General features: G+C 36.2%; 5 protein-coding genes and 1 long non-coding RNA gene across 7 annotated transcripts; 4 read left to right on the top strand and 2 right to left on the bottom strand.

Moving 5' to 3' along the window:
* The first annotated feature begins 9,788 nt into the window (after positions 1 to 9,788).
* On the top strand, positions 9,789 to 18,308 carry LOC137737649 (putative ion channel POLLUX-like 2). Its single transcript, XM_068477191.1, has 24 exons — positions 9,789 to 10,167; positions 11,297 to 11,373; positions 11,469 to 11,587; positions 11,902 to 12,188; positions 12,304 to 12,375; positions 13,134 to 13,209; positions 13,321 to 13,419; positions 13,499 to 13,653; positions 13,748 to 13,852; positions 14,022 to 14,108; positions 14,256 to 14,340; positions 14,427 to 14,574; positions 14,975 to 15,051; positions 15,144 to 15,224; positions 15,612 to 15,803; positions 15,896 to 16,009; positions 16,582 to 16,674; positions 16,795 to 16,918; positions 17,010 to 17,086; positions 17,236 to 17,283; positions 17,370 to 17,439; positions 17,535 to 17,608; positions 17,752 to 17,862; positions 17,938 to 18,308. The coding sequence occupies exons 1-24, from the start codon at positions 10,076 to 10,078 to the stop codon at positions 18,052 to 18,054; spliced, it is 2,580 nt and encodes an 859-aa protein (XP_068333292.1). The 5' UTR covers positions 9,789 to 10,075; the 3' UTR covers positions 18,055 to 18,308.
* Positions 18,309 to 20,283: 1,975 nt separating this feature from the next.
* On the top strand, positions 20,284 to 24,732 carry LOC137737158 (rRNA-processing protein EFG1-like). Of its 2 annotated transcripts, none has more exons than XM_068476549.1 (8): positions 20,284 to 20,547; positions 20,892 to 21,021; positions 21,151 to 21,278; positions 21,563 to 21,701; positions 22,217 to 22,331; positions 22,805 to 22,868; positions 22,971 to 23,300; positions 24,441 to 24,732. In XM_068476549.1, exons 1-8 carry the CDS (start codon positions 20,410 to 20,412, stop codon positions 24,444 to 24,446), a joined length of 1,050 nt encoding a protein of 349 aa, XP_068332650.1. In that variant the 5' UTR covers positions 20,284 to 20,409; the 3' UTR covers positions 24,447 to 24,732. The 2 variants fall into 2 exon arrangements, with proteins under 2 accessions (XP_068332650.1, XP_068332649.1); XM_068476548.1 differs by having other exon boundaries at positions 20,287 to 20,547; positions 22,965 to 23,300.
* Positions 24,733 to 28,324: 3,592 nt separating this feature from the next.
* LOC137736520 (uncharacterized) lies at positions 28,325 to 29,960 on the bottom strand. Its single transcript, XR_011068757.1, has 3 exons — positions 29,037 to 29,960; positions 28,788 to 28,846; positions 28,325 to 28,507 (listed from the first exon to the last, which is right to left on the bottom strand). It is a non-coding gene; the product is annotated as an uncharacterized lncRNA (long non-coding RNA).
* Positions 29,961 to 31,329: 1,369 nt separating this feature from the next.
* LOC137736130 (uncharacterized) lies at positions 31,330 to 32,309 on the top strand. The gene is made up of 2 exons (XM_068475457.1): positions 31,330 to 31,865; positions 31,937 to 32,309. Exons 1-2 carry the CDS (start codon positions 31,330 to 31,332, stop codon positions 32,307 to 32,309), a joined length of 909 nt encoding a protein of 302 aa, XP_068331558.1.
* A 6,674-nt stretch (positions 32,310 to 38,983) lies between these two features.
* LOC137737990 (auxin-induced protein 22D-like) lies at positions 38,984 to 40,589 on the bottom strand. Its single transcript, XM_068477583.1, has 3 exons — positions 40,175 to 40,589; positions 39,745 to 40,053; positions 38,984 to 39,636 (listed from the first exon to the last, which is right to left on the bottom strand). The coding sequence occupies exons 1-3, from the start codon at positions 40,360 to 40,362 to the stop codon at positions 39,561 to 39,563; spliced, it is 573 nt and encodes a 190-aa protein (XP_068333684.1). The 5' UTR covers positions 40,363 to 40,589; the 3' UTR covers positions 38,984 to 39,560.
* A 6,161-nt stretch (positions 40,590 to 46,750) lies between these two features.
* Positions 46,751 to 51,216, top strand: LOC137736129 (uncharacterized). Its single transcript, XM_068475455.1, has 3 exons — positions 46,751 to 46,796; positions 46,912 to 46,988; positions 50,884 to 51,216. The coding sequence occupies exons 1-3, from the start codon at positions 46,751 to 46,753 to the stop codon at positions 51,214 to 51,216; spliced, it is 456 nt and encodes a 151-aa protein (XP_068331556.1).
* The last annotated feature ends 18,699 nt before the right edge of the window (positions 51,217 to 69,915 follow it).

Genomic DNA, 69,915 nt, shown 5'->3' with positions numbered 1-69,915 from the left:
TTTACTTTTCTATAAATACCTTCTCATTATCATCTACCTTACACAACAATTTCATATTTTCTCAACTACTTTCAATCACATTCCTTTCTTTGTCTCAAAGTTTGAATCCATTTTTTTTCAACAAAATGACCACTGGTGCAGGTACGAATTGGTCGCTTATTGAAAATGTTGCGTTGTGTAATAGCTGGGTTGAAGTTACTCATAGTTCGCTTACGGGTAATGAGATGCAGTTGCGAGAAATGTGGAGTCTTATTCATACCAATTTTCTTGAGAAAATTGGTGGGAAAAGAACCAAAGAATCGATGTCCAGTCGTTGGAAATTACTTAGCCAATCGTTTAGTATGTGGAGAGACGCTTTGGCACAAGCTAGTAGTAATATTCGAAGTGGGGAAAATTACTCGGATCAGGTAACAATATATTATTTATTTGATACCCAAATTTACATTATAATTATTTGTTTGTATTATTTATTTGTTATCTACATAATTTATTATTTATTGTTTGTATTATTTATTTGTTACGTACAAAATTTATTATTTATTGTTACTTATTTGTTACATTATAATTATGTTGTTTGTTACATTATAATTATGTTGTTTGTATTATTTATTTGTTTGTTACATTATAATTATGTTGTTTGTTACATTATAATTATGTTATTGTTACTTATTTGTTACATTTATTTGTTACATTATAATTATGTTGTTTGTATTATATATTTGTTACTTATTTTCATTATAATTATTTATTTGTATTATTTATTTGTTACTTATTTTTATTGTGTAGGAACTTCAAGCACAAGCTTGGTACGCTGCCAAAACCAAAAGCAAAAATAAATCATTCAACCGGTGGGAATGTTGAAATATTGTCAAAGATTGTCCTAAATTTAGAGTTGTGTCAGTCGGTCCAGAAGTGCACATGAACAACACCCCTCTACACTCTACACCCGATCATGTTCATGAAGATGATGCAGAAGAAGTGCCCGAAACGCCCCTCCCTGAACAAGCGTCGGGTTCGACCCGTTTTCCAATTAGGCCTCAAGGTAAGAAGGCTTCAAAGAGAAAAGGGGGTGCTTCCAAGAATGATTATGCAAAGTTCATGGAAGAACTTACTCGCCAAGGTGAATTGACTTTGGCGAGGGAAATGGCGAAAGATGAGACTGATAAGGCTAGAGAGGCATCAAAAGCAGTAGCTGTTGAGAGAGAATTTTATGCTAATGAGATAGAAAGAGAGCTACTTAGGCAAGAAAGGGAACATGTTAGAGAAGAAAGACGGGCTCAACAAGATCGTGAGATTATGAACATGTCTTTAGAAGGGAAGTCTCCAAATTCTAAATTTTTTTGGAAGTCAGAGAAAGCGGACGTTGTGCGAAGGAGGCGTGCAAGAGAAGCAATAGCAAGCCAAGGTGGTTCTAGCACCGCAAGAGAAGATCATCCTAGCACCACAAATTGGTTAAGTGATGATGAATAGAGTACTTTTTGTAATCGGAGCCCATAATTTTCCAATCACTTTGGGTTGTAATTTATTATTTATTGTTTGTATTATTTATGTTGTTTCCAATTTCTTGAATATTTATTCAAATTAATTTGGTAAGTTATTTATACTAAGAATTACCCTCTGCCTCCTTGCTTTCCTCACGACATGAAAATTATTAACAAACCCTCTACCTCCTTGTATAAAATAATTAAAAGTCCATGACCATGACCATCGTTCTAATTAAAAGTCCTTGTATAACGCTCCACATAAAAATAAACATAAAAAAATTACATATACTAAGAATTACATAAACATAAACATAAAAAAATTACATATACTAAGAATTACATAAAAATAAACATAAAAAAATTACATAAACATAAACATAAACATACTAAGAATTACATAAACATAAACATAAAAAAATTACATAAACATAAACATAAACATACTAAGAATTACATATACTAAGAATTACATAAACATAAACATAAAAAAATTACATAAACATACCAAATAATAAAACACACCAAATAAAATAACATAAACATACCAAATTCAAAAAAACACACTAAATGAACTTAATTATCTTCAGCTTGTTTCAATGCCCACTGGTGCTCTATCAAGTCAATTTGTCGGGCATTGTGCATGTCTGGCATTTGAAATGCAGTATATCGTTGAATGAGCCTTTCATTGTAACGTCCATCCCTTTGTAATGGCTCATGTTGCACGGGCTCATCGGTGGCGTCATGAGCACAATATATACGTGTTCTTGAATGGTTCATCGGGTCTGGCTCATATTCATCAACAGCTTCATAATCGTACTCATCTTCCACAATCATGTTGTGAAGAATGATGCACGTCATCATGATGGATCGAAGCGACTCTACATCAAACAATCTGGCAGCACCCCTGACGATCGCCCAGCGAGCTTGGAGGATACCGAAACAACGCTCCACATCCTTCATGCACCCCTCTTGACAGCTTGCAAAGTGTTTTTCCTTTGCACTCCGCGGACGTGGCACTGTTTTGACAAATGTTGACCAGCGCGGGTAGATGCCGTCAGCTAGGTAGTATGGCCCGTCGTACATACGTCCGTTGACCTCATACGTAACTTTTGGTGCCTTTCCTTGCAGGACATCGTTGAACACTGGGGATTGGGCAAGAATGTTGATGTCATTTTGAGCTCCCGGGACCCCGAAAAAGGCATGCCAAATCCATGTATCAAAAGATGTCACCGCCTCCAGAATGATACTTTTTGCTCCTTTTCTGTCCCCGTAAGCGCCTTGCCATGCACTTGGACAGTTTTTCCACGTCCAGTGCATACAATCAATGCTTCCAATCATCCCAGGAAAGCCACGCATCTCCGCCTTCTTCAACAGCCGCTCCAAGTCTATGTGTGTAGGTTTGCGGAGGTACTCAGCGGTGTAGATAGATTCGATTGCTCCGCAAAACCTCATCAGGGACTCAAGAATGGTTGATTGCCCCATCCTCGTTATCTCATCCACTTGGTCTGCAGATGCTCCATATGCAAGCATCCGTAAGGCAGCAGTAATTTTTTGCTCAAGCAGTAGACCCATAGCACCAAAAGCATCTTTCTTTTGCACAAAATAAGAATCATGGTTGCAAACAGCAATCATGATTTTGTTGAACAAATGTCGTTCCATTCTAAAACGACGTTTAAAGTACGTATCAGGGAATGCACTATTAGGAACAAAATAATCATCCAAGAGTTTCATACCTCGTCATTGCCTGCTTCTATCAAGGTTTCCGGAACGGCTGGGCCTGCAGATCTGAGCTGCAGCTTGGATGACTAGACGGGAATGTGAGGCCCTACCCTTTCTTACTTCGTCATCTCTCATTTGACGCTCCTCATCCTCTTCCCTCTCATTTCTTACCCCCTGGTGATTGAACATTGCTTCTGATTCGTTAAACAATTCTTCCTCTTCCTGATTGAATTCCCACATCATCCTTGAGGAAGAAGAAGAAGACATTGAAAGAAAGAAACAGAAACTATGAATAATGATACAGATTTTTGTGAATAAGGAAGCAGAAACTATGAATAATGATAGAGATCTTGAGAATTTTGGTGTGAGATTTGTGAGGATGGATGGTGGATTATATAGAGGATTCAGAAAGGATTAGGTTGTGCATAATGCCACGTGGCATGCCGTCATTCGTTACAAATCTGATGGAAATCTATCCTCAAAGATTGTGAATAGATTATGACACGTGGCATGCCGTCATTAGTTAAAAATCTGATGGAAATCTATCCTCAAAGATTGTGAACAGATTATGACACGTGGCGCGACGTGATTGGTTAATAATCTTATCAGAAATCCATCACCAATAATTGTATTATTTTGTATTATTTTGTATTATTTAATAATACTTCGGATAATGACACGTGGCGCAACGAGAACGATTAAAAATCTTATCCGATATTACAATTAAAATTATTTTGTATTATTTTATAAATAAAAAAAATACTAATATTTTATTGCCTATTGTCAGGGCTATTGAAGTGTAACGGTGGAGATGCAAATTCTATTGCCAGGGCTACTTACTGTTCATTAAGGGCAGTTACTGTTTATTAGGTGGATTGAATAGTGTATTGCCAGGGGGGAGGGCTCCAACGCTGGAGTTGCTCTAAGTATTCAAGAAAAAACGCACGGATGGTAGAAGATGCAGACTTGTTTGAGCCAAAGGTTGAAACATTGCAAAGATAAAGGATTCAGACTAGGACAGCTCTTGAGAAGCCTCATTATAAAACTCATCTGTTGCAATCTTCAATTAATTACTGCTAATATATGATATGATTTAGGTAATCTGGCAATGCGACTTGTCTGCTTACTAAGGTTTTTAAGTTTTTATAATAGAATATCTTGTTTGGCAGGAAGCTTTAGATATTAATTGTGTTTAAAGCATTCTTAGGAAGAAAATAATGCTGGGAAAAATGTCTGCCGTCAGTGGTGTCGCATTTGTGGCCCAATTAAATGGATATTCAAATGTAGAGCCTTTGAATGTAGCCATAGATGATGTATTTCTAAAATTTAGACCAAAGTTTTTGGCAAATGGTAATGAGCTTTCTAGATAGATAGATATAATGTATTATCATGCATATCCCAAAAGGATAAAGAATGAAGTAAAAAATTGCGTTATTGGGTGTCAAAGAAGTCAAATAAAAGTAGAAGCGTGTGTTAAATTAGTTGGCTTGCACTATCTTATTAAATTTGAATTCTCTTCTTGTAAATTAGAGAGTAATTTAAAATATCGTCACAGTAAATCAAAAGCCAAATGAAGTATTAGGTGAAAGATAACAAAGTGAACCATGTGCAGAAACTTCCAAATGTGCAGCCTTACAATTTGGTTTTTAGTCATTCTATTTAGTTCAGTTGTTTGTTGGAGAGTATTGCAGGGTCCATCCAGTTGTTGGAATCATTTTTCATGTTATTTTAATAGGTTTGGTGAGGTTAAACACAACATTTAGTTTCTTCTCTCTTTCTTTTTTTATCCAGAATTTAACGTAGATTAGAGCAGTTTAGAATATATATCATTCATCGAGTAGTTTAGAATATTTATCGGGTTGTCCTTAAAAAGAAAAGAACATTCAAGATTTTATGGTGGATATTGTCTATGCCTTGAGTAAGAGTGATGATTTGTTTTTTGACGTCTCCGATAATGGATCATCGGCTCCCCCAGTCAGAGCAAGATGAATCGCGAGGAACTCTTTTGGCTTTCATCTCATGAAGGGAAGGCAAGGGTTAGAGTCGAATTATTGCCGTGTCTAAGTATTTATTATGTACCTGTCAATAAATATCATGTATCTGGCATTTTCGGGCACGTGTTCCTACTCGTAATTTTTGTATCATCGTGAGTAAAATCTGTTAATTACTGCTCAAGTGGTTGGAAAAAAAATCATTTGGAATAAAAACTCAAATTCAAGAGGTATGCAACCAACTAGCTATTAATTTAGCGGTATTCTCTTTCAGGCTATTGAACTAGGTGCCAAGTTCGAAGCACGTATTTCTGGGATGTAGAAAAGAAATTTAGAAAAAAAAAAAACACTCAAAATCAAGAGATAGCCACATCAAGTTGGCAAGATCTTGCAAACTTTGCATTCAAAAGCTGAAACCCAGTTTCGCAATTCCATTCCAATGAAAAGCTGTAAAGATTTCAACCATAAACTAGAAAAAATTTAGGACGAGTGGGCAAAAAAGTGGTTGTAAGATGGGGAAGTTGAGCCGGGCAGTCCGCTTGGTAAAGGCATCATCATCTGTAGGATCTGGGCAGCCGCTGGCTGTTGAAACCCATTTAAACCGTCTGTTGACTTCTTTGTTGGTTTGCTACCCGCTTTTAGAGAGGCGTCCTAATAACTCGTGCAACATATGACGTGCTTGGTATGATCACACGCTCCATAAATTGTGGTTTGTGTACAAAATTTAAACACCTTTACACAACCTAACTCAAGCTTCATCGGTATCTATCACTTAAATGCTCTACTTAGTTACAGGTCTATGCTACTGAGCTTGGCAAAATTAATATTTAGTAGAACTTCTTATAAACATCCGTTCCGTGCTAGGCAAGTGCTTTCCGATGTGAAACTCCGTCCACTTAATTTGTAAATTATGAATCATGGTTGTGGCAGACTCGCATAGCACGAGACAACTTTGAACGATGTCACGAATCACACCCTAGTACAATAGCATTTGCAGGTATCTACTTGCCGCACTTCTATTGTTTCTTGTTGCTTTTGTTTTTCATGGTCATTTTTGCTTTCATTAGTTATTAGCCTCTCTTTCGCATGCACTTAGCACTCTGTGAATAAAATCTTTCTATATAAAACATCTATTTTTCAAAACATGTCGATATAAGAAAATTCACTATAAAAATTAGTTAGAGCCAGTAGCGTAGGGTTTTATTTCTCCAATTTGGGTCTCTATGGATTTTACTACAGTCTAGTGGTATTCCTCTTTACTTGTAAGTGAAAGGTCTTAAATTCGATTATAGTAAAAAACGAATTTGAACTAAATTATTACTAACCTATTGTGAGGTTAAGTCAATCCCGCTCCCCTTAGTGTAATAAGATAGTTTGTTCAAAAAAACTTTTTTTTTTATAAGTTAATAAATATTTATTTATCGATACGTTAATAACTTCCTCAAAATTACTCATTTATATAGGATTTTTACTATACTCACAATTTTAAGCATACAAATTATCAAACATTTATTTGTTTTATTTTACAGCTGATTATTCTTTAAATACAACATAGTCAATTTGTGGTTTGCTACCCAAACATAGGGAGTGGGGTGCTCTACTCTTGAGAACCATAGAGTGTGGTTACTATGATACTCCAAATTAATGGTTGTGGCCCTTACCCACCTTGATGGATTCCACTTAGTGAATGTACCGCTTAGTTATAACTCTGTGCTATTGGACTCAGCAATATGAATGATTATTGTAACTACTTATAAGCAGTCGAGTCAAGCAAATATTTTTCAAAGTGGGAGTTTATCCGCTTAATTTGTCGAGCAAATGTATCTTTTTCTTCAGACCATATATACGTATGGGATCGGGATAAAAGGGTGCTATGTGCTTAGATAAAACAGAGAATTGACTATTCATGAATCATGCTTCCAACATATTATTGGCCTTTAGGATGAAGATTATTTAAAAATAAATCAGAAAAATTTGTCAAAAGAGCCTTTTAGTTTATAAATTTATACAAGTAGATAAGAGTTTGAACTAGTATATCAATTTGTGCAAATTCTTGGATTGTTATTGACAAAGAGATCTTTCAAAAAGGGCAACCATGGTGACATCGTCTATGCCTTGTGTGAGAGTGATGGCGATTTGTTTTTCAACATCTACGACGATGGATCATCGGCTCTCTCAGTAAGAGCAAGATGAATCACGATGAATTAAGGTTGTTTTTTTTTTCTTTTAGGCTTTTATCTCGATTGGTTAGGAAAGATAAAAATTAGAGTCGAACTAACTATTCTTTTGTAGTATTTTCTTTTGCACTGTTTGTAGACGTGCCAAGTTTGAATCTCCTTCTCCAACAATACATGCACTAAAGAAATTATTAGGGTAAATTATAATTTTATGTAAAGTCAATATATCTATATGTATTAGGAAATCATATGAAAGTGATGTTATTATTTTAGTTTGGATTTAAGAAATTCAATGAATTATCCCTAAAACATTTCAATCTTATAAATTAGTTATTATTTTAGTTTAATTTCGTACAACCGTTAATCACTTCGTTAAATTAACTGTTAAAAGATGATGTAGCAAACGTGGAAACCACACATTGTGATTTAAAGTCCAATTTGTGCCACAAGAGAGAGAGAGAAAGAGCCGAAGAAGGAGATCGAACAAAGTTTCACACTTTGAGAGGTCTGGGATCAGACCAGTGAATTGGTTTTTATGAAGCCAAACCTGGGACAACTGGGTCATGTTTACTAGTACTGATGTGCATGCCTGAGTACTTTGTTTCAAGCTTCTCAACCACGCAACTTTGGCTGACATATTTCACGCCAGTACAATTAGATTTAGCATCCCCACCTGGCCCACTTTCATTGCTTCTTGTGTTGTCTTTGTTCTCCATCGTCATTTTGTCTTCACTAAGTGATCACTAGTCTCTTACTACGCGTCACACATAGAATTAGTTTTTAAATAGGAGTCTAGACACTCCAAAGGGTTGATTTAGTGAAAAGTGAGCAAAGAATTGGAGCTTTTCAATCCGAATTTGAACTACCACATATGCATTCTTTGGGCCCATTGGCTCTGCTTTGATGTGTCGTTTAATTCAAGTGCCAAAAGTATGCCCACCGTCTCATGCGGTATTCGGGCTACATGGAAAGAGAAATTAGTATGTCACCAACTCTTTGACAACAGGAAAAATCATAATTCAACTCTTTGACAACATGACAAACCAAAAGCTCTACCTCTCCTCTATCTATCCAAGGGATGGAAGGGGCTTTTGGGATGAAAAAAAAAAAAACAATTGCAAGTTTCTGTTTTTGTTTTTGTTTTTTTTGTTTTTTGTTTTTGTTTTTTAACAAATATATATATATATATATATATTTATGTATACCTTTGCTTTGCATTGAAAAAAAAAAAAACCGATAAAAAAAAAATGATATGATTCAACCTCAAACCCATTTGAATGTGGTAGATAATAGCATGGCTCGAGAATTGATGTGTATTCAAACCATACGAGCTAGTAATTGACTATATACTCATATTGGTGACATTATTGTGAGATACCTTCAACATTATAAAAATAATAGTAGCATAGATGTAGGACATGTCAATCCCCTCCATAAATTTTCATGTTTCATCGGTAAAAATTGTTCATATAAAGTCGATTTATATTACAAAAAGTTATACTTGGATCCTTTTCCGTCCAAGTAGGCATTCTAACTTTCTTGCCAACCATGTGGTTGGAGTTGAGTTGAATTACATCCACTACTGTTAAATTAGTTTTAGGATCCTTCGTGGTATCATAGCCTATTTGCGTTTTGTTTGTATCATACTTTATCAGTTCCAAAATTATCAAGTACCAATCAATTTTATACCTTCAGAGCCCTATTGAAGGATTTGTGTTGAGGCACTAGCCGCACTACTGCCGAAGTACAAGAGTTTCTCTCAAACCAGAAGACCAATCATAAAGCGACACATGTTAATATCACAATAAAGCTCATAGAGTCCCACATCGATCTCGGACAAAAGCGTGTGACTCTCCTCAACTATAAAAGGAGACCATTCTCCCACAACTAATGAATAATGACATTATTCCACTTAACCCATTATTAAAACTTACTAATGATGATTATGTTCGAATCTTTGCGTTATGTAAACTCTATATTATTAAAGAGAACTCTATTATCCTCGTGGACGTAACCTAACTTAGGGTGAACCATATATATCTTGTATTTGTTTTCTTGTCTTTATCTTTTTACATATTACCTACACTTTACCGAAGCAACCTTGTGAATGTTACAATTTGACACTTTACGTTGTTCCAAAATCTATTATATTTTGTGCATCAACACGTGTTGATCTCCAATTAAAAAAATACGTTTTTAGAATGTCGATAACACGTGAAATAGACAAAATGCAAGGAGAAGCCAATCATACCCTAATAAGTTCGGATATTATTTTATTCATGTGAGACGCTGATGTATTGTTTGATTTCTGTTGATGAGATCGGAATACGAAAATTAAGAACCACTGTTGGCAATCCTAATAAAACAGAAATTCCATGAAATATTAGACTTTTGGTGTTCTTGTTGATGAACAATGAACAATCGACGACAAAGGGTTGGACAGCGACTATCCACTGTAGTTGCAAGCGTGCAAAGGAAAGGAAATGACTTTTCGGGGAGGGACAAGGTTGTCCACGTCGGATTTCCCGAAAAATCCCAAATTTTCATGATTTCCCCACTTTTCTCTGTTTCTTTTTTCTTCCAAAATTCCACTTGTTTTGTTTAAAGTTTCTGTTGTTTCTCTCATGGGCCCCTGTTTCCTTCTTTCTTTCTTCTGAAACCTCGAAACTCCAGAAAAAAACATCCCTGGCTGACTGTAACAAACATGGTTCCATTGAGTAGTCAGCTGCACAGATTGCAGCTCGGCGTTTTGCCTCCTCGGGTTCCGATCTCCCACCGTTTTTCTTCCCCAAAAAGGTATTCAGAATTTCATTTCATCTTTTCAATTACCAAAAGTGATTGATTTTTTTGGTTGTTTGTATGGCATTGGCATTGGCATTCATATGGGTTTTCTTCGCATTCAAGATCAAAGGGTTTATTTTATTGATTGGTTTATGGACTAATAATGCTATATTGTGCCCTCTGCCCACACTAATCTGGCTTAATTGTAGAAATCGTCCTCAACTATAGTTCGAGTTGCATTTTCGTCTCTGAATTCGAATGTTAGATTCTTTAGCCTCCAAATTTGGTCCAAGGTTTACACTCTTGGTCATGAAAGCAAACTAATTTGGGGCATTTGGTTGGTGGTAATTTTTGAAGCTTTGTTTTTGGGTTAATCTTCGTGTGTTTCTTAGATATTTGTGAACTGGCTAGGGCTTGAAATTGTGAACTGTTGATTGTAATGTGAACCGAGAGATTTCAGGTTTTTAACTACTTGGGTAGTGCCAATTCTTTGTTGGAAGTGTGAACTTGTTGGTAGACAAAGGGGCCGTGTATGGAGAGGAAGTACGGTGCTAGGGGACAGGGAGTGATCAAGATGAGTACTTTTCATGAGGAATTTTTCAGGGTTTGATTCGCCTTTCCTCTTCAGACCGGCATACTGAATTTCTGAGATTCTATATACTTTGGCTCAAATTTTACTGTTATGCGTATCTTCAATGAAATGGTCTACTTAAAGTAGTAATAATGGCTTTCGCATGAGTTGCTTGTTTAAAAGTATGCGTTCTTCCTGTAGAGTAGGAATTTACTAATGAAAATTAGTTGATGTCTGATGCCGTATACATAAGTTCTCCTGGCTGAGCTCCGTTTCATAATCCTTATAAACTGTTAGGCAGGTACGGGACCAAGATGCAGGATTATCAACATTTAAGTTTTGAATGCAGCATATAGTATTATGTATAAAAAGCTTCCGACTTCTATCTGAAGCATATTGTGATAATACCATATTTTGTAACTGAGGGAAATTGTAATTTGGAGTACATTTGCTGATGTCTGTATTTGGGCAATGTACTGTATGATACATACATGGGGCAAGTGTTGAAGTACAGTTATCCTGAATTTTAGTGTAGACGAGCCATATGATGCTAACGTTGATGATACTTACCAGGAAATTAATGCCATGCCAATTTTGGTGGATCAAATCTTCGTCTTTACATGCAAGTAGTTTCATAGTACACAACAGAGGTGAGAATATTGTATGTATGCTTTATCCTGTGTGAAAGCAAGGTATTAATAACTAACATTCTTTCATGTTTTACTTACGTTTATTCTTTTTACAGCGAAATGTGAGGCCAGTTCTCAAAGGGCAGAAAATAAGCTACATTCCACTGTGTATATAAATGTTGCAGATGATTTGAATGACCAACTCTTTAATACAGACCCAATTAATATTTCTCAGGTGAGCATTAGATGGAAATTTATTTATTTATCTGTTTAATTTCTAACAAGAGCATTAGATGGATGAATCTGCATAAGAGATTGTAATTTTTTTTTTTTTTTAAAATCTGAAAAAGAACATATCTTGAATTAGAATTGATTAAATCGGATAACAGCTTAAACCCCTTTCGATGTTCCTCTATTTAGTGGTTTCACCTGTTTACTCTCTGTTATCAAGTATTTGTATCCATGATAACTTCAGATCTTGCATTTGACTCATGTCATGGCACTTCTAGTATTTAGTAAATTTCTTGACAGAATTTTCTGTATATGCAGGTTCTCGTAGCTAAAGTCACGATGGGATTGCTGTCGTTATATTTCTCATTTAGGCTAGGACAGTCAAATGTTTTTCATACTTTCATTAAAATCGTCCAAGGAAAACTTCCCTTTATCATTCAAACTTTTGGGGCTGCCGCCTTGCCCTTTGCCTCTGTTTCTAATTCATTGAATAAACCTGTACCTCTTCGGTTGGATGTGTCTTTTCCTTCATTTCGAGACATTAAATGGAGCTTTGCACGGTTACTGTATCTATTTAACATCCAACTTGAAAAGAATGTTGCCACGTAAGTGAAGATATCAGATGGAGCTTTGCATGGTTTCTATATCTATCATTTCATGCTTGTAATTTGTTTGGTCTATGTTCTCATTTAGCTAAGTTCTTTTGTAAATGTTTTCTAGGTTCTTTCTGGTGCTCCTGGTAGCATGCTTCTCATTTGTTGTCATTGGTGGTTTCCTATTCTACAAGTATAGGTAACCTATAATCCTTTCTAAGAGCAGTTCGAATTACTTTCTCTGGCATATTCTGCTTCATGTTGCTTTATCGTATTTCATTAAATAGCAATTTTTTTTCCTCATGTCTAGACTATCAGATTGATACAATTGTTGGCCCATTTATAACAGCTGAAGTTTTCTAATATGGTATCACCATATCAGAGCTTTGGTGGTAGCAGCCTAGCAGGGGGTACTGGATGCGGAACCCTCAATCCATTCCCCACTTCTTTGGTGCAGGGTGGGGTTTCAGCTGTATTTTTCTTTTTGTTTGATTTTAACATACAAAGAAAGAACGCGTTCGTGTGAGGGACAGTGTTAGATTGATATACATTGTTGACCAATTCCCTAACAGCTTAAGCATTTGGGGTCCATCTGAAACAATATGGTTTCATCATTTTCTTGCCTTCTTCTTCAGAAGGGTCTCAGCATCTTAGACCAACGATTATTTTGTATTCTAACACCTCCCCGTCAAATGCGGGCCTCTCTTCACTATTAAAGCCCAACATGTGGAATTCAACTTATATTGGTTACGCTTGCAGGATTTGACCAGGAATTCCTGCTTTGATACCATGATAAAGTTTGTTGTTACCACACTATTCCGAAAAATTTAAGTGTTACAATGTGGGCTGACAAATATTTGATATTCTAACGGTTAAGCAGTCTTTTAATAGTATTTGTATCAAATGAATAAATTCCTCATGTTTGTTTACAATCCGGATGCATTTCAAATTACACAGGGGTAGTAATGAGTCTTTGGAGGACTGCTTCTGGGAGGCTTGGGCATGTCTGTGCTCATCATCGACACATTTAAAAGTGTGATTTCGCTTCCTAATTTTATCATTTTGTTCATTCTAAAAGTTTTCACTAATTCTGTATTTTCTTGGATGATTGTAAATAACATGCATTGTAAAATATACACTGCAGCAAAGAACACGCATTGAACGTGTTATTGGTTTTGTTCTTGCAATATGGGGCATATTATTTTACTCTCGCTTGTTGAGCACAATGACTGAACAGTTCAGGGTAAGTTATTGGATTGTGGAACATTATCTTACATCTAACTTATATGTAAATGACATCCTTATGGCCATCATTTGCTCAGAACAATATGTACAGACTAAAAGAAGGCGCACAAATGCAAGTTCTGGAGACTGATCATATCATTATTTGTGGAGTGAACAGTCATCTTTCCTTCATACTAAAGCAACTAAACAAGTATCACGAACTTGCTGTCCGCTTAGGTACTGCTACAGCTAGGTAATCTATTTTTTGTACTTGAATGGAGTTTTTAATATCAGGATTGTGTGGTAAAATTACTGGATTGTGTTGTTGTCTTGCTTATATGTCACAGGAGGCAGAGAATTCTTCTTATGTCCGATCTCCCAAGAAAGCAGATGGACAAGCTCGCGGACAATTTAGCGAAAGATCTTATACACATTGATATCCTTACAAAGAGGTAGGACTATAAGAAATCATCTAACTCATCTGCGTCTGAGTTTATAAGGCCTCAGTGCAATAAAATAAAAAATTATCAGTAAGAAATGATGTCATGTGTAATTGGATTTGATAATAAAATTGAGACTTTGTGTGCTTCTGAGTCTTATTTTGAGGCTCTACTCTTACAGTTGCAGCCTTAGTTTAACAAAATCATTTGAAAGAGCCGCTGCCAACAAGGCACGTGCAATAATTATACTGCCAACAAAGGGAGACCGGTGAGAACTTGATCTACTTTTGCTTCTATATGAGAAATTATGTTAGAGTATACAAGGTTTTCGACAAAGTTTCTTTGGAATTTCCTAGTCTATTAGAAATTTCTTATCTCTCAAATGTGTTTTGACTTCACATCCTCATCTGTTTAGGTACGAAGTTGACACTGATGCTTTTTTGTCTGTTCTGGCTCTTCAACCTATTCCCAACATGGAATCTGTCCCCACAGTTGTTGAGGTATATCACTAATCTAGTCTTCGTACTGAACTTTGTTACGAAGTTTGCTAAAATCATGTTAAATTTTCCGTGCCCAATGAATGCAGGTTTCAAGTTCCAATACATGTGAACTCTTAAAGTCGATCTCAGGGTTAAAAGTAGAGCCTGTGGAAAATGGTGCATCAAAATTATTTGTACAATGTTCTCGTCAAAAGGGACTCATAAAGATCTACAGGCACTTGCTTAATTATCGAAGTATGCTACAAGCGTCAGTTTGAACTAAAACTGGTTTTCTCGTGATGATGCTTATGAAATTCTTTTTTTTGAACCCTCAATATTAATACTATATGTATTACCAAAAGGATATGTGATTTAAATCCAACAATTGCAAAGTTAAAGATGAAATGTTATTGCTGTATTGATAATTTCCCCCATTTTATCAGATGTGTAATAAATCAATACTTTGAGCCCATCTTATAAATCAATTTGAAATCTTTCGGTGGTAACTAGCACTTAGACCTGTCAACCCAAGTCATGCGTTGTTTCTTACTGCGGTGGTTATTTTTACATCATATTGGTTATTAGGCAAATGGAACCATCTCTCTGATCATTTCTGAGATGGCACACTAATTGATGTTATTTCTACTCAGTGCAGAAAATGTATTTAATCTTTGCAGTTTCCCAAGTCTAGCAGGGCTCAAGTATAGGAGATTACGACATGGGTTTCAAGAGGTAACACCATCTGTCAAATGTAATTCTGCTAGTGAAGAACTTATAGCGGTTGGCTGATTGAGAATTTTTCTCTGACTCGATATCCCTTTCAGGCAGTTGTTTGTGGGCTTTATAGGAACGGGAAGATAGACTTCCACCCTAATGACAGTGAAATCTTGCAGGAAACTGACAAAGTATGAGAAGTTCTGACTTTTTTAATTTGAACTAAAACAAGCACCAATAACTTTGATATTTCTTTTGACTTGTGAAAAATGGAATCATGAACATAATGTTTGTTAAAATTTTGTTTTGTAAATATCTCTAGACACTGATGGTTGGTTGGATTGTTTACTTTCGCGGTTCCTGTTTTTATTTATCGTGAACAGACAATTAGACAAAAATGTAGTAAAATTTGATAATTGCAAAATAGAAGAAAGAAACAAAGATGATCATGGGAACCTGAGCGGATTCACTCTGTGACTGCTTCATTTGTTTTAGTACTTGCTTTTTGTTGTTTTGCTGACTGAATGGGTCATGTTTTTATTTATGAGTTCCTATCGTTGTGCACTTTCCTCATGTAGGTATTATTCATTGCACCTGTTAATGGGAGTAAGACACCAGATGTTACTTATTCGAATGTTGTCAAAGAAATAGGCGCTGATCAAAGTTTGGATGATCTAGAAACAAACGGGGGTACTCACCCGCATGCCTTGCAACTGGTGAAAACACGACTTGAGAACATTGTCAGGCGTCCCAAGAAACCAGGCTCTAAGGTGCAACTTGACTAAGACATAATTGCTTGAAGGTCACCAGGGCTTGATAGATTTGGTCTCCAATCTGAATAATTTTTTTCTTATTAATGCAGGCCTCAGACTATAATCTGGGACCAAAAGAATTTATCCTTCTGCTTGGATGGCGCCCCGACATCATAGAGATGATTGAAGAATATGACAATTATCTTGGACCTGGCAGTGTCGTGGTATGTTCTAATTCGCTTGGAACTCTTGTTGTGGATCCTATATTCAGCAATTTCCCTAAAATGTAAAACAATAGTAAAAGTACATTGTTACTTACGCAATTGCATGTGTGATGGAATCTTGAAGAGGTAGTTATATTAAGTGGCTGCAAGACTCCAAAGTAACGGAAGGCAGTGAAATATCTAATAAATCAATTGCCCTGATCTGTAAAACATTAGTAAAGGATGTAAATTGTTACTTGTGCAAGTACATGTGTGATGGAATATGGAGAGGTGGTTATATTAAGTGGTTGCAAGGTACTTCAAAGTAATGTGCAGGCGGCGAAATTGCAAATAAATCAATTGGGATGTTATTGCAGGAAATTAACGGATTATAGGAATTTTTCTTCACCTTGAGGAAGCATGATAGAGACTGAGAAAAATAGATTTTTTTGTCTGCACAACCGGGAATCATTGTTTTATATGTGCAGGAAATTTGACACTTGATTAAACATAATTTTCATTTGATCACCTAGACTAAGTTTCTAGACATACATGCATTGGTGACTCACAATTCATCATCTTTATGCATGCAGGAAATTTTGTCAGATGTACCGTTAGTGGACAGAAAGAGGACAAGACAAGTTTCTGATCAAGGAAAACTCAAACATGTCAAGGTTTCTCATCGGGTACTGCCTCTTTCTTTCAACCTAGAGTACCTTCTGGTGTTTCTTTTCTTTCTCTATAATATTTTTGCAGGGAAGTTTCCTTTTCCGCTTATAAACTTCCATTTTTTCCATGAGCTGCAGATTGGAAATCCAATGAACTTTGAAACCTTACAAGATACCATAGTGCATATCCAAAATTCATTGAAGAACGAAGATGTTCCCTTGTCGGTCGTTGTAATATCTGATAGGGAATGGCTTCTTGGAGGTGAACATACATGAATTCCTCCCTTTTTCTTGGTTTTATGTTGTTTTCAATTAGCTTTTGGTCAATTTGCGTTGAAGTACCCTCTCTTCAGATCCAACCAGGGCAGACAAGCAATCTGCGTATTCTCTTCTTCTTGCTGAAAATATTTGCAACAAACTTGGTGTAAAGGTAGGTCAAGTTCAAATAAATAACAGCATCAATCATCATTTCCAATTTTGTAAAAATTCAAACTCAGAGTTTAATTAATTGAATAGTTTTCACAATAACTTAGTCATAATCGTCACCTAGAGCAAAAGTAACAAGGTGGTGCTTTGCAGGTACAGAATCTAGTTGCAGAGATCGTGGACTCGAAATTGGGCAAACAAGTAAACTCCGACAGACTTTTGTCACTGTTTATTATTTCTGTTGATATTCAATGGTATTGATTGTTATACACCCACAATCACTGCAGATCACCAGAATTAAGCCGTCCCTGACTTACATTGCCGCAGAGGAAGTAATGAGCCTCGTAACAGCTCAAGGTCTTGAATCCTTGTACTAGATTTAGCTCTCACAACATATTATATGGTTATTCCAAAATATTATAACGGGTAAATGATTTCTTTGTGCTTAACAGTTGCTGAGAACAGTGAACTAAACGAAGTGTGGAAAGACATTCTAAATGCACAGGGTGATGAAATATATGTAAAGGTAAGTGCCTCGAATCCTCAATTTTAATATGTTATGATGTTGATCTCGATTGGATATTGTCCTTTTTGTATTTTCGGCTAGAGGATTTGGATTGGATATCCATTAAACTGTATATCTAAACTTTGCCTGCTTTGTTACAACAGGATATCAGCCTCTACATTAAAGAAGGAGAGAACCCTTCATTCTTTGAGCTTTCTGAAAGAGCACAACTGCGGAAAGAAGTGGCGATAGGTTATGTGAAAAACAACAAGAAGGTAAAAAGGTCTTGATTTGGATTCGGCTCTTAAATTGCTTCAGACTTCTCATTCGTCTCTTATGCCATGTTGCAGGTTATTAATCCAGTTCCCAAGTCCGAACCCCTCTCCCTTGAGTTGACAGATTCGTTGATAGTTATATCCGAACTTGAAGGAGAACAACCTATCATTCTGGAGAACCAATCAAGTTGAAACAACCGCCCAAATTTTGCTCGTGAAAGTTTGAATCCCATGCTAAATGGAAGTACTCATGTTTTGACAGTGAAAGTGTTCTCCGAGCTTGACCATAGAACCGGCATTAAACTAGCAAATTGGTGAAGAGACTGTTTTAGCTTCTTTCTTTTGCAGTATTAGCCTCTCTTCTGTTGTTAAGACCGTAACATTGATACAGACACCACACTAATTCATGGAAATTTGTCCAATAAAGAAAATATGGATTAACAGTAATAAGCATTGTTAGCCATATTAATTATACCTTGATAGTAATATGTCTCTTTCCAACGCTGGAAGACGTCCTAAGTTTGTGGGTTGAGTATGCCGTAAGGTACGCATTTTAGTAAGAAGTTAATTATAGCTGGCCACTTGTATAATGCTCTTTTAGCAACAAATCAAAGTCTGAATAGAGTCTCGTTCTTTTGGTCACTTGATGACAAAGGATTGATGGTTACTGCCCTTTAAATTTGATACCAAGGATTGAGATTAAAACAATAAAAACACGTTCATTTAATCTCAACGTTTGGTATCAAAGCCAAATGTGAGTGATCATGAATTCCTTGGTTATCAGATGAGTAAGAGAACATTTTTGTGGTGACCAAGAGAACATTCTGAGTCCGAGTAACAAAGGGTGATCCAAATCTGAATGCTTGATCCATGCACCACTATATTCTCAAATCTCAAATAAGACCATATGTAATGTAACATGTGTTAAGAACGATACGGGTTTCTTGAGAATACAATTAAGCTATTTGCTTATAATACTCGATCAAATTCCACATAAAACAATAAAATACGATTAAAGAACGTCGTTACTAATGAAAATTTTAAGCATTCCAAGGTTTCACAATGATATGATGCTTATTGTAGGGATTCAATTCGTATATCGTAATACGCTTGAAATAATTTCACTATGAAATTGTTTGGCAGCTCATATAAATATGATTAATAATACATACTCGGTTAATTGGTACATTTATATTAAAAAAGTACTTGGATAATTTAGGGTAGTGCTATTCATGGGTATGTATTTTTACCCTCTACACACCTGCTTTTATTTTTATTTTTAACAAACAATAGTATCTACACTAATGATAAAAGGAGTGAGCTAAACCTTACAATAGGCTTGTCATAATCATATGGTTCAACTTCGCATTTGGCAAGAATTGAACCTAAGACCTCTCACTTACAAGTAAAAAGAAATACCACTAGACCGTAGTACTAAGTGGCCGCACACACTCTTGTTAATCATTGATCTTCATCAATTAATTCGATCCGACGGTTGAAAATTGAGAGAGTATGTGAGAAGTAAAAATAGGGGTGTGGATAGCACTACCCAAAATTTCATTTAAAGAATTATAAATATTAATGAGTGGTTTCATTAATTTTAACAAATGTATTTCTTTTATATAAATTGGTTTCGAATTCGCCATTTATAAGATTCGAATATAAGATATCTCACTCACAAGTAAAGAAAAATACTATTAAATCATAGTACTAAACGACAAGTTTAACAAATATCTTAGTATTGTAGCCAAATTCTAAATAAATGAAACTAACTATAATATTTATATGTTTTTAATACAATGAACGTTTAACCGTCAGAATAATGATGATATTAAACACATAAGCATTGCAGTTAAATATAAAGTGTGTACTTAAAAATAATAAAATATCAAGAAAGTTTAAGCATGATTACTGAATGTTATGTTTAGGTGGGTGTATATTTTGAGGGATTTTTAATTTTTTTAATGAATCTAGGGGTATTCAATCAAGATTTTAAGTGATTCTTTGAAATTCAAGGTGTATTCAATTAGAATTTTAAGATAATTTATTAAAATCTTTAGAAATCCGGGTGTATTTAATTAGGATTTTAAAGTAGTTTGTAACATTTCAGGTGTATTCAATTAGAAATTAATTTTAAAGAATTTGAGAAAGTTGAGGAATTAGAGGGAATTGAAGAGATTTCATAGTGTATTTTAAGTATTCACAAATCTCACATGTCCCTATAAGATTTAGAAGAAATTAAATCAAAATTTTATATGAAATTTTTACAAATAAATTAAATTACATAAAAATCCTTAAATTTATAAATCTATTAAAATCTTTCCAATTCTAGATTGAATACATCCCTTAGCTCCGCATGAGACGGCGGATTAAGTCCGAAATGGAATTTAGGTCAAACGCGAGGAAAATTTTATTTCGGCTCAACTTTTTATTTTTTATTTTTTTAAAGAAGGGAAAAAAGAGAAAACTCAACAAAACAAATTGCTCTTGGAAAGCGCTCGCTGTCATCTGTCCGTGCCCTCGGCGATTATTTGGAGAGGTAAAGCCATGGCTCACGGTGGCTACAGCAAGCGGCGGGTGAACCCCGCCGGACGTCGGTCCAAGTCGGCCTTGGGGCCAGAGAAGAAGCCCAAGTCGGTCACCCTCAAAAACCAGATACGCTCCATCGAGCGCATGCTCCGTAAGGTACTCCCTCACTCTTTCTTCTCAATCTCCAGCTCTTTATCTGTTTTTCCATTTCGACCTTGCTTCGGTTGTGGTCGATTTTGGGGTTAGGGTTTGTGCGGTTTGGGGGTTTCAATCACCTAGTTCTTCGCTAGCCCTGCTGTGTGTATATATAGACAAAAGTGTGTACAGTACACTGAATTTCTGAGGAATTTGAAGGAATTGGAAAATGTCTGACCTAATACCGCTTGAATTAGTATTCATGTTCCAAGATTAGAAATTTGTAGTTGGCAACTTTGTGGTTTTATCTTTTGATGAAGTGATAATCATCGTGAAATGCCTAACACGATGATTGTTTTCCTAAGAATTTACCAGCTGAAGTTAGGGAGGCTCAGGAAAAGAAGTTGGAAGGGTTCAAGAAACAGCAGGAGATTCATTCCCGTCTCGCTGTGGAACGCAAAATATTTATGCGTGACAGGAAGATAAAGTTTTTTGGTATGAATGAACGGATTCCATTTGTTATCCTAGTTATTTTGTAGGTGAATTCTTGCATGATGTACGGCTTAATTGCATTGGTGGTGCATGTTTTGCTTGAGTCGTGAAAGTAACGTGCACCTTTTTCAGAGAGAAGAAAGATAGAGAGAAGATTAAGACGTCTGGAGAAACTTCAACGTGCTTCTTCTGGTCAGGCACAAGATGCAGAGATTTTGTTGCAACTTTCCAAATTGAAAGAAGATCTTGAATATGTTAGGGTAAGCTATATAGTGGCCCTTGGTTTATCTGCTTTTATGTTGATGTCGGTGCATTGATATGATAGTTGTAATTGGAAGTTTGGTATTTTTTCTTCTTTCATGAGAATATCTTAAGCTTATATTGACTTGAAATGTGAACTTCTACTTGACCTTGTGCTTTACTGGAGAAGAGCCATTTTCTTTTGTTACTTTGCTTGTTACAGACTTTGAATTGTTTTTTGAAATAACACTGTAGTTGTTTCCAATAATGTCAAACTAAAGGGCTGATATTTGTTGACCCTCAGTTCTTTCCCAAGACCGAAAAATATGTCTCGTTGTTTACTGGAGGTGAAGATACAGATGTGATTGATAAGAGAAATAAGTTGCGTAAGCAGATTAAGGCCAATATAGTTGCTGCAGCAGCTAGCGGAAAGGATTTGGAAGGTATTTCTTTTATGCCTCACTTCCATGAGAAATTTTCTCGTAGAGTTATTCTTCATAAGATCAGGTCAGACAACCTCTATATAAGCAATAACTACCTAATGTTATGCATCAATATATTTTTTAGTATTCTGAAGTTGTTTGAGGGTGAATTCCTAACTTGGTGCAGACTTATCTGAATATTTATAAAGGGTAAATACCACTTGAAAGAAAATATCAGATGAAAATACCTAGCAAAACATCTAGTCTTTAAATGAAGTTAATAGTAGAAGTAAGAATGGCTGGAAGATAACATATCAAACACAAACATCTACCAACTTATGCTTTCCGCATTTCTGCCATGCTATTATTTTCTTTCAAAAATCTAGGAGATGTTTTATGTTTTCTCTGCGGGATGCTTATTTTACCTCTCTTTTCTTCTTTTAATTGTCAATTATGAACATAATCTGAGGGTTGCAAATTATTGAACTATTTTGTTACACTGACGAGAATGTTTTTTGTTCTTGGAATTCCTACAGAAACAGGGAGTGAGGACGACGGGCTTCTGGATATGAGCGAAGATGATTTCTTCCTAAATGGGAGTTCTAGTGATGAAGCAGATGCAGACGATGAATGGACAGATAAGAGTGCAAAGTATTTTTCCATCTTATTCTGTTTGTAGTTTTTAACAATAAAATTGTTTCTTGCACAAATAATAAAAATTATGAGTGAGATACTATTATTTATTCTTGAGAACCTTTTTGTTTTAAGGTAGGGTTATATGTTTGTTTTTGTTTGAATGGACTGCGTTAATATTCCCTCTTTGATTGGTTAGTTGAACTAACAGTTTAAGTTCTCATTTATCAAAACAAAACAGTGTGAGTTCTCATTTATCCCAAAAAAAAAAAAAAAAAAGTGTAAGTACTCAGTGGAATAGAAAGCTTATTTATGAATTAGGGGACTGTTGTGGACTTCGATCATTATCACTTTTTTGAAACATGAGCCCACTGCTTGTAATTTGATTTAGTAGATAATCTGTTCCTTCATTTTTATGTGTTTTACCTGTTTATTAGAAATATGGTCTGCTTTGATGGAAGTTGCCTCTAAATTTGTCATCTGTTTTGCAGGGAACAGGCTTCCAGTGCTTCTGGAAAAGCAACTTCTGGCATGTCCAGTGATGAGAGAAATCAGGTTTCCCATCTTTTCACTATTGTACTGCTGTAATTAACTATGTGTACTTATTGAGTGTTTATATTTCTGCCTCCTCACCTGAACTTTCTTAAATAGCGACAGATTTCTGCTAGAGCTTTGATGCCTCCACCCCGGCCATCCAGCAATTCTCGCTCAAGTTCAGTTCGTGCACAGTCAAGGTTTGGTCCTTCATCGAGCAAAAATTCCTCAAAAAAGCCTGCTGAAATGACCACATCAAGCAATACATCAAATAGCAGAAGTGGAACTTCCTTCAATACATCAAATAGCAATACATCAAGTAGCAGAAGTGAAACTTCCTTCAAAGATAGGGGATCCTCTAATTCAACTGCTGGTCAAAGTAGCAATTTGAGCTCCAACTCTGATGCTCATAAACCCCGTAGAAAGAGGAGGCCAAAGAAGAAAAAGCAGCAGGTTCGCGTTACTTGTTAATGTTGGATGGTTTATATTTTTGCATTTCTGTTCATGAGGTTTGTAGTTTCTTTTCGGTTGAAAATTTGTTACAATGCTTTTAAAAGTCTGTCTATGGCAATCTCCAAAGATGATGAAAAAAGTAAGGAAATTTGCGACTCATCTGGATGGTCTTGATTGAACCTAATGCTACTTGGTTTTAGTATCTGTTTTTGTGTCTTATATAAGAATATCACTCCTTTTTATACCTCAGCTACTGAGCTCTTGTACCCGCACTTTATGCCACACTGGGGTATAAGTATTGGCCCTCTTGGGTCAGTCATGCATATATGGAACTTACTACCCTTGCCATGTTTCCATGGATGCTAAATATGGCCATCATTGCACAATTACCTTGAGATTGATTGTTCTTGAATACAATGTGTCAAAATTGGCTGATAGGATAGTAATTGGCCACATCCTTGTTCCTGTGATTTATGAAGTTCATATACCGTATTGGTAATCAGCCACATTCATTATTCTTGTGATTTATGAAGTTTATATGCCATATTGGTGTATATGTGTTGTGAAGGGTGACAAAGCATTTTCCTATTTTCATGATTAGTTTATGAGCTTTACAACTCATAAATAGTTGATTTAGGCTGAAAGTGGGAGCACAGACAAGACTAAGGCCCAAAGGGTGTGAATTGAGTCAATTGATGCACGTCCGTGCTTAGATAGGCATAATGACAGTGGCTAGGCATTTTTTTGGCTAACTCGAAGAAGTTGGATGTATATCTCTGCCCGATTGATTTTAGCTAATTATTCAAGCCGGAAAACTGAAGTGCAATTCAATGATGGACAATCCTTGTTTGTTTAATCATCATTTATCATTAAGTAACCATTAATTTAAATACCCATACTATGCTAAGTGGATTTCTTCATTGAGTAGAATCCTTATGTCCTACAAGGCTGCTATGGGATGTGTTCAATATAGTGCTATGCTTGCTTCTATTTATTTCAGAGCCGACTTCGTACTTGCTCTTCGTAGTGTTCAAAAGTCTGGTTCATACTAGTATTCTTTGTACAGTTGATGCCATTTATTTACGATGTATTGTAGTTGGTAAACATCTTTTTCATAACCAACTACTTGTATATTTTCAGGGATGAGGGGAAGTTGCTTGGTGTGGATGCGGACCTTTGCTTTTAAGGATTTGATGGCTTTGAGTTATACGAAATTCTTACAGCTCAGTCTCGACAATGAAGTGTGTATTTTCTTTTTGTATCGGTCTTTGGTTGGAAACCGGTGCTTACTGCTCAATGTAACGATCAGTCATAACTCCATGCCTACTCACTCCGAGTTGGGCTCGATTTATCTTGAGAATGTTTCTGTTGCAACTGTACAAACTTCCGATCTAGTGAGAATCACAAAATCCTTGGATGGATATACTTTGTACTGGATTTGCTTGCGGAAGATATGAAGCTTCAATAATTTTATGGAGGGTGTTGGCAGTTGGATTTGGATGTAATTGTGCATCAGTTGATTTCGTCTACAATTGGGTGGGTTGATTTATCGGGTTGGGTTTCGTTAGGAATACCCAAAAAGTCGCTTGTAAAAGAAGAAGTAACATAAAAAGTATAAGCAAAAATTAGACTACAAGAACCAGTACTCATAGTGCTTCCAGTTGCCAAATTCTTCGAGAAATGCGTCTTTGTCTTGACCATGACGTTCGTAAAATTCTTGATAGCTGTTGACACATGGAAAAGCCAAGGTCAAATATTATTAATGCTATATATAAACATATGTGTGTGTAAATCCATGACTTGGGATATAAAATTAAAGAGAGAGAACATAAATTTAAGGAAGATGCTATTAACACTACACAACTTGTTATCGTCGAGCTACATGTGAAGCCCATGCAGGGATTATTGCACGCGATTACAATGGTACATTTTTAGGTGGTGCTTCTTTACAATCACATCAATCCTCGTTCAATGTCACCGAAGCAAGGGCTGTTCTTGGGGGTTTAAAATTTGCCAAAGCCAAATGTTTCAACCATATCATCATTGAGAACGATTCTTCCAAGGTCATCGAGTGCTTGAGGAAACCAAACCTTCGCAACCAGTGGTGTCTATATCAAATTATTGAATTCGTATGGCAGCGGCTTCCTTTGCTTTTGTTGAGTGGAACTGGGTTCCAAGAACGACCAACCAAGCAGCTCATGTGGTTGCATCTTTAACTGATTTGAGGGTGAGCAATCTCTCATGGGCAACTTTGCCCCCTCCCTCACTGGTTATGGTGCTATCTCGGGATGGGCTTGCATGTCCTTCGCCATCTTTTGATTGAGGTCTGATAGTGGTATCACTATTAGCCTTTCCCTTTTTTGTTTCACCTGAGTGATGTTCAGTAGTGTTTGTCCAATTGTCTAGGCCGTATTTCGCTACTGCCTAGTTTGAATCAACTACACTCTCTTTTTTATTTTGAGTTTTGCCTTTGGGCTATCATAGCCTTTATTTGTACTTGCTGCCCCTTTTCAGGTCTTTAAGGAAGCTTTCATTTGACAAAAACAAAAACAAAAAAAATACACAACTTGTTAATATGCACTTCAAATTTATAAGACCACAAGGAAAGAAAAAATTTGAGTGAGTTGTCGTACACAATTGCATTTTTAAAGTGCCAATAATTAGCACTTACACACACACACACAAACAGTTTGTAAGGACCAATACATATTTCAAGCGAAGAAAATCACTTTTAATTTATTAGATAATAATCCCCAATTGGACAAGGCAAACTAAATATTAACTAGATGTAGTACAATAAGATCTTCATAAAGAAAATCATATGATGAATTAACCTTATCGTAAATTGTTGGGATCAATATTGTTGCAAATTCATATGTGGTTTTAAGTTCGAATCTGTTCACTTTATTGATAAAACAAAATTCACAATTAAGATAGGGAAAACAAAATTCACTCTATTGATAAAAAAGAATGCGACAATTGTAGTAACCAACTTAAAGAATTTGAAGATGTAGCATAATAAGATGAAACCTGACAGAAAAATCATGAAACAAACTAGTCATAAGGTAACTACCTACCTCCATGTTAGCCTAATCTCTTCCACCTTTTCGTCGATCGCTCTAGTTACTGACTTTAATTCTATACGTATAGCAACATAGGAGCCGATATGCTTCCTAAAAAAATGGAAACCCCTCCCTTACGCAATCATTGAAATGTTATCTTCTCCTTTCTTTAAAGTTCTTTCTTTTTCGAGAAAATCCCCATTGGAGTTGATTGAGCAACACGAAAATACTATATTAGTTAGGTTTTAGGGCCATCGCCTAGTGTCTGTGATATATCGGTAGGGTTCGGTTTGCCTGTTATTGGTTTATATCATGAGATACTTACACACATGAAGTGATTTGCAAGAGTGAGGATCCTCATTGGGTCTTTTTTGTGAGGATCCTAAAAATCCACGAATCATATCTATTTATCGTACATTGTGCGGTCATAAATTATTGTAAAATTTTTATTTAAAATTGAATATAAACAGTACCAAACGAAAACTGACCGCACAATATACGATAAACAAATATAATTAAAGGATTTCCAGAACTTCCTAAAGAAGATTCGGCAAGAATCCTCTCTTGATTTGCAAGAGTTAAAATACTACATGTTTATCCAAATGTGTTACACTTTTCCGTTTAAAAGTTGTACTTTGAATATGTGTGGCAGGTGATAAAGATGCAGTGAGATGCGTGTTTGATGTGAAACCTGTTGGAAACTTCAAATGGGATGCTAGCTAGTTGCGGTAATTCTAGTTTTTGGTGTTGGGAGAACTGTTGCAGAGAATATATAATTTATAGGAGAAATTAGATTCTCATTTTTTATTGTGTTGATTAAATTTTTATTTTTTTAAATTTTTTTATCAAGATCTTTAGATTTTAATGAAAATTATTATTTCAGATATAAATTGTTTACATATCAACATATTTAAATTTTATTTTTAAAATATATTAATTTAGTGTTAGAAACGTTACATTTGATATATTTATATTTATGGTTCAACTTTGTATCATATATATATATTTTAGTTTGTACCATTTTTAATTTGCAATCCTTTTTAAAATTGTACCGATTTTTTTTTTAGTTTTAATTTGTATCCATATATTAATATCATTTTGTGCCCATAATTTTAAATTTTTATTTATATTCATAATTTATTTATAATGTACCACTTTGTACATGTAAAATGTACCCTTTTTTTTTTATTGTAAAATATACCCATATTTTAATGTAAAATTTATTTACTTTTTATTTATAATGTATACATGTTTTATGATAAAATGTACCCTTTTTTTTTTATTTTTTTGAACACTATGGGTACATTATTTATTATTGCAAAGTTATATTGTTACCTGTTTTTATCTATTTATTCAATCAAAATTTTTGAGTATTTTCTTTTTATTGTAATCATTTTTAATTTATATTCCACATAATATGAGATTTTAAATCCCATAACATGTCAAGTAATTAATATCAAACATATGAAAATACATATTGATAGCAATAATGAGGTGTACCAAGTCAATGGACTTTGATAAAAAATTGAATACCATTAAGTTTTAGGTCAAAGAATGTTAAAAACACTGTCATATAGTGTTAATATTTCACTCAAATTATATTGTTTTGAATTGGATTTGTATGGCATGTATTGGAGAAGACATAATAGTATAACTCCATCACGTTTCCAGGTAAAACAAAAATACCCGATCTCCTTGATCAGCAAATAGTAAAGATAACAAGCAGTGACGCCAAGCGATGTTTCGGGTTTCAAAACTGTCTTAAACGTGTAAAAAGTAGGGCATATATACGTGAGAAAATATGTGCCAAAGATTAGGGTTATATACATATATTACATGAGGAAATTGAGGATGCTGATATGGCACAGTTAAAGAGTACTATTTGCATTCTTATATGACATGACAAAAATTGACAAAAATTGGGATGGTAATACGCCATAGCCAGAGAGTACATGACAAAAATTGAGGATGTTAGTATCTCATCCTCATGGATTGTTCTTCAAAAGCTATGGTCCTATCCCAGGGAGACTTTAACGTTTAAAACTGTACAAAGCTCAAAAAGTAAGATTTGTTCCACTAAAGACACCCATATGCGTAACTCCTTACATTAATGGTGTCTCCTCTGTCTTGTACGACAACAATGAACTGAATAAAAAAAAAAAAAAACAAAAAAATTAAAAACAGAACTCGATCACTTAAGAATTGAATGAATCTAAATTGCATATCAACATTCATCACTTAAAGCAGCATAGTTATTTAAAACAAACACTCTGGCTTATCACTTGCAGCCATGTTTCCAATTGCTCCATTTCTTGTGATTTATTAAGTTTTCTTCTCTAATCAAGGGAAATTACAAAATCATATTGAAAACCCCTATCGAAGCACATTAATAATCTAACTAATGAATGTGATTCGAGAAACAAACCTTATTCAAGTGCAACCGATCAGATCTCGCCCTTGCATTGCTAGTTCCAACACAGCACTCTATACATAAAATCCCCAAAAAAAAAAAAAAAAAAAAAAAAAAATCAATAGGTAACCTACTTAATAGATTAATGTAGGCATATGTGAATTTGAATGGCTTAAAACTCAATAGGTAACCTACTTAACAAACGAATTTGAATGGCTTAAAACTAAAAAATTGCGAAATTTTATAGAAAAGTTTCAGTCAGACCTTATTTCAAAAACATTGCTCTGTTCTTCCTCAGGTTGCGGAACAACTCCTCCACCAAAACTAATTTACAGCATTTGTTTCAAGCCTAATCATTATGAGTCAATTTGGAGATTTGATAAAAGATCTCAGAAATTAAATGAATAATTCAAATAAAAAAAATCTTAACAAAAGAACCCATAACTTTAAAAGAAAAATTATCCTAAACCCTGCAAATTTAAACGAAGAATTCTAAAAAAAGGGTAAATCGATCTGATAAAAAGAGGTAAATCGATAGTTGCCTACACATTTTTCTAGACAAACATGAAGAACAAACTGAAGGTGAAAGATCCTCACTAACAGAATGTCTAAAATTTCTAAGAATAGCAGAGAATACTTCCTCAGATGGGTGCCGAAGTCCCTTGTGCCAAACTGAAACTGTCACCGCTTTTCCAAGTAATGCAATTGCCTTATTTGAACCAGCAACAAACCTTCTTGAAAACACATTCACAGATATCTCATATAGTTCCTTGTGCATGTTGTCCAAATTTAGCTGCAGAGACCTGTGTTGGAGCTTGAGCTGAATAAGCAGTGAGAGAAGGAGGTGAAAGTGCACCTTGATAAGAATAGTTATTCCTATGTCTGCATTCCAAAGCACTGTGACCCTTTTGTCCCATTGTAGAACCATAACCATTCCTATTGTAGAACTGGGAAGAATTATACCCATTTATGTTCTGAAACCTATTATTCGCTTGATACCCTTAATTATCACCAGATCTTGATCTTGCATTTGAGCTTTCTCCTTGTGAATACCCTGAATTCTGATTGCCACCTTTTGAATGGTCTTCTTGAACTTACATTGCAACCATGCCACTTGCCAAAGTAGTGATTCTTGCTTCTATAGCAGATTCAACACCAATCAACTATGCTCTAAAATCTTTCAAAGGAATAGAAGTCTCTCTTGCTAAAACAATAGTTTTAATCATATCAAACTCATTATAATTCGATTTTGACTTTCTCCCCTGCAGACAAAAGGTAATCCAGATAGGGCAGTTATAACCAAATCATTATAATTAACTTTCTCCCCTGCAGACAAAAGTTAATCACGAATAGCATTTAACTTGAGCAAATCCTTGTCAATACAGTCACTTCCCTTTTGAATTGTATGAAATTCGATTTTGAGTTGATTGATTCTAGCCCTTGACACAGAAGCATATCTGTCTTGTAAATTTGTCCAAGCCTTATTTGATGTCTTACACCCTATTACATATTCCATAACATCATCTGATAGAGTAGCAATCAACAAACTCAATAGTGCTATATCCTTCTGAACCAAAGATTTATAAGCCTCTGTTATTTCTTTAGTCACTCCAGTCTCAGTATCAATCACAAACTTTGGTGGGCAAAGAGATTCACCACTAAAGAACTCCAAGAAATCATACCCTCTTAAAACTAACTAAAACTGATAATTACACTTAACAAAATTGTCATCTTGCAACTTCACAGTTAACATCCCAAGCAAACTTTAAATGCGTACTGATTTATCAGACATCTTGATCACTTAATTCTTTTCACAACAAACACCAATCTTCAACAATTGATCACAATTTACACCAATCTGTCAAGAAATTTAGAATTTGCAAATCACAGCATAACAACATTCAACTTCAATTACTAATCCTTTTAACTCCAACAATTATCAACTTCTCAAGACAACAAGCTCATACATTTGGCATCAGCCTTCTTGATTCACAGAAACACATACAGTTCTTCTACCATCAACAACTCTTGGCATCGGCCTTAATCATGTACAGAAAGAAACCTAGATACGAAAAAACCAAAAGAAACACCCCAATTCTTATATCTACACGGATGCATAAACACAAACACTTGATGTGCAGAAAGTAAAGGAAGAAAATAAACGACCTGATACAAGATCCAACGAGCCAAGAATCGTAGAAAACTGATCAGCAAGCCTCTAAGAACTGCAATGAAATCTCCAGTTCTTTAATCTTCAGCGGAAGAGATAACACTGAGGATCGTCCGGGGGATTGATACCATCTTAACAGATTGCGACAATCAGGGATGAGGCTTTGGCTCTATAGGAAAGTGTCTTTGTATTAAATTAGTTTCTTGTTTCATAAGTCAACTTGTAATTACCTAGTTTAGCGCTTAGCTTGTGTATATAGGTTGAGCTGTATTCTTTTTCTCTATCATTCAATACAAAAACAATTATTTAAAACCATATTGGTTTTCTACATGGTACCAGAGAAATAATCTTGGGACCGAAGAAAATATTAAACCCTAGCCGCCCACCATGGCAGAGCACAATGATAAACTGAACCCATCTGGTTCAACGGAGGCAACCACTTATGATGTCAACCATGCTTATTACCTACATCATTCTGATCAGCCGGGAATGATGCTTGTTTCTCAGCCGCTCACTCTAGACAACTACAACACCTGGAGCAGGGCGATGATTGGAGCATTGAAAGCCAAAAACAAGTTGAGTTTCGTTGATGGAACTTTCAAGAAACCAGAAAAGAAGGTCGCTGCAGCAAACTTGCATCAATGGGATCGATGCAACAGTTTAGTTAAAACATGGTTAGTAAACTCCATATCACCGGAAATTCAATCAAGTATTATTTACTGTGATCTTGCGTATCAAGTTTGGGAGGACTTCAAAGAACGTTTCTCTCAAACGAACAATATGCAACTGTATCACATTGAGAGCGCGATTCATGATTGCACCCAAGGAACAATAACTGTGAGTTCTTATTTCACCAAACTCAAAGCATTATGGGACGAAAGAGATGCTGTGATCAGCCTACCAGATTGCGACTATAACACCTTGTAACATGTGTTGGCCTTTCAGCAAAATCAAAAGGCCATTAGTTTCTCATGGGACTTAATGAAACCTTCAGGTCAGTGAAGGATCAAATCCTCTTAATGGATCCACTTCCACCCGTCAATAAGGTATACTCTCTTGTGCTACAACATGAGAAGCAACATGATGCTATTGCAGGAAAATCATCAGTACAGGAGGCTGCTGTGTTTGCGGCCAAGGGACCCGACTTCAACAAGAAATATGCTGATGTGAAGTGTACTCGCTGCAACAAAAACAATCACACCACTGAAGCTTGCCGTGCCCATTTGAAATGTGAATATTGTGGCTGGAAAGGCCATACGATAGATTATTGTCGAAAACTGAAAAGGGCGGATCCGGAGCAACAAAGAAGCCATCCTAAGCAGGAGAAATCCAGGGGTAACAATGTTTCAAGTAATCTTGACAGATAGGAATTGTCAACTTCCTTCCCATTCACACCAGATCAGTGCAAGCAAATAATGACCATGCTCAATAACAACAAAGCCAAGGCGCACAATGTTGGTAAAAATTCTTCTCTAAATGATCTCTCAGGTAAAGCTTTTTCCTTCACTTCTCATGGTCAGAAATCATCATGAATCTTGGATAGCGGTGCCACAGATCACATAATTACCTCACATACTTTGTTAACCTCTTCTGTGCCTGTTAGGAATAAGACCGTGAAACAGCCCGATGGTACCTATGCCGCAGTAACACACATAGGGACCATGCAATTTTCCACAGATTTTGTCTTACATGATGTTCTTTGTGTCCCCACTTTCCAGCTCAATCTAATCTCCATTAGTCAGCTTGCCTATCAGTCCTTGTGTATCACGATTTTTCTAAGCCATTTTTGTGTGATTCAGGACCTTCGTTCGGGGAAGATGATTGGGACGGGGAGTGAACGAGAAGGCCTATATTTTTTGGACAGCACCAACAGAAGACCTACCATATCCACCACTCATGTTGTTCAGAAAATATCACCACACCTTTGGTATCAACGCCTAGGCCACCTCTCTGATCAAGCCCTTCGACATACTTCACTCTTTACTCTTACCCTTGGTTCTTGTATTTCCAATAATTGTCTTGTGTGCCCTCTAGCCAAACAAACGAGATCTCCATTTCCAATAAGTGAAATTTCAACTATCATGCCTTTTGAACTTTTACATATTGATATTTTGGGGGGGGGGGGGGGGGGGGTTTCGCATTACTTCACTCACTGGAGCACAATATTTTCTCACAATTGTTGATGATTACACTCGTTGTACTTGGATTTACTTAATGAAGCACAAATCTGACACACGACACCATTTGATCAATTTCATCAACCTTGTTGAAAATCAGTTTTCTCACAGAGTGAAGACAATTTGGAGTGACAATGGGCCAGAATTTAAACTTGTTGATTTCTACTCCACAAAAGGCATTTTCCATGAAACAACATGTGTGGCCACCCCCCAACAAAATGGGGTGGCTGAATGCAAACACCGTCACCTCCTCAACATTGCTAGGGCACTCCTCATTCAAGCTAACTTGCCTACCAATTTTTGGGGAGAAGCCATCCTCACCGCAGCCTACCTCATCAATTGTACACCCACTCAAGTCTTGCATGGTAAAACGCCTTACGATCTTTTGTTTCACAAACCACCTAAATATTCACATTTGAAGGTTTTTGGCTGCCTTTGCTTTGCATCTACACACGCACATCATCCATCCAAATTTGATGCTCGGTCCACCCCATGCATATTTATTGGTTATCCATATGGCAAGAAAGGGTATAAGGTTTATGACCTCCACACACGCAAAATATTCATCTCCCGTGATGTGCTCTTTCGTGAACATACATTCCCTTTTAACACACCTTCCACATCACACTCTGACATAAACCATCATCCACTATACCCTCCTCTACCTAACCTAGCTGATTACTCTTACGATCCATCACCTGTTCCACTCACAACTACCAACATTGACTCTTCACCTAACCATCCTACCTCTTCTCCTCTTCACGGAAACAATGTCATCGAAGCTGTGCCTTCATCTGCCTCACCTCCCATCAACACCTCAACCACCTTAACCCTTCCCACCCATGACGACACCTCGTCTCAGCCTGCCCAAACATCCAGTCGCTCTTCCACCCGAGCCACTCGACCACCTCCCTACCTACAACAATTTCATGTTGGTGTTAAGTTACCTTCTCGCACCAACCAATCATCGACTTCTCACGTTGAATCACACAAAGGTAGTACTTCTCACTCTCTCTCTCACTTCTTATCTTATGCTAATTTATCCCACACTCACCATGCCTTTACCACCTCACTTTCCCTTGTCAAAGAACCTCAAAGTTATTTGCAGGCTATTCAAGATCCTAAATGGTGCCAGGCCGTGAGAGATGAGGTTTCTGCTCTTGAGGCCAACCACACTTGGCCTCTCCAACCTCTTCCTCCTGGGAAGAAACCCATTGGTTGCAAATGGGTTTATAAAATTAAGCTTAATCCAGATGGTTCTGTGGAACGCTACAAGGCCTGCTTGGTCGCAAAAGGGTATACACAAATTGAAGGTCTTGATTACAAGGAGACTTTTGCTCCCGTCGCTAAGATGGTCACCGTTCGTTTACTCCTTGGTGTTGCCGCTGCTCAAGGTTGGCATTTGTATCAACTCGATGTCAATAATGCCTTCCTCCATGGAGACTTACTTGAAGATGTTTACATGCGACTCCCCCAGGATACGGACGAAAGGGGGAGACACTCGTATGCAAGCTTCAGAAGTCATTTTATGGACTTAAACAGGCTTCAAGGCAGTGGTTCCTGAAGATTTCTTCTGCGCTCAAGGCTGCAGGTTATCGACAGTCCAACGCGGACTACTCTCTATTCGTCCGATCCAAAGGCGCAAGTCTTACTGCTATTCTTATGTATGTGGATGATGTGATATTGGCCGGTAATGATCTCTTATTCATTGAGAAGACAAAAGATTTTTTGGCCAGCAAGTTCAAACTCAAAGATCTAGGAAAGTTAAAATATTTTCTGGGCATTGAAGTTGCAAGGTCATCTTAAGGTATATCTTTGTCACAACGAAAATATGCCTTGGAAATATTGGAGGATACTGGTTTTCTTGGAGCTAAACCGGCTCGATTCCCTATGGATCAGAACCTGGGACTCACACAGACAGATGGTGACCTGTTGAAAGATCCATCCACATATCGTAGACTCGTTGGTCGTCTAATTTATTTGACAATCACTCGGCCGGACTTGGTTTATTCTATCCATATTTTAAGTCAATTTATGGACAAGCCTAGGCTGCCGCATTTAGATGCAGCACATCAAGTTTTGAGGTACATAAAGGGGACGCCAGGACAAGGGATCATGCTCTACTCCACCAGATCCCTTCAACTGAAAGCATATTGCGACGCTGATTGGGCAAAATGTAAAGATACAAGAAGGCCAGTCTCGGGTTATTGTATCATGCTTGGAGAATCACTTATATATTGGAAAACAAAGAAGCAAACCACAGTGGCAAGATCTACAGCGGAGGCAGAATATAGAGCCATGGCATCCACATGTTGTGAGATAACTTGGCTAAGATATGTGCTTAATGATCTACATGTTCATCATCTGAAACCTGTTACTTTGTTCTGTGATAATCAAGCTGCCCTCCATATTGCATCCAACCCCGTATTCCATGAGCGGACGAAACATATCGAAATCGATTATCATTTGGTTCGAGAAAAGATACAAGAAGGTCTTGTCAAAACTGCCCATGTCCGAACTCTACAACAACTGGCAGATTTGTTTACCAAAGCACTAAGTACCTCTCAATTTGAAAATCTTCTTAGCAAGTTGAGTATAATTAACATATACTCCAACTTGAGGGGGAGTGTTGAAGATTGCAACAATCAGGGATGAGGCTTCGGCTCTATAGGAAAGTATCTTTGTATTAAATTAGTTTCTTGTTTCATAAGTCAACTTGTAATTACCTAGTTTAGCACTTAGCTTGTGTATATAGGTTGAGCTGTATTCCTTTTCTCTCTCATTCAATACAAAAACAATTATTTAAAACCATATTGGTTTTCTACATAATTGATATGCCAAAAAACTAAGAAAGATGAACAACAAGAAGAATTCAGAGAAATTTAGAAAGAAACAATGAAGGCTTTGTATTGATCGATGTAAGTTGTACACAATGAGCTACTCGCAGCCTTTTTATACACAACTAATTCCTCTAACTAACTTTCTTACACCGTAAGCTTGCTCATTACTACTCTAACTAATTATTAACTGTTTTCTTGATGACATGGCATATGATGTGGCATTTCCCCAGTCAACATGAGTCAATAGGAAATCAATTTCCCAGTGTAATTTTCGTTATCTTACTGCACTCGCAGAATATGAGTGATCTTTGTAGGCTTGTAATATTTATCAGACTTATATCTAATTTTTTTTTTAAGAGAATACGACTTATATCAAATTTAGTTGGATTCATATTGCACACTAACAGTAAGATCGATAAATTGAAGTTACGAATGACATATTTTAATGAAAAAATCACATGAAATATGCAGCGATTAGAATAAAAAGAGAAGCAGGTTAAATTTTTTGAAATATATTATAATATCTAAAATATAATTAAATTGTAATGCTTCTATAAAGGTGACTTTGTTATTAAATTGCATCTAGTAAAAACAAATATTAGTTAATACAATGCTTACAAAGTTTAAAAAAAATTATCTTTTCCTGTTAAGATTTCTAGACAAAAAGAAACAAATTTTAATGAATTTACTCAATCACCGACTTTGCTGACATGTTTTTGGTTAGATTTGAAGACAGCCATATCTCAAAAAGCTGGGCGAAAAGTAATCCATTTTCCACACTTGCAACATCATGAGACATGTACACTTTGGGAGGCTCTATTCCCAATATCTTAGGCCATCTTCAACAGAAAGGTCTAGAGGGCCAGAGGATAAAAAATAACCCGAAAACTGTCTTCAACCGAGGACTAGGTTAGAGGGCTCATGGAATCTGAGAGGGCCCCATGAAATCTGAAAGGGCCAAATGGCTGGAGGGCTGGCTGCAGTTAGCCGGAGGTTGGCCAGAAAAAATATTAATCCTGTTGGTTATAACCGACAGGAATGCTTAAGCTAAAATTCAAATGCAACGTCGTTGCATTTGAATTTTTTTTAATTTTACAGTTTTATTATTATTTTTTATTTACAAAATTTTTCCTATAGCTTCTATTTTTCATATTTTTTTAAATTCTATTTTTTTTCCTATAACTTTTATTTTACAAAATTTGTTTCATATATATTTTTTTTAATTCCATTTTTTCCTATAACTTCTATGTCATAAAATTTGTTTGATTTATTTTAAATTCTATTTTTTTCCTATAACTTCTATTTCACAAAATTTGTTTCATATATATATTTTTAAAATTATATTTTTTTTCCTATAACTTCCTAAGCCATTATACAACATAAATTTTTTTTTTTCCTATTTCACATTATATTTTTTTTCCTATAATTTCATCAGATTGGCATGCGCCATCGATCTGTTTCATGGTCTGTAAGAGCGACCAGCAATAGAGTCATCCCATTGAGGTTGTTCCTTAGTTGGCTAACACACCATGGCCGCAACCATGGCTGCTGCTCTATTTTATTTGTTGCGCCTTACTTGAACTTCTTCATTAGACTCCTCATCTTCTCGTCTCATTTGCACCCATTTTGCTTCCAATTTGGAATTGGACGAGGACCCCTAGTTGGAAGTTGGAATCCGAAGAGGATCCAAAGTTGAAATTCATTGCAAACTTGAATTGAAAAAATTGAATTGAAAGAGATTGAATTGAAATAGATTGAATTCAAAGTTGTGTGAATTATAGCCCAATATCCACCCTATTTATAACAAAAAAGAATTCAAATCTAACGGCTAGCTGATGTCAGCTACCAATGGTTAGCTGACGTCACTTAGCCATTGGATTTGAATTTACGTTGTAATTTTTAAATAATAAAGTATGTTTGGCCCTATGACCCTGTGACCCTCAGTTGGAGACGGTTTTTTGTGACAGGGCTAAAATGAGCCCTATGGCCCTCGGTTGGAGATGGAGGCAAATATGGCCCTGTATTGTTCATTAAAATATTAATATCTTGGAGGGTCAGATGGCTAAAATGAGCCATCTGGCCAGCCCTCGGTTGGAGATGGCCTTAGAACTTGTTTGAATGTGCTTTTAAAATGACTAAAAGTGCTTTTAGTGAAAATATTTTTAGAAACAATCATTAGTAAAAATGCTAATAAATTCTGAAAAATCACTTAAAGTGCTTCCTGAAAGAAGCACATAACTAATACTTCTTGTAGAAAGCACTTAAAAGTGCTTTTGGAATCCAGAAATATTTTCTCTAAAAGCTCTTTCAATTAATTTAAAAGCACACCCAAATGAGTCATTAGTAACTTTGCCTTATGCTAGGTTGAAAGAATAAATTAATGTTCTTATTTCCATTCATAAAAGTGATATTAAGGAAAGAGAATCAAGCTTGAAATCTTAGGTATAGGTGACTCTTAACCAATTAATCCGTAAGCCCAAGAAAAAAATTAAATCTGAATTTCAGCATCTTTTGTTGACCAAACAAAGAAGGCAATTTTTGTGGTTATTCAAACTGTTCTTTTTGAGCTTGTTGCTTTTGCATCTTTGTTATCCTATATGTTAAGCAAGAGAGAGATCCATTGAAGATAGAGATTGCAGAAAGAGAGAGAATATCGAAGAGAGACGAGGGAAAACAGAAGATTCAATATTATTTCTTAATGAAGAACTCATTACAAAGAAGACTACTTATGCTAGTACAACACTAGCTTAATTACTGCCTAAACAAACTTCTTATTCTAATTACAGGTGTCATAAATTCTTAGCAGATTGAAATGTGTGGTGGCTTGTGATAAAAATATGATCACTAGATAGGATAAGATAAGATGCATCAATAACCCTTGAAAGATTTTTGCAGCACCCTATCCTGAACATCCAAATCTGTTACTCGTAAGGTGAAATGTTTGTACGTAGTTGTCAATTTGATCATGTTTAAGGAGTGGAATGAAATTATGAAATCGAACAGAAAAAAATATTGAACATCGAATTAAATCTCAGAAAAAAATATTGAACATCGAATTAAATCTTTCTCAACTTGTATTACAACAGAAAGGGGTACAAAATCTGCATGCAGTCTGAAATTTCTACACACATATGTACTCAAAATACATAAGCTTTATACCACATATATATTGATCCATATCAAATATCAATAGTACAAGCTCATAGCCAAAACATTAAACGTCCCTCTTCCTTTCTATACAATCTCTTTAGAACCAAACTCTCTTTATGCAGTTTTGGTCTGACTGAATCATAAGAAACAATACGATACAGCATCAATCACGGATGCGCAAACCGCAAACAAATCTTGGTGCCAAACTTAAGGAATGAATCTGTAATTACTTCACCAGCTAGATTATCTTCTGCTTCTGTCTACAATCCCAATCAACTCCAGAGAAGATATGTCGGTCATTAAGGAGACTAAGATCTGAATATCTTCGTCGATAACCCAAGCTGTGATATAAAATTTTCTCTCCATGCATATCATGAGATCGAGAGAGAGAGAGAGAGAGAGAGGATATATCTTTCCTTCTCCCTTGCTCTTTTGGGTTGACATGTCTTTTTCATACATCACACCCCAAGCCTCTGGCCTCTGATCCTTTCATGATTCTCAACTTCTTGCAGGATGACATGAACATACTGTAATAACAACAGAAGACTTATGTGAGAGAGAGAGAGAGAGAGAGAGAGAAAGAGAGAGAGAGAGAGAGAGAGAGAGAGAGAGAGAGAGAGAGAGAGAGAACTTACTCCCATGGAACATCTCCAACCAGCATCCAATCACCATCTTTGTCCTTATAAGTAGGTGCATATTCTGATCCTTTGTAGCCTTCCCTCTCTGAGTATTGACCTATAGTAAACTTAAACATGACTTCCAAGGCCTTGAGGAGTTCTGGGTAGCATTTGTAAACCTTAAGATCAATCTTTCTGAGGTAAGGTGCTCCATCCATGCTCACCTTCACATAAATCCCAGTAGCAGTCTCACCCTCTGCATTTTTATTTGCTTGGAGGCTGTTCTTCCTATAAGATCTGATCGGTGGCCACCCCACTATTTGTGCCCTGTCATACCAACACATCAAAACTTTCTGAGTACAACAAACAACTCAAATCTATAGCTCATTCAACATATTTCTTACGAGATAAATTCAGCTAAACATGATTAATTAATAAAATGACTTACTTTGCAGGAGGGGTTTCCTTTTGAGCGTTTTTAGTATCAGTGCTTCCTTCTTCATTTTTTGGGTCAACTGGCAGTCCTCTCTTCTTGTTTTGATTAGGAAGCTCAATAATTTCATCTCTCCCTGGCAACCCAAGTGTCAGCTCTGTTGCCTTGAGGTTGAGATCTTTCTCATGTGCCTTGCTTTCCATTTTTAACCAAGAATCTTCGACACGAATACTATACCGAATTATTGAACCTCAAGAAACAACACCCAATAATCTGCTCTAGCAAAAACCCAAAAGAACCAAGTTCTTCTTTCTCTTTCTTTTTTTCTTCCCTTTTTTTGTTGTGGAGAAGTTAGAAATGTGTTTGCTTTGTGGGGAGGTGGGAATGCAAGTGCGTGTTGTATTTTATAGATATGATTAAAGGAAGGAGTGGGAGTTGTGGTAATGCCTTAAATTTGTTTAATTTTTTATATACTTTCTCTTTAATTTACATGAATTATGGACAAAGGAAAGCTAAGCTGTCGGTAGCGGTAGCAGCACCTTTGAGGCATTTTGCCTCTGCGTTTGGGGGACAAGAGTTGGACAAACTCAGCCAACCCCTGTGCAAAACTGTGGACTCACAAGGACGGTCAAGATGCGTTTTGGGGGACTGTGGAAATGTAATCTGCACCTTTAATTGTAAGGGGAGAGTTGAGGAGCATTCCCGTGTGAAATGGGATCACATGGATGTTTGGTATGAGCATTTGCATCACCATGTGAGATTAAACTTCGGCACTTTTATTTTTCTAATAAAATTTAAGCTTATGTATTTATATACAAACGATACTCTACATTTAACCGATATAATTTATTGCGAAAAATTCAAACTACAATGCAGAGAAAAAACACATCGTTCTAATAAATTCGTCTACATGCGAATTTATTCACCTTACCCCTCCTAATATGAAGAAGATGAAAACCTAATTTTGTGTAAACTTTATTATTCTCAATATTTATTGCTGGAAAAGATTATTCTGCATGGTTTAAGTCCCTTTGTCTTCATTTGTTTTTTCTTCCCTACAGTTTCATTGTATTCAATATCTAGTTTGTTTAGAGAAATAATATTTCTTTTTCTTGACCAGGCAAAGCTTGCTGTTTAACTCCAAATTCCAAAACAGGAACCCGACTGACCAAGTGACGTGCAATTTAATCTTGATGTGTATATTATTGTTTGACTAAAAATTGCTGATAATACCACTTGCAATGTTTTAAAAGGCGAAAGCGTGGACGAGGTGTTTGATGGATAGTCCTGCCTAGGCGAAAATCTTAAGGTGTGAGGTGAAGCCTCACGAGACTTAATTTTTTAATACATATGTTCTACATATAAAAATATAACAGTCACAAACAAGTTTAACTCACATAACCAAGTTTAATCAAGCAATCAAATTAATCAATTTCAAACATCTACTTAAGCAAGTGCCTATTTATACGAGAGTTTTGGATAATATTTGGGTGGGATAGGTAGTCTTAAAAAAGGAGAAATAAGGAAAAGAATATAACGAAATTTAAAAAAAAAATAATAATATAACATTAAGAAAATAATAATCCAAATAAAAATATGTTTTCTTTTCTACAGCCAATCATGAGAATATTCAGGAAAATAATAAAAAAAAAACCAAAACAATGCTTATCTAATATATATCTAGTATATGAGAAAATAAATATTAGAAATAAAAAAAAATGAAGAGAAAATAGAGAGTGCGGTAATAAATGCCTTTAAAGTGGGATTAGTTTTAAAAAAATGAAGATAATGGGGGTAATAAATGTGGTAAAGTATGGTCAGTTTAAGCATTAAAAAAATAAATAAAAACACCAACTCAGCCTAAAAAACCTAGTCGTCTTCTTCATCTTCTTCATCTTCTTCATCTCATTTGCTGGTGTTCATGGCTTGCAACTCAAAACAGCTCTGCAACTCTAAAAAATTTCCAAATTTTTCAAACTTAAAAAAGAAAAAGGGACTCCCAATCGATGTCTCAAACACGTCTCAGGCGCAACCCAAGAAGCTTAGGCGTGTATTTTGACGACTCCCTTAAAACAGAGGCGAAAATGGTGTAGCCCTGCCTCCAAAGCCACCTAGGTACGCCCTGAGGCGAGTCTTTTAAAACACTAATAATTAGTAAGAAAAAGATGACCCTTCATTGATAAGCATTTGAAATTGAATACAAGATGAGTGGACTTTTTCCTAATCTGAATTTAAATCTATAAATAAAATTAAAAATAATATAAATATAAGAGAATTATGGAGTTAGGAAAATTTTAACACAAGTATTATCATCCTGAATTATTGACATGTTGAATGCGGCAATAGCAAAGCAAGGTTTCTATTTAATTATTAGGGTAAAATAAAAAAAACTACCTCAATTATTGATGTCACAACACTTTCATACCTCATCTTTTAAAATTGACAATATCATACCTCATCTTATGAATTTATGCCAATGTTATATCTTCCCTTAGCTTGGCGTGAATTTTTTTGTTAAATGCTGACGTGGCTTGATTCGGGACTCATTTTATATTAAAAAATTAATAAAATATTATTAAAAACTAAAAAAAAAATTTATTTAATAATTTTTAAATATTAAAAAAATAAAGAAAAGTAAAAATAAATAAATATATAAATATATAAAAAATAATAATAAAAAAACCCTCACGTCCCCTTTCCCCACCCCCCTTCTCTGTATTCTCCCCCATCTTCATCTTCTTCCCCCTTCCAGCGCCCTTCCTGCAACCCAGAAAAAAGAAGAAGGAAAAAAAAAAAACAATTTATCTTCCCCCCCCCCCCAACTCGCGATTTACCCCGATCCCCTTCCTTTCTTCCCCCCCTCCCGTCTTCCCTAAACCCGCATTCACTACCTGCAACCCAAAAAAAAAAAAAAACCCAAGAAAAAACCTAGATCCTGTTGAGGTGAAATTGGGAAACCTTCATGATGGGGTGGGAGTGGTGGATTTGGGGTTGGCAGGGGGTTTTTGGGGGGGGGGGGGGGGGGGCAAAGAACTGCATTTGGTTTGTTTTTTTTTTCTTTTTTCCTTCTTCTTCTTCCTATTCTTCTTCTTTCTGGGTTGTTTTTTTTTTCTCTTCTTCTTCATCGGGTGGGGGGGGGGGGGGTTGATGGGTTTTCAAATTTTATTTTATTTTTGGTTGAAGATTAAGCAGGAAGATGAAGATGAAGGAGAAGAGAGAGGAGGGGGAAGGAACGAAGTGAGGGTTATTTTTTTTTTATTTATTTTTAACTTTTGTTTTAATATTTAAAAAATATTAAATAAATTTTTTTATTTTTTAATAATATTTTAATAATTTTTTTAATAGAAAGTGAGTCCTGAATCAAGCCATGTTAGCATTTAACTGAAAAATTCACATCAAGCTAACGGAAGGTATAACATTGGCACAAATTTGTAAGATGAGGTATGACATTGTCAATTTTAAAAAATAAGGTATGAAAGTGTCGTAAAACCAATAGTTGAGGTAGTTTTTTTGTACTTTACCCTAATTATTATTTACTTTATATTTTGGGGGGATCAAAAGTAAAGGTTGATCAATTAAGTAATGAATTTTTGAAGGGCATGTCCTTAAAGGGTGAGTCCCACGCTTTCAATCGATATGGAGTCTGGACCATCATCTTGCTCACAGTATTATGCTTGTTCAATGTATATCGCAACCTACTCGTTAAAATGCATTTTGGTCCATCCCTTCCCTTCCGCACTCGTGCGCATTAAAACGATGATCAATTATTGTCAAGAACAAACTCAAATATCAATTTCTCGTGTTCTTATCCACATTAGCAAATTAATCTCAAAACAACTACTTACTAGCCAAATTACTTGATCGATTTCCAAGCAGTAAATTCGTTTGGCAACGTTTTTTAATTTTTAATGCTAGCATTAGCCTTTAGGATATAGAGTTGGAAATTAGCAAACCTTTTGATGCTTTTAGGGTAAATGTTTTTTTTTTTTATTTCGATGCTTTTGGGATCATGAGGTAATTTAGAGTTGCAGTGTCCTTATATATATATTGACCAGATAGAAGCATTTGTGTTTCCTATCCGCGGCAGCTTTGATAGTTTTCATCTTTCACATGACTTTGGTGCATCGGATGTCTTGGTTTATGTGGATCCTCCGTCTCTTACAACACTATATTGCAACGTCTGTAATTATTATTTTGTATTTTGATACCCTTGTTTGCAAGTACCGGCTCAGAATATTATAAACTTTTTCTTGAAATATATCATTTTCTTCACACATACACAACAATCCTTTTTTGATGCTCTAGAAAGCGTTTTTCTTTGATATTCATTTTATTCCCTTCGTACTGTCGAAGTTAAAAATAAATAAATAAATAAAAACTCAAAATGGGGCTAATCAAGAACATCAACAATATAACTTTCTCCAGTCATAACAAAATGGCAAAACAGATATGCTTCAAAACCTCCCCAAACGCAACTTAAATTAGAATTCTTACAAATTTACCACCAGGCTTCACTTTTAAGGTGGACGTACCACCTCTGATAAGGCTTGTTAAAAGTTTCATCAGACCACGTTTGTGCACGGAAAAACTTCCATGCCTATGTTCACCACTCTAAATCCTTATACACGACTTGCGGCTAGAATTTCGTTGATTACATCTTGTCTTCAAGTAAGAAGAAAATATGTCCCACGAGCTTTAGAATGGGTCTCTGAGTGGAAAAACTATTCTTAAAAATAGTTCACGTACATTACAAATTATACGTTTTGACTAAATTTGTAAATAAAACTAATGGGATGATACATTCTCACTAAAGTATGAGTTTTGATGGTAAATTGACTAGATTTTAGTTTGAGGCATTTGTGTACACCCCGAATATGTTTTCTACTGCCATAAGTATCTATTATCACATAATATATAAGCAAAGGAATATCAAAACTTAACAAACAATGTTGAATATATATATATTTTTTTTTTTGGTGTAAAATTATTATTTTAGATTCCAGTGTTTTCCTTTTTTTGTTACTTTGAAGCATTGCAGTCAAGTAAAAGGACGAGTATAGTACGAACGTTAAGCTGTTTCACCTTTATGGCCTTGTCGGGAATTTTGTCATTGTTACTTCTTAACCTTCATGCAGGAATTTCAGAATTGAAGAACACAGAGAAGTTTAGAGGAGAAGAAAGATGTATTTCTGATATCTCAAAACAGTTATTACAACCCACTCTTATCTAAGTACCAATTTGGCTTTAGCTTAAATTCTAATAAAAAAGTGGGTACCAAAAAAAAGTTAAGCTTTAAAATGTGTTTGGTAAACATTTTAAAACAGCTTTTTCACAGTTTTGGATGAAAAAAAAGCTGAAAAGTAGAAGCAGCAAAATTGAGCTTCACAAGATCGGCTTTTTATCGCCAAAACACGGATGAACAGTGTTCGTTAAATGAAACTTTCAAATTTCCAAACCTACCATTTTGCATCTTTATCCTAAAACTCTCCTTCACTGTTGTCTCTCGCCCACTCCCACTCTCCATCTCTCTCTCTCTCTCTCTCTCTCTCTCTCTCTCCCCGTTTGAGCTTGATCTCTCCCTCTCATCTTGTTCGAGCACTCTTCACCAAAAAAAAGGTATATTTCCTTTTCTCAATCTCTATTTTTGGATAGTTGGAATATTGAAATTGAATAATTGGAAGGTAGAATTGGAAGATTTAGATTTCTAGGTCATTTGGGTGATCTGCGATTTTGAGTAATCTGGGTTTCTTGGTCATCTGGGTTTCGTAGTGATAAGGCTAACGATGATGGACTTCTTCAACGACATGGAAGATCAGGGCCCCACCATGGCCATGGACATCTCATCAACCCACTCGAGGCGTTTCGCGAGACCCTGACAGGTGAAAGCAAGCTAGCTAATGTTGATTTCTTCACTTGCTTCGAGGACAATTTTGGTGACACTGACATCAATTGAACGAGCAAGCCAAGTAGACATTCTTCTATGAATGATTAATGTCCTTATTAGTCATTTTACACAATCACAGCAGTTTTATATAAAAGTTTACCAAACACTCTGACACTACTTTTTTTTGCTAAAAGCACTTTTAGCATTATAGTTTACCAACACTTACCTGCTTTTTTTTACAGCTATTGATTCTCACAGCACAGCAGAAGCAGTTTTGAAAAAAAGTATAGCAATCCCAAACTAGCCCTAATACAAGGAAATAATACTCTATATAGTCGGTTCAACATACAATGGCTTATATCTTAAGCTACTGCTAGTGTGGCGGTTTTAATGACCTAGCATATACTTAATACACCTGGCATATATAGCCAATACTCCTCCTCAATCTTAGCTGGGATAGGTCAACTTAAGATTTGAAACAATGGTGAAGAAAATCAGGACCATGAAGACCTTTTGTGAGAATATCAGCAACCTGGTTTTTTTGTTGAAACATATTGAATCACCAAGTCTTCCTTTTGTACCCTTTCTCGAATGAAATGGAAGTCAGTTTCCAAATGTTTGATCCAAGAATGCTGAATTGGATTCAAGCTAAGTGCTATTGCAGATTGATTATCACAGTGAATTAAGGGAGGTGAAGACAAGAACTGATGGACATCACGAAGAATCAACCTAATCCATGCTACATCAGCAGCGGTATGTGCAAAAGCCCTATACTCTGCCTCGGTAGAACTCCTTGAAACATAAGCTTGCTTTCTTGATTGCTAAGATATAAGATTGTCCCCCAAATAAACAACATATCCTGTGATAGACCTTCTAGTGTTGAGATTGGCAGCCCAGTCTGAGTCACTGAATGCAGACAATGCCATGGAAGTTCCTGATGTATATGTAAGACCACAATTGAGAGTCCCTTGCAAAAATCGTAATATACGTTTAACCTTCATGAAGGAATTTCAGAATTGAAGAACACATAAAAGTTTAGAGGAGAAGAAAGATGTATTTCTGACATCTCAAAACAGTTAATACAACCCAATCTTATCTAATACAAGGAAATAATACTCTATATAGTCGGTTCAACATACAATGGTTTATATCCTACGGTACTGCTGATGTGGCAGTTTTAATGACCTAGCATATATTCAATACACCTGGCATATATAACCAATATTACTTTATCAACACAACCATAGCAACGCATATTCATGTGCTTAGCTGAAAGTTGTGGCATACAAGTGATGAACATGGCATTCAGTGATTTAGATCGATCAGTATTTAATCTGCTTGTAATCTTGGCCATTGCTATTTCAAAAACACAAGAAATTAAGAAAGAAAATGATGCACAACTACTTAATAATCAAATGTAATAAAGTTAGGTATATACATTCTCTATTTTTGATAGATCGGACCGATTCAAACTTTAGGTTAGACATGATATGACTTGTCAGGAAATTGCATGGCAGATATAGTTATATGGAAAGGGAGATTTCCAGGTCAACAATGTTGTCTTTGACCAATTGTATAGGATGACATTGGATGACTATGGATTTCATACATGGCGCACAAAGATTCTAATAAATGTTTGGCATCCAAGCAATCAGACATGTGGTGATGATGACACATTGCATGAGATTTGGATATGAAACATTGATATATATGTGTCATGCATGCTATGTTTTTACTTGACTATATTTGTCAAAGCCTAACCCTACTTCATACCTTATGAGCTGTAATTGCTACAACCAACATATCAGCTGAAATTGCCTGGGAAAAAAAAAAACTGCTTAAATGTTTCTATTTCTTCCGAAGCTTCTTCGTTTTCAATCATGAGTTTAATAATGATATGTAAATTTGATGGCATAATGCATTGAAGATCAAGTTAAAAAGTGGAAATTCCTATTTGGACTCCTATATATAACATCTAGGGCTAAGAGGCATATATAGAATGTTTAGGCGTGAAATTTGTTATCTTATCAATTATAAATTATTCAATATACTATGTTACTTTTTCATATGGATTCTATAAGGTGGTTGTTTGATTTTCCTCTTGTTATCATGCTACTTCGAATGCTTAGAGCCCAATATTTTCTCAACATTTCTTATCCTCTCTTAATTATGTGTGCTCATATATTCCTTAAGGTGAAGCATACCGTATTGTATGACGCTTATGTTAGATCTTGGCAATCATAAACAACTAAAACCACAATAATGACACTCATCCGGAGAATCTATAGACGTTGAATAGAATTGCAGCCACCTTGTAAATCCTTCATGGTTAACTAAACCTCAAGAAAATCTTTTGCACACTACTTACCCTAAATGCAACGACTCAAGGGGGAGTACGAAACTTTGTTCTTATGTTAGGTGTATAGGGATCCCTTGTATCTATGTTGGCATTGACCTTAGAGCCCCATCATAAATAAACCCTAAAGCCCATCTGTAAAGCCTTTGACTTAATCCCCACGTCAACATTAGGGTTTAATCCCTTTGTGCCCCTTTAGTCTCATGTTATATAATTCAACACTAGTAATTTAATACAATCCCTAAATCTCACTTAGGTTTTGTAAACCCACAATGACTATGAGACCAAACCTTAAGTAGAAACATGAATGAAATAAAACTCCAACATTTGTAATTATGTGATCAATGAAGAAAGTTGAGGATTCCATCGTAAAATCAGTAGCAATATGAGGGGTTTCTCAACTAATAGATCCATAATTTCAATCTTGCAGTCAAGAATCCATTTTACCATCCTCACTTAATATTGAAGATCATCAGCATCTGTTTCACAAGAACTAAGCTCTTCACATGGAAATACTCCTCATACTCCTCATTCTAGTACATCACCACTGCTGCATGTCCCAATGATACACATTTAAAGGTATTGCTTCCTATCTCAATTTTTACTTCAGATACTATTTCAGATATTGCACAAAATGTTTTGAATACCTCATTTGTTCATTTTATGTAACAAGATTGAAGAGGAAGACTATTGACAAAGAATGCTATAAAGGTTTTGTGGCTTCATTTCAACACTCATGTTGATAGATGAAGATCTGTTTACTGGAGGAAGAATTTGACAGATGATTCTGCAGAACCAACTATTTTCAGAAAAATAGCTTTTATTCCTCAATGACAAGTAGCAATGTAATAAGAATTTGATGCCTTAAAACCTCAAATGACTTGATTTCGATGCCTCATCCAGCTGACAGATCCATAATTGGGAGCAAATAGGTTTACAAGATTAAAAAGAACCATGATGGTAATGTTTCCAGATACCAAGCCAAACTTATAGCTTAAGGATTCTCTCAAAAACAAGGTTTGGATTACTCTTAAATCCTTAGTACCGTGGTAAGACACACAACTGTGAGGCTTATATTATTTTTAGCAGCTATTAACAAAGGAGAATTGAGGTAATTAGATATAAAGAATGCACTTTTACATAGTATGAAGAGGCCTCAGAACTTTATTGATCCTTCACACCCAAATTATGTTTGCAAGTTGATTAAGTCATTATATAGGTTAAAACAGACCCTAATAGCATAAAGTTCCAGATTTACGAGAAATTGACCAACAATGGGATTTCATGCTTCTGCATCGATACTAGTTTGTTTGTGAAAAAGGATGGTCTAGATGTAATTGTGTTGTTGCTTTATGTGGTAACATTGTCCTTACTGGGTCAAATGCTACTAAAGTTCAACAGGTTATTCAAGATGTGGTTGTAGCTTTTTATCTAAAAGACATAGGTATACTCACCTATTTTCTTGGGTTGCATATACATTATAAAAAAAAATAGGGATATCTTTGTGAATCAATCAAAATATGTGAAAAATCTCATTAATAAATCTGGAACAGATTCTTGTAAACTTGTACTACTTTACGCAAGCCTCATAATCAGCTTTTGGTCACTGAGGGCAAGCATATATGGATCTGACTTTTTACATAAGTCTTGTTGGTTCACTTCAATATTGGACATTCACAAGGCCAAATATATATAGTTTTTGTTGCGAATTTAGTTTGTCAATTCGTGACAAATTCAACTGATGTGCATTTTCAGCGTGTTAAAAGGATACTGAGATATCTTCAAGGAATTGCATTGTGGAATTACTTACTTAACAGATATAACAATCCAATTGACTACATTTTTTTATTTAGACTAGGTTGTAGACTTAATTACCATAAGGTTAGTAACTGGTTATGTGGTATACCTTGGCAACAATCCCATATCAAAAACAAAATTATGTTTCTAGATACTCAACAAAGGCAAAGTATAAAGCATTATTTTGCAGCCGATGTTGTTTGTGTGTGGTTAGTTTTGAAAGGTTGAGGTATTTTGTTGACTTGTATAATATTTCCTTTAATTCTGGGATTCCTATAATCTTGGATTTCCTAGTTTAGGTGATAGATTGCTTGTAATTATTCTTTCGTTATTGTAATAGGATTGTCCATGATTATATATACCTCAGAATGAGAAGAATACAATTAACATGTTCAAAGCATTCTCTTCTTGGCACCAGAGCCAAGTTGTAACAAAAGGAAATAAAAGTTTCCAACCCTAACTGGGTTTGTGTTACTGTGCCATGACAAGCACCACTGTTGCATCTTCGACGAATAGTAAGCAACTAGAATTCGTTGTTGTGTCCTGTTTTTACCCAGAACTGCAACGAGCAACGTGTGTCGTTGCTAATCGAGTGTCTTTGTCACTGCACAAGCCTATCACCCTTCATGAAAGATGTATACCGAGAACAACTAACTAGTTCCCATTACTGTCTCGGATGTGGTTCAGCTGGATAATTCAAGCTTCAACATTGGGATGGTTTTGGATGAGAAGAACTACGATTTATGGGCTCCTCTTATTCAAATTTATATTGCTGGAAGAAAGAAGATGGGATATCTTCTTGGGTTTATCAAAGCACCTGTAGAAGATGATCCCAAATATGATGATTGGTTCTATGAAGATAAGAGAATCAAAAGTTGGCTTTTGTCGGCAATGAAGCTGGAAATTATGAAACGATATATTCAATTGTCAACTTCTAAAGAGATCTGGGATGCTCTTAAGACTGCCTATTTTGATGAGAATGATGAGGCTAGGATTTATTCATTGAATCAGAAAACTTAAAGTCTCAGACAAAATGGGTGGAGAATTGACAAAGATTTTTAAAAAATTGGATCACTTTAACAATGTGGCCATGGTGTGTGAAAAAGATGTCTTGATATTTCATAAGACAACTGAGCGACAACGATTGGATTTGTTTCTTAGTGGACTTGATGATGTGTTTGATCAGGTTCGTAGAGGAATATTACGTAAAGACCCATCGCTTGGACTCCAAACTACTTATGGGTACGTTCATTATGAGGCAGATTGCAAGGAAGCCATGAAGATGGAGGTCCAAAGCTCAGTTTCGGTTGCAATGGTAGCCAAGGCTAAAGCTTCCTCCAACCGAACCGACCGAGGTGGATTTGAGAGTAAGTCTGGGCAGCCACAAACCGGCCAAACAAGTCGTGATCGCCCTCAAGGTAAATGTCCACACTGTGGTATGACGGGACACTTCAAGAGCTGGTATTTCGAGTTGATTGAGTATCCCGATAATTGGGATAAGACATGTGACCCTCACTTCAACAAACCTCAAGCTTCTGTTTCAGAAACCAATGATGATTTGGAAGATGTAGCAAGTAAAACATCAGCTCTGATTGTCGCAGCATGTACCGATGGTAAGGCACTTAATGTTTCCACTTCTATTATGAATAATACATGGATAATTGATTATGGAGCTACTGAACATATGACTTGTGATTCTAGATAGGTTTCCTCACTAAAAAATTCCACCCATGCCAAGGTTAATGTTGCTAATGGTGATGCCGCCCTCTTAGGGAAGGCACTGTTTTCCTTTCTGATACCATAAGACTTGATATTGTCCTTGTGGTTCCCTTCTTAAATTATAATTTATTTTCGGTTGCCTAAATAACCCATACCTTACACTGTTTGGTGGTTTTTTGGCCTTATTTTTGTGTATTTAAGGACATCCGAACACGAAAGACGATTGGTTATGGTATTAGACGATGGAAGCTGTATTTCCTCGAGTTGAATTCCAGTAGCTCGAGATTGCTTACTCAAGCACTGTCAGTGAATGGGACTTTAGCAGAGAATAATAAAGTGCCAGATGTATGGATGTGGCACTGTCGTCTTAGTCATGCTTTGTTTGGTTATTTGCATAAGTTATTTCCTAGTTTGTTTGTGAAAAACGATGTTTCTCAGTTTAAGTGTGATGTGTGTGAAAAGAGCCATCAAACTTCTTTTCCTCCAAGTTTAAATAAGAGTTCTGTTCCTTTATGATTGTGCACTCAGATGTTTGGGGCCCTTCAATTGGTGGAGCTAATTGGTTTGTCACTTTTATTGATGATTGTACGAGATTGACTTAGGTTACCTTATTAAAATAAAAAAGGGATGTTAGTATGGCTTTTCAAAAATTTCATAAAATGGTTTCGGTATAATATAATATGAACATTCAGGTGGTTTGAAGTGATAATGAAGGCAAGTATGTTAATACCAAGCTCCGCTTTTTCTTTGATATGCACGGTATTGTTTATCACACCATATGTCTATATACTTCTCAGCAGAATGAAGTGGCTGAACGGAAGAATTGACATTTGTTAGAAGGTTTGTGCTTATTTTCTTGAGGCACGTCTTCCCTTGCATTATTAGGGGTGAGGCATTCATGTCTGCTGCCTACCTTATTAACCAGCTTCCCTCTCGTACTCTCGAGTTTTAGACACCATTTCAGACCTTTATGTCACTGCTCAGTTGCCCACCGGTTCCCAACCTTCCCCCTCGAGTCCTTGGATGCATGGTTTTTGTCCACGTGCACTCTCCCCAATGGCAAAACAAACTCGAACCTCAAGCTATTCGATGTGTGTTTATGGGGTATACTACTACTTAGAAGGGCTATCGTTGCTATCACCCTCCAACCAAGAAAATGTCTATCACTGCCGATGTCACTTTTCATGAAACGGAGGTGTTTTTTGGTTCCTCTAAGTCCTCACTTCAAAGGGACTTTCAAGGTGATGAAGTTCATTTGTTCGATTATGGAACCGAGCAGCAAGCTGCTGTGCAGCCACCCATCACCGAGCAGCAGGCCACTGCACAGTAGCCTGCCGCCAAATCGATGTCGATTGCACATCAGCTTGTCGCTGAGCAGCAAGCCACATCACATCAGCTTACCGTTGGGTAGACACCAACTGCACATCAGCCTAGTTTCGAGCAGGTTGTTGCTGCACAACAACTTCCTGCTGAGCCTGAGATGGCAGTTAACACGATCCCCTTGCAGCTGGACCCCACGATTATAGAAGAAACAATACATACTAACTCGTCTCTCAGTGATTCTCATAACCAATCGTCTTCTATGTTAGATGGAGCACATCTCCGTAGTCTCCCATAAAGGATTAATTGAGGTATTCCTAAATCCATTTATGAGGCAGACCCTAAGTGTAAAACTAAATATTCAGTGAGCGAACTGACCTATGACTCGAGAATGAGGTACCTATTAAACAATTATGTGTCTACATGTCACCTGTTTGAATCAAATTAGTCATTTGTAAATCAATTGTCTACTGTATATATTCCTAACATTGTGCAGGAAGCCTTAGCCGATCCTAGATGCAAAGAAGCGATGAATGAGGAACTAAGATCGTTGAAAAAGAATGCTACCTGGGAACTATCGGACATACCAGCAGAGAAGAAACAAGTGGGATGTAAATAGGTCTATATAGTGAAATCTAAAGTAGGTGGAACAGTTGATTGTTTTAAAGCAAGACTAGTGGCAAAGGGGTACACTCAGAAATATGGCATAGATTACATGGACACCTTCATGCCCATAGCCAAGATCAATACCGTTTAAGTTCTATTATCCCTGGCAGCAAACCTAAACTGGCCATTTCAATAGTTCGATGTCAAAAATGCATTCCTATATGGATATTTAACTAAAGAAATTTATATGGAGCTTCTATCGGGATGTACCGAAACGAACATGAACAAGGGTAAGGTATGTGTAAGCTAAAGAAGTCATTATATGGATTGAAGCAGTCACCAAGAGCATGGTTCGGTAGGTTCACTAAATCAATGAAGGCATTCGGGTATAGACAAAGCAATTGGCATCACACTTTGTTCTTGAAACAGAAAATAAGAAGATTACAGCACTTATTGTATATGTGGATGACATGGTGGTTACAGGGAATGACCCAGTTGAACAATCGGCGCTAAAGAAGTATTTGTCCACAGAGTTTGAAATGAAAGATATTGGATCTCTAAAATACTTTCTTGGAATTTAGGTATCAATAAGCAAGTCTAGAATATTTTTGTCCCAAAGAAAGTATATTATTGATTTGTTAAAGGAGACATGGATGTCAGCTTGTAAACCTGTAGCAACTCCGTTGGCTGCAGGAATGAAGTTGAGTATTGACCAGAATCAAGTACCGGTAGATAAAGGAAGATATTAGAGGTTAGTTGGGAGATTGATGTATTTGGGCCATATAAGACCTGATCTTGCTCATGCCTTGAGTGTGGTCAGTTAGTATATGCATGATTTGGGAGAACAACATATGAGTGCGGTTATGAGAATATTGTGTTATTTGAAAGGGAGTCTAGGAAAAGGAATCTTGTTTAAGAAAAATGAGCATTTCAGGATTGAAGGATATAGCGACGCTGATTGGGCGGGTTCAATAGATGACTGCCTATCGACTTCACTTTTGTTGGAGGTAATCTAGTAACATGGAGAAGTGAAAAGCAGAATGTAGTAGCTTAGTTGAATGCAGAAGTAGAATATAGAAGTATGACTCTTGGTATTTATGAACTCTTGTGGCTTAAGTTTCTATTACAGGATTTGGGGGTCAACCATAGTCGGCCGATGAGGTTATTTTGTGACAACAAGGCTGCAAGGGATATTGCTCATAATCCGGTACAATATGATAGTATAATCCGGTACAATATGATAGGACTAAGCATGTGGAGGTTGATAGGTTCTTCATTAAAGAGAAATTGGAAGGAAAGGTAATTGAATTTCCCTGATTAGGATCGAGGATCAATTGGCAGATATACTTACAAAGGCGGTTCTAATGACAAGTTTTCAAGTTTTTTGGACAAGTTGGGCATGTGTGATATATATACACCAACTTGAGGGCGAGTGTTGACTTGTATAATATTTCCTTTAATAATGGGATTCCTATAATCTTGTGTTTCCTAGTTTACGTGATAGATTGCTTGTAATTATTCTTTCCTTATTGTAGTAGGATTGTACATGATTATATATACCTCAGAATGAGAAGAATACAATTAACACATTCAAAGCATTCTTTTTTTTTTTTTTTTTTCAAGTCCTCCCATCATTTACTGTGATAACATGTTAGCTATTGCCCTAAGTTCCAATCAAGTTTACCATTCAAGAATTAAACATTTTGATATTGATCGCCACTTTGTGAGAGAAAGGGATCTCCAATGAGATCTTCATGTTAAATATCTATATAATGATGATCAAACTGCTGATTTGTTGACAAAAGGACCTCACAGTCCAGCATTTGTAAGATATTGTTTCAATCTCAAACTAGGTTGCCCTAGTTGAGATTGAGGGGATGTTGACGGATAAGTCAGTAATGAGGTGCCAAGGCTGCCTAGTTATGTTTTGTTAGAGAGTCGGTTAGATAGCTTAAAGATTAAGCAAGTTAGTTTCTTTTTCATTTCTATACATAAAGCTGTGACTATTGCATTCAATTCAGTTGAGATAATAACATTGTGGAAATTTTCAGGTTGACGGGCCGAGGGCCCACTCCAACAACACCGATACTGTCCCCACTTAACCACCTGCACAATCCTCAGGTGTGGGGTTTTATCACAAAAGGTCTCGGTGTTAATTAGAGAGTGGTATTTCTATTTAAAGCACTCTTCTCTTCTCCCTCTGTCCGATGTGGGACTGGGGGTTCCAACAAACATAAGTTCAGCTTTTTCTGTATTATTCCTCTCTCTTATCTTCCCTTTTCTCTGTTTTCTTCTTGCCTGTTCTTCTAGATTTCTGCATAATAGTTAAGAATTACGAGCACATACACGGTTCATTCTCCCCCCAATATAAATTCATACTCTTAACAATTAGAAAGTATTAAAAACGCGTATTGAAAAGTTGGATTTTAACCTAAACCAATAAGCCGTGAATATATAACAAATAGAAACACACTTATATAATGCGTTCAACTCTGATTAGTGCCCCTAAAAAGAAACGCAAAAGTACGTTTATCATATGTAAACTTGGCAACTCTTTTCTTGTTCTCTCTCTTTTGTTCAAAACATGACACCTCTGATTATGGCCTGGAGTGCATGCCTGTGGATCCTGTTGATATTATACCAAAAGACATCTGGGTCAGTATATTAGTCCTATAATCTTTAGGGTATATACCCCGTCCAAACCGAGTAGAGAGGTTTAAGACTGTGTTGCATTGCTGTATGGTACCCCAGAGGGCCTAGACAAAACGACAACGGACAAGCAAGTTTTGGGGTAGTGGTCCCTCGCAGAGGCGTCGAAGTTTAGGAGCACTAGACAAATTTTGGGCATCACAATATATTCGCAACTTTGAGGGGCGGGTGCGCGGAGGGTCACTCCCCGGTCATCTTTGTGAATTAAATCCGTGGGCAACATATAATTAACTCTCTCTCTCTCTCTCTCTCTCTCTCTCTCTCTCTCTCTCTATATATATATATATATATATATGTCTGTGTGTGTGTGTGTGTGTGTGTGTCAGACTGTACTATCATTTCATGCTATGGACCACACATTGGGCTCCTCCATTCGAATATCTTGCATTGTATAATTCAAACCATATGTGTTACTTGGAAAAACCTAAATCCAAATCCTACCCTACCCACCCACTCCACTACAGTTTTGTTTCTGTTTCATCTAATTTACCTAATATTGTGAGAAAGCCAGGGAATATTCTTGTATGATATATATTGTTATAAGCAGTAAGGACAGTATATAATTAATTATTTTTGCATGTTTATTCTACGTATTTTCTGAAACATGGAACCTAGTTTACAAATGTTTCGAGTATTTTTTATATGGGCAATGTGTAACCTTGATACGATGATATCCCAATATATTAATTTCTAAAGTTTATCCATCTGTTGTCATGATCATTTTGAATTCAGCTATAATTCTTTCTCTTAAGCCATATAAAGAATTGCAATTCTGCAATTACATATCAGGAATGTATAGCCTTTATAATAAGTCATAACATTTAGTTTTGGAATATATAAACAAGATATGGGAAAGGATCATGATAGGGAAACCAAATTTTTAAACCAAAATTTGTAAATAAAATGATGTGTCACAAATAGTAAATAAACACGTTAGTCAACACTTAAGTAATAATCCAATCATCAACATCCATATTATTTGGTTTAGAAATTTGGTCTCTCTTATATTAGTCTGAAAAGAAATGAATGCAGAGGAGAAAAAATGAAAGGGAAAGAGAAACAAAAAAGATGAAGGTATGTGTTTATTATACCAAATGAATGATTGTTACGTATATACTTGGTGAGACCTGCAAACCACACGAGATGAGAGGTTAGGATGGGGGCCCATGATATTTGGGAGCAGAGGGGTCTTTTCGTTTACCTGGCTTTCAGTGGTCGATTTGAGGCAGATTGAGACTGATAGACAACAAATAATTTGAATCAATCCGCAATACTCTAACTGGTTATTGAATTGAGCCACGTCTACGCACCCATGACCATAAAGAAGCTAAAATTGAGTCATCAAAGTGTTGATAAGAATTGCTTATAGTTTGTTATGCTGTTTTGTAAATGGTTAGTTTGGTTAAGGGTATAAGTGTAATATGATAGAATACCCAATACTATATATAACAAACTCTGCTGTAATTATACATTACATTGAATGAAAGGAAAGTCTTCAGTTTCTATATGGTATCACGCCCTTCTTGCCTCACGGCTTCTTCTCTCTCGATCCTCTCGATCTTCTGTGATTCTGCTCTCAATTTCTGATCTTTCTTCCCAATTTCTGTTGCGATTCTTCTCTGTTCTTCTTCGATTGTAACTTCTATGTAGTTGCCTGGTGTATTTCTTTGTATTTCGTCATGGCGTCACCGTTCGATTCGTTTTCTCCTATTAAGTTGGTGCAAGCTCCAAACCATAATTTCTCCAATTCTGCGATGTCTTCGAATTCGTATGCTTCTCTTACGATCTAAAACATCAGCAGTATGGTACCAATCAAACTCAAACGATCAAACTACCTCCCCTGGCGTGCATTATTTGCCCCAATTCTGCGCCGGTATAAGCTTCTTGGCATCATTGATGGTATTGAAGTCTGTCCACCACCTCTTCTTCCTGATCACTCTCTCAATCCTGCTTTTGAGATTTGGTATGAGAAAGATCAGAATCTTCTCATCTGGTTGAATTTTACTCTGTCTGAAGAAGTGATTCCTTTCATCGTCGATGTCTCATCATCTCGGGACTTATGGCTCAAACTTGAGCAGCGCTTTGGAGGAGTCTCTGATGTTCACATTCATCAGTTACGCTTTCGTCTCCAATCAATTCAAAAAGGTTCACAGTCAATTTCTGATTATCTTCAACAAATCAAGGAAATTTCTGATGCTTTAATGGCGGCTAGTGCTCCTGTAACCGATCGTGACCTAATTGTGGCTACACTAGCTGGCTTACCTGATGAGTTTGAATCCTTTACTGACTCATTTCTTTTTCGTCTCTCCACAATAACTCTGGATGAATTACATGGCTTATTGCTCACCAAAGAACTGTCCATGTCTCGAAGGAAGAAAGTTGTCTCCTCGAGCACCACAGAGCCTTTTCATGCCTTTGTTTCTCAATCACAGCCTCCTTTCTTGCCTACACCACCACCACACCAAGCATTCGCTATTCAACCCCAACCTCCTCGTGGACATTACCGAAGCAATCATCATGGAAATTATAGAGCAACCGCTCGTGGTCATCGTGGTAATTACAAAGGTCATAATTTCCGTGGCAATTCTCAAGGCTTTCGTGGCAACCCTCAAGGCTCTCGTGGTCTTAATTGTCAAATCTGTGGATCAACCAGTCATGAGGCTATTGACTGTTTTGATTGAATGAATTCGGATATTTTTGGCAAAGTTCCTTGAGCCAAACTCACTGCTATGTGCACATTTTTCATCTAAGCCCTATCCTTCTTGGCTCATTGATTCGGGTGCTACTTCACATATTACAAATGACATTTCTAGCATTTCATCTCCTACTCTTTATCATGGTGAAGACAAGGTCTACATTGGTCATGGTAAATGTTTGACAATTAGCAGCATTGGTTCTTCCTTTTTACATACTCCCTCTGCTACATTTAAATTGCAAAATGTTCTTCATGTTCCACAAATGAAGCACAATTTACTCTCTCCATATAAATTTCTCAAGGATAATTACTGTTCTTTGACACTTAATTTGATGGATCCTTTGTAAAGGATCGTTCTACGGGGAAGTCGGTTTTGCGAGGACCTATTAAGGATGGTTTTTATCCCTTCCAATGTTCATCCTAGTTACCTACAAGCTCTACTGCTTCAACCATTGCCTTAATAAGTGTCACAGCACCTGTTCCAGTTTGGCACAGTTAACTTGGCCATCCCTTTTCATCAATTTTCAAGCGTGTTCTTTTAATGAATAAGCTTGCTCTTCAAGGACGAACTTCGGTGGATTTCTTTTGTTCCAACTGTGCTTTTGCAAAAAGTCACAAACAATCGTTTAGTCCTATTAGTTTTACTACTTCTTGTACATTGTGATCTTTGGGGTCCAGCTCCTGTTATGTCTGTGAATGGTTATAAGGACTATCTGTTACTAGCTCTGCATTACAAAATTTTCTCAAAACTTATGGTATACACCAATTTAGTTGTTTACACACACCTGAACAGAATGATTGTGCAGAAAGGAAACATCATCATCTTGTTGAGACTGCTCGAACCTTCTTGGTTGCTTTTAATACGCCTCATGTTTTCTGGGTAGAGGCTTTTTCCATTGCTATATACTTGATTAATCGTCTTCCAATCTCTGGCCTAATGCAGTCACCTTAGGAATTATTGTTTCACACTCAACCCGATTATAGTCAACTGAAAGTATTTGGTTGTAGTTGTTTTCCATGGCTTAAGCCTTATACAAGTTCCAAACTGGACAAAAAAAGTAAGTATGTGTGTTCTTGGGTTACAATCTTCAACATAAGGGATATAGGTGCTTGGATCCATTGACACATAGGGTATATATATCTCGTCATGTTGTTTTTGATGAATCTACCTTTCCATTTCATCATTCTCAGCCATTATCCTCGAGTCAACCATTGTCCTCGAGTGCTTATCGGTTTATTGTAATATCTTTAGTCGATTTGCAGTTTACTGTTCCCCACTATTCCAGTCTTCTACTAATGTCGCACCTGTCCCATCTACTGATATCAATGTTGACTTGTCTTCACTGTCTCCTATCTAACGTATTATCAATACTTTTTCACGTGCTGAGATTATTGATAGCCATGCTGCCCCTGTTGACCCACATGCTACTTCTGTTGATACCTATGCTGCCCTTGTTACTGTCTCTTCTACTGTGCACAATATTCATCCTATGACTACACGGTCAAAAAAAGGGATATTCAAACAAAAAGCCTTCTCTGCAACTAAGCATCATCTTCCCTCTTCTATTGACTTTGTCCCCTCTACTTATTTGCAGGCTTCCAAGCATGCTTACTGGAGAACAACCATGTAGGAAAAGTTTAATGCTCTGTAATCTACAGGGACTTGGGTTCTTGTATCCTCATCTCCTCATCACAATGTTGTTGGTTGTAAATGGGTGTTTCAGATTAAGAAACATCCTGATGGTTCTATAGATCAATATAAGGCTCGGCTTGTTGCCAAAGGGTTTCATCAATAAGAGGGCATCGACTATAAGGAAACTTTCAGCCCTGTTGCCAAGCCTGTTACAATTCGCATTCTCTTATCTCTTGTTACGTAGTTTCACTGGTTTTTAAACTAGTTAGATATTAGTGATGCATTCTTGCATGGGGATTTACAAAAAGATGATTTTATGCAGCAGCCTCCTAGGTTCAGTGATCCCTCTTTTCCTAATCATGTTTGCAAGCTTAAAAAGTCTCTCTATGGCCTTAAACATGCTCCACGGGCTTGGTTTGACAAATTATTTCAAGTGTTGCGATCTTTTGGCTTTCAGCAATCATCTTCAGATGCTTCTCTTTTTGTCTTACATGCTCCAACCTTGGTTATTATCCTTGTATATGTTGATGATATTCTAGTCACAGGACCTAATGCTACTTTCTGTCAACATTTCATCAACAAATTGAGCAATGTATTTCCAGTCAAAGATTTGGGTTCTTTGCACTATTTTTTAGGACTTGAGGTGCACAGGTCGTCTGAAGGTATCTTTTTACATCAAGGAAAATATTTACTTGATCTTCTTTAGAAAACTAAGATGGATGGTGCTAAACCATCTTCCACTCCTTTAGGCACGACAAAGCTTGATCATACAGGTTCTCTTTTGTCCAACCCTACATAGTATCGATCCTTAGTTGGTGCCTTACAATATCTTATGTGGACACGGCCAGACATATCTTTTGCTGTTAATCAAGTATGTTAATTTATGCATGCTCCACGGGACTCCCATCTTCAAGCTGCTAAACGTATCCTCAAATTTTTAAAAGGTACTCTCACACATGGCTTATGGTTCAAACCAGGAACTCTGACTCTTACTGCTTATTCTGATGCTAATTGGGTAGGGTGTACCTTTGACAGAAGGTCCACCAGTGGTTATTGTGTCTTCCTTGGTTCTAATTTGATTAGTTGGAGTGCCAAGAAACAGTCCACGGTTGCACGATCCTCTACTGAAGCAAAGTACCGGTCATTAGCTCATACCTCTGCAGAAATAACATGGATTTGTAAAGTTTTCCGAGATATTGGACTTTTCCTACCTCAGATTCCTCATCTCTGGTGTGATAATATTTTTGCAATCTTTTTAGCTTCTGACCCAGTTTTCCATGCCCGGACTAAACATGTTGAAATTGACTATCATTACATTCGTGAACTTGTTCTTGCTCAACTTATCAAGGTTCAATATGTTTGTAGTCAAGATTAATTGGCAGACATTCATACAAAGTCCTTATCTCGGCAGAGATTCTTATATCTTCAATCCAAGCTCTCTCTTGGTCCTTTTAATGCTTCCAAGTTCAGCTTGAGGGGGTGTAAAGAAGCTAAAATTGAGTCATCAAAGTGTTGATAAGAATTGCTTATAGTTTGTTATGCTGTTTTGTAAATTATTAGTTTGGTTAAGGGTATAAGTGTAATCTGCTAGAATACTCAATACTATATATAACAAACTCTGTTGTAATTATACATTACATATAATGAAAGGAAAGTCTTCCGTTTCTATAGACCATTCATGGTTGTCATCATAGCTGCAGAGGGTGGACCCCAACCAACCTGGGAAAATGAAACACCATCATTCATCATTGGACCCAATTTGGTTCTCTCTAGTCTTGTCCTGGGTAAAATTTACACCACACGATCTTACCCTAGGATTTTTCTACCATGCAAATCTTTGGTTTCTTCATGTTAATGGTTGTGCTATTGTAGATATTATGTATATATTTTTAACAACTTTGATTCGTAGTTGTGAGTAGCCCATCACGAGAATATAGTTCTTATGACCAGCCAGATTATTTTTCTGCATGGTCATGGTGCGGTTGTCGTTGTATTTGTAAGAACTTAAATATTTGGTTGTGACTAGTCTCGTTTAGTTTTTGTAGTGGCAAATGTGAGATCCCGAGTTTGTAGCCCATTACTCATACCAGGTTTTTTTATATTTTTCTTTTAATTTTTGGTTAAGATTAAACACAAAACTGAAAAGTAAAAGGGGAAACCAAATGATAGAGAAAAATGACTTCTATCAAGGTTCTGATTCGAGCCAAGGCTACTGAAGGATAGATGGGCTTGCACATGTATATAGTTCTTAGGTTGAGACTCGGAGAATCTGAAGGAGGCTGATAATGGTTGCTGGATTTTCCCCAATTAAAATCGAAATTAATATTTGGATTACGGGCCTTAAAATATTTACAAGCTAACCATCCTAACTTGTACCTTTAAACAAAAAGTAAATTACATTTTGCCTCCTTAAGTCAATTACAAAAGGTAAATTTCATTTGAATATCATACAAAAGGTAAATTACATTTTGCCTTCTCAATTACAAAAGGTAAATTACATTTTGTGTTCAATTACAATCTCATACATATTAAAATATTTTCATCTCATGCATTTAATTATTATTTCATTTGAATATCATACACATGTTAGTTAATCAGTTAAATTGACCGTTAAGTAATGATATGACAAGCGTGATTGATCTAAAGATAAAGGGTAATGACAAAATTGAAGATGGTCTAAGGAGACTAAATTTGTAGACCAAATCTTGTAACCTAAATGACATAAAAGTTGATAATTAAATTAATTATTAATTAAGTGTTGATTAGCGTGGTTGTTTTTATTGATGACACATCATTTAGTTTGTAAATTTAGTTTACCTAGCATTACTCAAAGATAAATTAATAGCGTTGGACCATTTTTGTATACATATCTATCCTAGAAATACGCCTAATTTCAAGTCAACATCCACACTATCTAGCCCCTCAACATTGACATGATCATTATCCATTTCTTGAAAGAGATTTTGAATTGAAAGTTCAAGAACAATAGTGGTTGACTAATAAAAAAAAATGTTGAACATTCATTTGCAAGATCAAACCATCATCGGTTATCTAAATGCGGAAACATATAGTACTAAACATTTCATTTGAAGACCATCAAACTAGAATTTGACCATCCATTTGTAAGAACACACTTGTTTAGATCATAAAAGCTACATGAATTCAACGTTTTTAACTCCTTCCGGTTTGCTGTTTACTGAATTGCTCAATTCCTAAATTTCATTTACACGTCATGTATTTTATAGGGTTAGAGACAAAACATAATGTCAAACTCTATGACAATGAATGAGTATATCTCATAAAATGATGGTTGCATGTATTATTTGTCACACTAAAATAAACTAAATATCATTAAATTCATGTAACTTTTTGTAAATGAATGTTCAGCATTTTTCACATATTATACTCGCCTCCTATTGTGCCTATTGGGCTTGGGTTATTAATTTACAATTGTACTTTGGTTTTAGGTTTCCTATTATTAGCTTGTATACCGCATCATCTAATTCTGTATATTCCTTATTATAGAGAAGAATAAAATAAGAATAATTTAGAAATAACTTGTTTTATAAACACTTCACATATTGTTGAATACACCTCATATACTTATTACGTTTTACATTTTCTTTTTTAATTAAAATCTATCTTAATATACCTCACATACTTTTCTATAATAGCCTCACTCTGCATAACCCACATTTTCTACATACATCCTACATTTTCTACATACACTCCACACTTTAAACCTTAGGTGCAAATACATATTTTATGTTTTTATTTTTATTTCTTATTGATATGTAATCACAAAACAATGAAATTGGGTTGAAGAAGAATGTGATTTCGTATGTAGAAAATTGGATATAAGGCCTCTATGAATCATTGGATTGAAAATCGAGATACTTTGAATGAGTTTTTTCTTCTTCTTTTTTTGGTTATATAACGTGCACAGCTTAGCCAGTAATCATAGGAGTAGGATTCTCTCCCTTTTTTTTCCCTTCCCTTCATTCCCTTCCTATTTGAACGGTCACGGTTAAGCCATGTTAGCATCTTATATTAATTTTTTATAGTAAGAGAAAGATAAAATAAGAGAATGTAAGAGAAGAGGGTGGAAGGGGATGGAAAGAGAAGGGGAGAGAATCCTAGTCCGTGATTATATCCTTAGCAGCAGAGGTGTCTAGTTTAACAGCAGTCTTCTATCAAAACATCGAAGAGAAAGTTTTGGAAGATAAGGGTTTTTTATTTTTATTTTTTTTGGTTATAGTTTCGCCCTTTTTTCTTTATCATAGCAGATTGATTAGTGAGATTTTTCTTCTCTTCGTAAAAAAATTTCTGTAATAAATTTGGATTTTGGGTTTGAGGCGTCCTTCTCTATTCATTGGTTAGGGTTTTGTAGCTTGGGATATACGCGTTTAAACTAATTTGTGGTGTATTTAAAGTTTATTTTTTAAACGTTAAGATCAAAATTGTCATTGCATATAAGGGTATACAAGTCATTTAATATGAAAATGTAATATTGAACATTATGTGGAGTGCTAATTAAAAATGTATCAAAATTCTCACAAACTTTGAGTTGGTTTGGAAGTGCTTTTAAATGACTGAAAGTGCTTTTGGTCAAAATATTTTTGTAAGCAATCTTTAGCAAAAGAGTAAATTGTAGCAATGGTCCCTCAACTTTAATTAAATTTGAGCAATGATCTCTCAATTAAAAATCCATTACTATTTGTCCCTTAACTCATCAACACGTGTAGTTATGGCCCTTTTCGTCAACTTCATCAAAATTTTGTTAAAATGAGTTATGTTGGAAGGACCATTGCTACAATTGGGTTAAAGTTGAGGGATCATTTCTCCAATTGGGATAAAGTTGAGGGACCATTTCTCCAGTTAGATTAAAGTTGAGGAATCATTGGTAATAGATTTTTAATTGAGGGACTATAGCTGCACGTTTTGATGAGTTGAGGGATCATGGCTAATGGATTTTTAATTGAGGGACCATTGCTCCAATTGAGTTAAAGTTGAGAGACCATTGCTACAGTTTACTCTTAGCAAAAATATAAGTCAATCCTAGAAAAGCACTTGAAGTGCTTTATGTGATTCTTGAAGCAATTCAAATTTTTTTAAAACCCAAAAACATTTCTCCGAAAACACTTGAAGTTACGTACTTGGACCTGAGCTACTGAATCCATTCAATTCTCTGGTCGGGGGGTATTTATGTGCTAACGCTTAACTTAAAGGACCAATGTGGAATAAGAAAGATAACGACCTGAACTAAAGTATTTATCAACCAACTTTCTTCTAAAGAAGATTGGTGATCTTCTTTTGTCACCCACTAACAAATTTGAGTATCTTCATTGATATTTAAACTTTTGCAAGTAGTTTGTAAGCCCTGCGTATACTATGGAATCGATAATCAACAGAGTTTTATTTTAACCTAACCGAAAAAACCAAATAAATAAGAGTTTGATTTTAGATAACTTTAATGAAAATCTACCGGTACTGTTCACTTTAACGAAAAACCACATTTTTACACTAAAAAATCAATCTTGGTACTATTCACTTTACCCTTTAGGGAACTTTAACGAAAAGCTCCCGATATTGTTCACTTTAACGAAAAACCACATTTTTACACTAAAAAATCAATCTTGGTACTTGTTCGGACACAAATTTACACCATCAGCCTGTGCAATCGAGGCCGTTGAGTAAGCATAATTCTAGACCGTCGGATAAGAAAATTAAGATAATTTTGTTTTGAGATAATGTTATGGTTTTTAATCATAATAATTATCTTTTAATAAATTATCTCAATTTTCTTATACAAAATAAATGGGATAAAAATCATAGTCCCAACATAGAAGCAGGTAGAACAGTCCGATTTAATTTGGATTTGTTAGCAATGTGCCGTGTGGATTAGAGCAACTCAGCTTGGGCATAGCATGGGATTTGTTGGTCTTGGATAATGGTGAGACAAAAACCTAGGTAGGGTAGGTCTTTTTTGCATAGTGATGGATGTGGTCAGATGAGTTGATGATGGAATCACAAGCATGCCGTGTGAAAGATTATTTCCTATATAATTATTAATTCAGTGATGAGATGAAAGAAAAGTCATGTGGTAATAAAGGAGTAGTTGGACTAGGAAACCTAGTTTAAGGAGGCATGCAAAAGATGAGTCCTCTAATAATGCACATGGCTTCCATTTGGGATGTGGGGTTTTGATGACGCATGTTAGGTGGAGGAGGTGGTAAAATTCCAATCAATTTCTACAAAGTTATCAAGACGTGCCAAGCGAGAACTGAAAGCTATAAGTACAGGTCACTCTGTATCAGAAGAGGACCCATCTAATTCAACACATAGCTGCCATTCGCAAACCTCTCAAACATCTTGAGATTTTTATTTTCTTTTTCCACCGACACATCTTCAGTTTGGATAAATAGCACTGTGAAGGCAACCGGCGAACATCTTCAATTTGGATAAACAACACTGATGCCGTAGAATCAGCCGACCAAGGAGCACATTCAGTTTGGATAAACAGCATTGCGCCGAGGTCGACTGATTACCTATCCAAGTCTCGGTTGAGAAGGGTTTCCGAATCCTTATTGGTAGAGGTCATCTTATTAGCCTTCTCGAAAAAGTAAGGTATTACGAGTTACGACATTCGGCACATTGAACGCCGAGTGGTTTTATGATTGGATACTCATAAGTGAGTTTCAGAGTTCGGCATTCTGACGGCAGAACCACATTTACCATCAAGACATACATCTCCTTTGAGTACTTGTGTTCATATAGTCTAGTGTCGATTCGACATGCTTATATTCTTCCGAATATAATCACTGTGACCGAATCCGGCGCCGACGATTCGTGAACTTTGCAGAACTAGTAGCCTTGTCTTCAGGCTCGAGAACCCAAAGGCCAAGACTTGTTCTTTCCTTGGCCGCAATTGCAAGATCAAGAAGTCAGCAACGCGCTCAACGCAACATCAACAAATTGTACTCCTCGGCCAAGCTTGGCCAACGAGTTGGCACGCCCTGCATCAAATGAACGACGTAGTTAGGTCATTAGTTACTCGGCCAGCGCGCCGCGTAGGCTTTGTAATTTTTAGGGTCAACAATACTATTCACTTTACCCTTTATTTTGTCTTTATTGTTAAAACTCAAAGTTTTCAAGCTATTTTCATTAGTTTTCCTTTTATTTTGTCTTTATCATTAAAACTCAAAGTTTTCAAGCCTTTTTCATTAATTTTTTTTTTCAAAAGATAGAAATTTATTAGAAATTAAATACGAACAATTACATTTGCATCTTCTACTAAAATATTAAAAAGAAACTCAGGACCTAATTCATCCCAGCCAAATCTCCCGCTATGCTTGACGACATACACCGCTATCGAATGGGCTGCACGATTGCATTGACGAGGGGTAAAGCAAAACCTTACCAATTGAAATAAACTAGTCATTCTCCAAATGTCTTGGATATAAATCTCGAGATTCACATTAACTGGGGTCTTCTTATTTAGCATCTTAATCAAGCCTTTGGAATCCGATTCCACCACTAGTCTAGTACTAACCTCCCCATCCTCCCTCCCCACCATCATCTCCAGTCCCTGTCGAATCGCCTCCGCCTCTACCATGGTGGCATCCGCAAACCGTCCACCTCCTACCCCTCCTACGAGCTTTGGGATACCCGTATAGTCCCTAAGTACCCACCACACCCCTCCCTCCCCCGTGTCCTTCCTACATGCTGCATCACAGTTCATTTTTAATTCCCCATAAGTCGGCTTCTGCCACTTAACTACTCCTTCCCCACCTCTCAACCTTTCCTCATACTCCACCCCCTCACCTGTACCCTCCCCGATGTCTTCCCCAAAACCCAACCTGATCCCATCCCTCATACCACTTTCATCTGCTCCACCCTCCCTCACCGTAACATCTATAGCATTCCTATATTCCTCCATATGCCACTGCCATAGCTCCACCGCCACCTGTGGTAATTTCCGTACCCCCTTAAAAACCATTTCATTCCTACACTTCCAAATTCGCTAGAAGCCAAAGACCACCTGTTGCAAGATCAAATCAGCATCCACTTCGTTCTCCAAACACTTTACAATTTGTTGCCATCCCTCCAAAAATTCATTCACCCCCATAGCTGCCATATTTATTTGCAGTGACGTCCCAAACCAAAAAATACGACTAAACTCACAATCAAAGAAAATATGAGCCTTAGTTTCATCACTTGCTCCACATAATTCATATCTATTCACTATTCGGATCCTCTTATGTTCCAAATTATGCCTAACCGCTAAAGCTTTCCTACCAGCCTTCCAAATAAAGAACCAGAGTTTCTGCGGAACATCGAGAGTCCAAATCTTCTTCCATGTCCCTCCCAATAAGCCCAAAGAACTCGCAATCCCACTCCCTGTCCTTCCAAACTTACCATTTTTCAACACCATCGCAAGCGCTTCCAAATTCCACCCCTGCCTATCCGCCGTCATCAACTCACACACCCTTGCATTAGGATCCATATTCCTCAACACCGGTTTAAACAAATGGGGCTTAAGCACTCATAGCTCAGCCACCCGAACCATCTCTCCATTGCCCACCCTCCATCTAACCTCATGGTGCAAAATTTGTCTCCCCAGAAGAATACCTTTCCACCCCCACGATGATTTCTTTTGCTGACTTACCTCCAGAAAAAAAGATGAATTAGGAAAATATTTGTCCCGAAGCACCATACTAAGCATCAAATCCGGCTTCCACAACACCCTCCAACTAATTTTATCATGCATAGCCAAATTAAACCCAATAAGGTCTCGAAAGCCCAAACCTCCAACCTTCTTACTCTCGGTCATTTTATCCCATGCCACCCAATGACATCCCCTGGTTTTCGCTTGACTTCTCCACCAAAACTGAGCAATGACTTGCTCCATCTCTTTACACCTGATCACTAGCAACTTAAAACACACCATAGCATGATTCAACATCGCCATTGCCATCGATTTAATCAATATTTCTTTCCCCGCCTGCGACAAAAATTGCTCCGCCCACCCATCTAT

This window comes from Pyrus communis, chromosome 6, assembly GCF_963583255.1.
Source record: "Pyrus communis chromosome 6, drPyrComm1.1, whole genome shotgun sequence".
NCBI lineage: Eukaryota > Viridiplantae > Streptophyta > Magnoliopsida > Rosales > Rosaceae > Pyrus > Pyrus communis.
Note: the sequence above shows the minus strand (reverse complement) of the source record. Positions and strands in the feature narration are given on the sequence as shown.

What these genes read in the sequence shown, in the direction of transcription:
- LOC137737158 (XM_068476548.1), top strand. Translation starts at nt 20,410, where the DNA reads ATGGCTCACGGTGGCTACAGCAAGCGGCGGGTGAACCCCGCCGGACGT. An exon ending in TCGAGCGCATGCTCCGTAAG is followed by an intron (nt 20,548 to 20,891) that starts GTACTCCCTCAC and finishes TGTTTTCCTAAG; the next exon opens with AATTTACCAGCTGAAGTTAG. An exon ending in CCAGTGATGAGAGAAATCAG is followed by an intron (nt 22,869 to 22,964) that starts GTTTCCCATCTT and finishes TTTCTTAAATAG; the next exon opens with CGACAGATTTCTGCTAGAGC.
- LOC137736129 (XM_068475455.1), top strand. Translation starts at nt 46,751, where the DNA reads ATGGACATCACGAAGAATCAACCTAATCCATGCTACATCAGCAGCG. An exon ending in TCCATGCTACATCAGCAGCG is followed by an intron (nt 46,797 to 46,911) that starts GTATGTGCAAAA and finishes ATCCTGTGATAG; the next exon opens with ACCTTCTAGTGTTGAGATTG. An exon ending in TGGAAGTTCCTGATGTATAT is followed by an intron (nt 46,989 to 50,883) that starts GTAAGACCACAA and finishes GATGTGGTTCAG; the next exon opens with CTGGATAATTCAAGCTTCAA.
- LOC137737649 (XM_068477191.1), top strand. Translation starts at nt 10,076, where the DNA reads ATGGTTCCATTGAGTAGTCAGCTGCACAGATTGCAGCTCGGCGTTTTG. An exon ending in TTCCTATTCTACAAGTATAG is followed by an intron (nt 12,376 to 13,133) that starts GTAACCTATAAT and finishes CAAATTACACAG; the next exon opens with GGGTAGTAATGAGTCTTTGG. An exon ending in CCAAGAAACCAGGCTCTAAG is followed by an intron (nt 15,804 to 15,895) that starts GTGCAACTTGAC and finishes TTATTAATGCAG; the next exon opens with GCCTCAGACTATAATCTGGG.
- LOC137737990 (XM_068477583.1), bottom strand. Translation starts at nt 40,362, where the DNA reads ATGGAAAGCAAGGCACATGAGAAAGATCTCAACCTCAAGGCAACAGAG. An exon ending in AAGGAAACCCCTCCTGCAAA is followed by an intron (nt 40,054 to 40,174) that starts GTAAGTCATTTT and finishes TTGGTATGACAG; the next exon opens with GGCACAAATAGTGGGGTGGC. An exon ending in GTTGGAGATGTTCCATGGGA is followed by an intron (nt 39,637 to 39,744) that starts GTAAGTTCTCTC and finishes TTGTTATTACAG; the next exon opens with TATGTTCATGTCATCCTGCA.
- LOC137736130 (XM_068475457.1), top strand. Translation starts at nt 31,330, where the DNA reads ATGGCAGAGCACAATGATAAACTGAACCCATCTGGTTCAACGGAGGCA. An exon ending in GATTGCGACTATAACACCTT is followed by an intron (nt 31,866 to 31,936) that starts GTAACATGTGTT and finishes TGAAACCTTCAG; the next exon opens with GTCAGTGAAGGATCAAATCC.